This window comes from Gossypium hirsutum, chromosome A11 (assembly GCF_007990345.1).
Source record: "Gossypium hirsutum isolate 1008001.06 chromosome A11, Gossypium_hirsutum_v2.1, whole genome shotgun sequence".
NCBI classification, from domain to species: Eukaryota; Viridiplantae; Streptophyta; class Magnoliopsida; order Malvales; family Malvaceae; genus Gossypium; species Gossypium hirsutum.
Window position 1 is genome coordinate 102445211 of NC_053434.1, and position 72089 is coordinate 102517299.

At 36.0% G+C, this 72089-nt stretch overlaps 1 protein-coding gene and 1 non-coding gene across 2 annotated transcripts; one reads left to right on the forward strand and one right to left on the reverse strand.

Moving 5' to 3' along the window:
* Positions 1-26406: 26406 nt before the first annotated feature.
* Positions 26407-26513, reverse strand: LOC121210618 (small nucleolar RNA R71). The gene has a single exon (XR_005905732.1). It is a non-coding gene; the product is annotated as a small nucleolar RNA R71 (small nucleolar RNA).
* Positions 26514-52684: 26171 nt separating this feature from the next.
* LOC107957538 (uncharacterized) lies at positions 52685-53155 on the forward strand. The gene has a single exon (XM_016893074.1). It carries the CDS (start codon positions 52685-52687, stop codon positions 53153-53155), a length of 471 nt encoding a protein of 156 aa, XP_016748563.1.
* The last annotated feature ends 18934 nt before the right edge of the window (positions 53156-72089 follow it).

Sequence of the window (72089 nt, forward strand, 5' to 3'; positions counted from 1 at the left end):
TAGCAAAACTAGTCAATTCATCTCGGCCTCATATTCTTTATAATTTTACACAGTCCAATTTTTTGTCAATTCAACCCTCAGTTACTTTTTATTTCAAGCCTCTTCTGGCTTTCCAAAGAAATCATGATATGAAACTCGGATCTCAATCTGATTAGTGGAGATTAAAATTCCATGATATCTAACCTTCATAAAGACATGAAATCCTATAAATCTGGTGAGTAGACATTTGGGTATACCAGCATAATTTGCATATCTCATAACGTTTAACAAAACTACATATTACTTTCCTCTTTCAAGGACAGGAACGACTCAGACAAGAAAATCCATATTAACCTTTTCTATTTCCATTCTAATTCCGAGACGGTAAAAATAATTCTGATGATTCTTGCTATACATATTTAAACTTTCAACCTTTCAAGAATTTGTACTCAAAGATAAACAATGATCGTTTCAGCATTTTTTTTATACCCAGATTATCTTCATATTATCAATATCAGATCTTCTTATTCTCAAGTATGCACATCTCATTAAGTTCTAAACATATACTCCATACAGATTGAACAATCTAGTCGACCTTATTCATCCATAATTAATATTTCAAGAAATTCTCTCTTCTAGTCAACAGAACGATTCAACATACATCATTCCAAATTCACTCCTCATGCTAATCGAAGACCATAACCAATGCATTAGCATAAGTAATACTGATACCTCAACTGAATACATTAACTCTGATTAACTTACTTGAAAAAGGAAATTCACCATACACATTGGGACTTGAAAATTCACCACATTATCAGGATCAATTCAGAGGTATAGTCATATTTGTTCTTTATATACATCAATCACAAGCTGAAGTTCATGCTCTAAATGCAAGCCATGATCAACAAGTTACAAGATAAAATATCCAGAAAAACCAAGATAGAGAAATCTGAAACAAAGAAGCCAAGAATAAAGAAATCCAAGATAAAGAAATCCATGATACGAGAATCCAATTTACAGCACTGCATCAGAAGACTGAGAACCAGACTCATAAAAATATGAAAGTCCCCAATAGTTTTTTTTTCAAAGAAAAGAAATCCAGAATAACATCATTCCAAACCACTGACAACAAATACAACCAGAACTATATGCTTCTCGTATATATATAAAATCAATCAGAGCAATGATCGGTAGATATAGAATCATGGCACCATACACAATTTCTCGTTGATTCCCAACAGGCGGAATATAACAAAATACCAGAGAAAAACAGAACCATGTAAATTATAATTCAATTAGACTAACAACACATTCATCTAACGTTAAGATCAGGGAACATTTCCTTATTTCAAAAATTTTTCCTTTAACTATTTCTACCATCCCAAATTCCATAATATTCCCTTCACTAAGAAAACCAATTCATGGGGGAATTTCAATCAATACATTTCTCGACATCATACCAGGATAGATCGTTTTACCAAAATTAACTTTTTCGCTAACTGTAATGTTGCGAAAATTAAACAATCTTTCGGTCAATCCGATATCTTTCTAGCTCATGTCTGTACTTATCAACCCATTCTCAATCTCTAATCATACTTATAACCATTCCATCATTGAACTCTTTGGTTTCTCACCTAGAAACTCATTCAACATAAATCTCAGGAATTTCCCTTATAAAACACCACTTTGGTAAGGGGGAGGGGTTGTAGGGCCTCTGACTCAACTCTCATATACAAATGTAACACAGTTTTCATCATAGCAATCATATTTCAATCATGTCATTCATTTCGAGGAACTAACAATCAAATTGATTTTATACTCACTTTTTAGTTATCTCATTTAAACAAGTGTACTTATATATGTATTTCAATGTTTCCTAGATAATATTACTTATTCATTCATTAAATCAGACAAGTCAAGCACATAATATCATATAAGGGCCAAACAAACATGGATAAGTATATCACAGTCTAAACTTTTATCTTACACATCATTATATACATATCATTCAATTATATATATAAATCCAAGCAATTTAATACATTTACTCAAGTTATACGAGCTTACCAATCATAATCATCCCAACCAATATACATGAATATTCATCTTATCAATATTTTTTATAAGTTACTCAAACACATGCATTTGTTCAAATAATCGATCATGTACATCATGGAATTATCTATTAATCATGGATAAACTCATTTCACCATGTACACATTTCATGAATCCTCATTCGTACCTTTCCAAGTTTCAGTTCGTCATGACTATACATTACTCGAATATTTTAGCATCACATTCAACATGGTCGGTGTAGCTCGGTTGGAGAGTACCTTTGTCTAAACAAAGTGGCTCTCATACGCGTCGGGAGACATCACACTATCACGGATCAGTGACATGTATAGTTGGACTTTTACACATGCTAGATTAGTTCGAGAACTGACTAAACCATAGCTTTGGTACCACTAAATGTAACGCCCTCGTACCCGAGACCATCGTCGGAGTCAAGCACGAAGTGTTACTAAACTTAATTCATCAATTAAACAACTTAAACAACTTATTACCGACCATGCATGACAACCAAGCATATGCACATCACCAATATCAAACATAACATAAATAGCTAGATTTATAAGTCAGAATCATTAGCTCACTAAAGACCAATATATTTGGCCAAATAATAATTACACATGTTATAAAATTAGGTCCCTATACATGCCACTCACTTGATAAATCTAGCATATGTGTTTATACTGTCAAGGTGTTGGCTTGATAGTGTGATGCTGCCTCCGACGGTCTCCAACCCTGAGCTAACCTGACAACACTAAAAGAAATGGAAAGGAGGGGGGTAAGCTTTATACTTAGTAAGCTCACATGAAATAATAATAAGCAATTTACTGACATGCTTCCCACAATAAAACTAACTCATTTGTACATTTACACATGTTCTGGTTAAGCTATTTTCTTGAGTAATAGTCACTAAATCATTTATATTTAGAGTTACAGAACTCCAAATGAAGATCCATAAATTTTCCCAAACACTAGACTCATATATCTTTCCACCATAAAATTTCAGAATTTTTAGTCCAGCCAATATGTACAGTTTATTATTCAAAATCTCCCCTGTTTTGATGTTTAACAGCTTTGACCTTTCTTCACTAAAATTTATTTATCTCATAGTAAAAAACTCGGATGATGTTTTCGTTTGTTTTTTTTTTATTAAAATTAGACTCATCCAAGATTCTAGGCATATAAATTATACCCCAAAATTATTTTTCTATAATTTTTAACAATTCTTCCAAGTCAGAATAGGGGATCTCGAATTCATTCAGACACTGTCTCACAAGAATTCAAATATCACATAATATGGAATTCTTTTCCTTCCCCTGTTTCTTTTATGTGAAAATAGACTCAATAAAATTTAATTACATATTTTATTTGAAATTTAATTCAACTTACACAATTTTTGGTAAATTTTCAAATTCATGCACTGTTGCTGTCCAAACTGTTTTACTACTAAAGTTCACTTTTGCACAATTTCACTTAATCCCTTCCATTTTACCAAGGTTCACTCAAATATCGAGCATATTGCTCATAAATTCAAATAAACATATACTTGCACTTGTTCATCACATAATCACTTTCACATTTATTTTCACTTAATCGATTTCCCGTTGAACTTATAGGAATAATAACAGATACACAATTGGCCGCACATTTTCTCATTTCCACAGTGTAGCCGAAGCTATCTGGTATGCATAGTAGCCTGCACTTAGTACTACACATGCGACCAATTATCCGGTACACGTAGTAGCCTGCACTTAGTACTACACACGTGACCTAACCATCTGATACACGTAGTAGCCTGCACTTAGTACTACACACGTGATCGAAGTTATCAGGTACGCATAGTAGCCTCCACTTAGTACTACACATGCGACCAATTATCTGGTACACGTAGTAGCCTGCACTTAGTACTACACAAGTGACCTCACAATAGCTCATTGGTATCATTTTTATTCCGAAGGTTCAACCGGGAAATTCCTCACTTTTCAACATTTTACTAAATTGTCCGTAATCAATTTAAATTCATAAAATACATCAAATAATCATTTGATAGGCAACCACATTTCATATGATATCAAAATATATTAACATAAAAAGAATCGATAAATTATTTATATACGAACTTACTCGAAGTGTCGATCTCACTATCCATAGTACCAATTGTCCATTCATAGTATAATAATACACAACTCAAATAGAAAATCAGTTTTTAAAAATTTACATAACATAAATCACATATTTCATATATCACTTGTCATGTATCATCATTTTCTTGCACTTCATGTAACATTCTTTCATGTCATATTTCCACATCATAAACACCATTCCATCAACTTTTCCAATATATTAAATCATACAATATATGCAATAATAGTAAGAAATATAATTCAAACATAAAATTGCATTATTATTATCATACAAACTTACCTCGATACAAAATATTAGCAATCGGGGCCTATTCGTTGTAAACTTTGTTTTTCCCTCAATCACGACTTGAATCTCATTTCTCTTGATCTATAATACCAAATTAATTTATTTAATACATACATTCATCAAAACAGCCTTTAATATGAACTTTTGCAAAATTACCATTTTGCCCCTAAACTTTTGCATAATTACACTTTTGCCCCTAGGCTCGGGAATTAAAATTTATCCCTTATTCTTATGTTTTATGACATGCTGATCATTTTTACCTTCTATGACAACATCAAATTCTCACTCTAACATGCACTTATGACTATTAGGTATTTTTACCGATAAGCCCTTTTACTCGTTTTCACTTAAAACCGAGTAGCACAAGTTGTCTAACATAATTTAAAACCTCATATTCTATCATAAAACACCAAAATACACAAATTTCACCTATGGGTATTTTTCCAAATACGAACCCTAGGTTGAATTATTGCTAGCATAAGCTTAATCAAGTTATCGGGATTCCAAAAAAAGTAAAGAACTTGAAAAACGGGGCTAGAACGGACTTACTATTGAGCTTAGAAAGCTTGAAAACCCTATCCATGGCTTCCCCCATGCTAATTTCAACCTCCATATGGAGAAGATGACCATTTTGTGTTACGTTTCCCATTTTATTTCATTTAATATGCAAATGACCAAAATGCCCTTACTACTAAACTTTCAAAACAATTCCATCCATGTCTAATTTTTGTCCACAAACTTCAAAATGGTCTAATTACCATTTAAGGACCTTTGATTTAAAAACTCATAACAATTAAACACTTCTAACATGTAAAACTCAACTTTTTCACTTTTTACAATTTAGTTATTTTGACCAAATTGAGTGCCCAAATGTCGAAATTTTTGAACGAAATTTTCACGAAATCATTAAAGAAATTTTCACGAAATCATTCTTTGAAATCGTAGACCATAAAAAATAAAATTTTCTTTGTCGAATTTGTGGTCCTGAAACTACTGTTCCAACTGAGCCCAAAATCAGGATGTTACAGTTGATGCCCCAATATGCAACGCGCTTCACTCTTCGTTGAATCAGATATAGCAAGACTACTGTGTGCTCTTCAAAATGTGAGTTGCCCTTTAGGGTTTTCAACTCAAAACCTCTTTGGTCATAAGGCGCCCTTTGCGGGTTTTCACCCTGAATTCTTCTTTTCTTTAGACAAAGTACTTTTTGATTGAGTCTGAATTCACTGGATTGGGCAAAATCTTCCCATCCATTTCTATTAAGATCAATGCACCCCCAGAGAAGGCCTTCTTCACGACATACGGCCCTTCCCAATTTGGCATCCATTTTCCTCTAAAGTCCTTCTGAATAGGGAGGATCTTTTTCAACACAAGATCCCCCTCATGGAATTCTCTTGGTCGCACTTTCTTGTTGTAAGCTCGCATCATTCGCTTCTGATACATCTGACCATGACGAATGGCCATTAGCCTCTTTTCCTCAATCAAGTTCAACTGATCATATCGCGACTGTATCCATTCAGCTTCATTCAACTTTATCTCTGACAAGACTCGAAGAGACGGTATTTCCACTTCAATGGGTAACACTGCTTCCATCCCATAAACCAACGAGAGAAGAGTTGGCCGAGTAGAAGTTTTGATAGACGTTCGGTAAGCTAAGAGTGCAAATGGTAACTTCTCATTCCAGTCTCTGTAGGTTTCAGTCATTTTCCCCACTATCTTCTTGATGTTTTTGTTAGCAGCTTCCACTGCCCCATTCATCTTTGGGCAATACGGCGAAGAGTTATGATGCTTAATCCTAAACTGACTGCAAACTTCTGCTATCGTTTTGTTGTTCAAGTTCAGTGCATTGTCTGGTATGATCCTTTCAGGCATCCCATACTGACAAATAACCTCTTTATTCAAGAATTGACTTACAGCCGACTTAGTAACATTCGCATAAGAAGCAGCCTCTACCCACTTCGTGAAGTAATCAATGACCACAAAAATAAAGCGATGCCCATTTGAAGCTTTTGGTGATATTGGCCCAATGACATTCATGCCTCACATAGAAAAAGGCCATGGAGAAGTCATAACGTGTAGAGGTGAAGGTGGTACATGAATCTTGTCTCCATAAATCTGACATTTATGGCATTTTTTGGCGTAGTTGATACAATCCCCTTCCAAAGTAGACCAATAATATCCAAACCTCATGATTTGTCTAGCCATCGTGAAACCATTAGCGTGCGTCCCACAAACACCCTCGTGAACTTCTTCCAAGATTAACTTAGCTTCCACAGCGTCAACACATCTCAACAGTACTTGGTCCTTTCTTCTTTTGTACAAGATGTCCCTATCCAAAATGTAGTCGCAGGCTAATCTCGTTAAAGTTCACTTATCATTTTCAATTGCCTGTTCTGGGTATTTACGATCTCTCACATATCGCAATATATCCTGATACCAAGGGTTATCATCCTTTTCTTCTTCCTCAATGTTACAACAGTGAGCTGGAACCTCAAAGATACTCATCTAAATGGGTCTCATCTCCTCCTCTTTATTCACTTTAATCATTGAAGCCAAGGTTGCTAGAGCATCTGCCATCTAGTTTTCGTCTCGTGGGATATAATTGAAAGTGATGTCATCAAACTCCTCAAGTAACCCTAAAACTACCTTTCGATAATTGATCAATTTAGGATCCCTTGTCTCCCATTCACCTTTAAGCTGGGAAATTAACAACGCGGAGTCTCCAGAAACTTCCAAGGTTCTTATTTTTTGCTCTATAGCCGCTCGGAGTCCCATGATGCACGCTTTATACTTGGCCATATTGTTTGTGCAATCAAAATCCAACTTGTACGTGAATGGATAATAATCACCATTTGGGGACACCAAGACTGCCCCAATTCCATTTCCCACTGCATTGGATGCCCCATCAAAGCTCAACTTCCAAGGATTATCCTCTGTTGCTGCTACACACATCAGCTCCTCATTTGGGAAATCAAAATTCAACGGCTCATAGTCTTCTAGAGCTCTACTAGCTAGAAATTCCGCTATCGCACTTCCTTTTATAGCCTTCTGGCTCACATAAACTATGTCAAACTCTGAAAGCAGAATTTGCCACCTCGCCATTCTTCCATTAAAGCTATTGACTCCATCATATACTTCAGAGGATCAAGTTTTGAAATAAGCCAAGTAGTATGATACAACATATATTGCCTTAACCTTCGAGTCGTCCAGATTAAAGCACAACACAATTTCTCAATTGGCGAATATCTCATCTCACACTCTGTGAATTTCTTGCTGAGGTAGTATATCGCCTTCTCCTTTCTTCCTGACTCGTCATGTTGGCCAAGCACACATCCCATAAATTTGCTAAACACTGATAAGTACAGAATTAATGGTCTACCTAGATTAGGTGGAGATAACACAGGAGCATTTAACAAGTATTGCTTAACCTTATTGAAAGCACTCTGGTATTCCTCATCCCAAGTACCTTGGCTGTGTTTTCTAAGGAGGTGAAATATAGGGTCACATTTCTCAGTTAATTGTGAAATAAATGAGCAACATAATTCAACCTCCCAAGAAAACCCCGAACTTCTTTCTGAGTACGCGGTGAAGGCAAATTTTGTATGGCTCTAACTTTGTCTGAATCAACTTCAATTCCTTTTTCACTGACCACAAAACCTAATAACTTCCCCGACCTGGCTTTAAAAGTGCATTTTTCTGGATTAAGTTTTAACTGAAACTTCCTTAATCTCAAGAATAGTTTCTTTAAAACCTCAATATGTTCCTCCTCTGTTCAAGATTTGGCAATCATATCATCAACATACACCTCAACTTCCTTGTGCATCATATCGTAAAATAAGGTCACCATAGCCCTTTGGTATGCTGCCCCTGCATTCTTTAACCCAAAGGGCATTAACTTGTAATAGAAAGTCTCCCACAAGGTTATGAAGGTGGTTTTGTCCATATCTTGGGGATGTATCTTTATCTGATTGTACCCTGAAAAACCATCCATGAAGGAGAACAACGAATATCCCGCTGTGTTGTCTATCAAAGTGTCTATGTGAGGTAGAGGGAAATTATCTTTTAGGCTAGCTTTGTTCAGATCCCTGTAATCAACACACATTTGTACCTTCCCATCCTTCTTAGGAACTGGTACAATGTTAGCTACCTATTCAGAATACTTCATCTCTTGTAAGAATCCTGCATCGAACTGTTTCTTAACTTCATCCTTTATTTTTAATACGATATCTGGTCTCATTCTTCGCAACTTCTATTGAACTGGTTTACAATCCTATCTTATTGGAAGACGATGCACCACAATATCAGTATTTAACCCTGGCATATCTTGATAGGACCATGCGAAGATATCCTTGATCTCACGTAAGAACTCAATCAGTCCTTGTCTTATATCATTAGCAATATGCGTGCCAATTTTCACCTCTTTTTCTTCCTCTAGGGCTACATTCTCTACTGCCTCTTTCTCATATGGCATGGTTTGTTTCTCCTTCTATTTCACCATCCTCAAAAGATCTAGAGACACATCACAATCTGGACATCTTCAAAATCCTATGATTCCTCTAAACACATGTCTTGCTCACGAGAGAAATCAGGATTTGTAATATCAATGTTCATGTCATTGATATCTAGGGATCTGTGAAGTATAAAGAATATACAAAGAATGAATGAATTTAAGAATGATTATTTATGTGCTATGAATGAAAGAATAAGAATTGCCAAAATTTAACGGAATATTGGTTGATAAAAATGAAACAATACTCGTTCAAATTGATAAAAGTTATGCTTTATTAAAAAATAATAGATGATTGTAAGCCCATCTCACAAATGAAATCATATTACTCCTAGGCTCTAGAGTAACAAGAATGTTTTGAGAATTACTTTGCAAAATTCCTAAAGACTACAGGAAGTTCCTCCACAGTCCAATTGTTCAGAGAGCTTCTCGGTTCGTAAGGGCGAATGCCCTCAAGGTTTCCTTGCTCCAATCCTTTGTCGTGTATAGCATTAATATGATGACCTTCTGCTAAAAGTAACCCTTCTGATATAAAGGTTTGGGATATTGAAGGGAATGCCATCGGCTCCCACTCCACTTCTATTCTATTAAGGCGCGCCCTTCTTCCCTCTTGGCACTTCTCAACTTCCTTCCTCTTTTGCTTATAGTCTGGCTTGAAGCCCAGACTAAAGCGATCTCTCTTCTCTTTTAGTTCTAGGATTTGAGTCCCTCCTTGCAGGTATTTTCCTAACCTCCTTCCTGGAAAGGCTCCCTTTCCCACTATCATTTGTAGAGCCATCCTCGTGGCTCTTGCTATCTTTGGCACCGGTGGCTCACTCCCTTTTGAAATGAAGGTTGCATTCACAAATTCTAAAGGTGGCTCACTTCCTATCTTCATTCGTCTCGACATAAGGGGCCTTGCTAGTGACTGCGGCTATAATATCCTCTTCCGCATTGATGGTTACTAACTGTCCCTCTATCACTAACTTTAATTTTTAGTGCAACGATGAGGGCACCGCTCCCGCTGAATGTATCCATGGCCTCCCTAATAAGAAATTGTAGGAGGGCTTGATATCCATCACCAAGAAGTCTACTTCGTATATATTCGGCCCAATTTCCAAGGGGATGTTAATCCTTCCCATCACCTTCCTTTCTGTACCGTCAAAGGCTCTTCCCACATTTTGACCTGTCTTCATGTGAGAATCGGCAATGGGTAATCTGTTCATAGTAGACAATGGTAGAACATTCAAAGCCGATCCATTATTGATGAGCATGCTTGGGAGTGTGTACCCCTTACATCGAGTGGTGATGTGCAGGGCCTTTGTTGACCCCCTGCCCCCTGGTGGGATTCATCGTCATTAAAATAGATGAAATTATCCGCACTTATGTTATTCACCAACCGGTCCAGCTTGTTAACAGATATGCCATGGGTGACATATGTTTCGTTGAGTACCTTCATCAATGCATCCCGATGCACCTCAGAACTCAGAAGTAGAGCCAATACTGATATGCTAGTCGGCTGCTTACGCAATTGCTCGACCATGCTATACTCGCTATGTTTAAGGAACTTTAGAAATTCCTTAGCCTCTTCCTCCTTTACTGACTTCTTGATAAGTGCTTTAGCCTCTTTCTCCCTCTCTGTACTAACATTCTTTATTTTTGTGGGCTCCTCTCTGACGCCCACTGTATCATACCGCCTCCCGTTTCGTGGATGGGAACCCTCACCTTGAACTTCTTTAGAAGCACTTGCTATATCCTCCCTCTCCGGCATTGACACATGGCAGTTATAACTCCATGGTACTCTCTTGTTATCCTTATAAGGAAAGGAAACAGGTTTATGAATGATGACTTTCGGTACCGTCGGTATTTCAACTTCATTACTTCCTGGTAAAGAAATAATGATCCTTGGCCGGTTTTGATTCTTCGTTGCACCTTCTAATGTACATATATCTCTCTCATTTGGCCCAGCTTCATAAAATCCTAGCTCCTTGTTGTCCATAAGGCTTTGTATCAAGTCCTTAAACTCATCGCATTCCTGAATCTTGTGCCCCTCTTCGGCATGGAACTCATAATAGTCCCTTGCTCCTTCATTCCTCTCTTTAGAGATTATCATCTCTCTTTTTTACCATTTCTTCCCAAATCATCTTCATCGGCATTCTCACCTTAGCCACGCCTTCTTTTATTCTCCTCTCACTGGTTTCACCAATGGCGTTCACTCATTGATTGCTATGATTTGGTAATGGGTTTTCAGTATTCGGGGTATTATCGAACTTCACTACCCCCATCTTAATAAGCCTTTTTACGGCCTTCTTAAAACTAGTACAGTTTTCAATCGAATGCCCCGGTATTTCAGCATGGTATTCACATTTGGTATTTGCGTCATACCATTTAGGATATGGGGGTTGCAATGGCTTAAGGTGAAAACAAGGAATAACATGTGCATCGTATAAGCTTTCATAGAGCTCACGATACGTCACGGGGATAGGTGTGAATTGCATCCTTTCAGAATTCTGCCTTGTACCTGACTCCTGCCTTTGAGAACTCTGTTGCCCAACCGCAGCTATTTTAGGTTGACCAATTGTGATTGCCCTCATGTTGAAAGTGCTTGCGTTATTCACTTCACTATCCTTTCTCTTTAGGGCCAATCTTTTAGTTGTTTCCCCCTCAATTTTGTCACCCCTTATGGCATTCTCAATCATCTCTCCCGCCATGACTATATCTGTAAAGCTTTTGGTGGTGTTCCCAATCATGTGAGTAACGAATGGAGCTTTTAGAGTGTTGATGAACAACATGGCAATCTCTTTCTCCAACAACGATGGTTGAACTTGCATTGCTACCTCTCTCCATCTTTGTGCACATTTCCTAAAATTCTCATAGGCTTTTTCTCCATATTTTACAGCATGATCCTATCTGGAGTCATGTCAGTCACATGATTGTACCGCTGTATGAAGGCCTGTGCAAGATCCCTCCATGAACTTATTCTGGCCCAGCTTAGTTGATTATACCACTTGGCTGCGACTCCAATTAAACTGTCTTGGAAACAGTGAATCAACAATTGATCATTATTCACATACCCAGTCATCCTCCTACAGAACATCGTAATGTGGGCTTCTAGGCAAGTAGTCCGATTATACTTCCCAAATTCTGGCATCTTGAATTTGTGAGGAAGTACCAAGTCTGGGACCAAGCTTAGATCTTTGGAATCAACCCTATTATGTCCATCAGCATTCTCTAAAGCCTTGAACTTTTCCTCTAACCATTTCCAGCGATCTTCCAACCGTCTTGCAGCCTCGGTTCTTAGATCCTCTTTTTCAGCCATGTCTAAGTCAAGAATGACGGGATTTGCAGGATTGTCACCCAAATTGAATCCTGAACCAGTTGGGAAATTCATGGGGATCCCAGTATCAACTGACCCTTGTTGGGGCCTTATAGTGACAGATGGCCTCCTAGGAAGTGCCTCGGTTTGTGTAGGCACGTGGGGTAGGGTGAAACCTAGAGGATGATCCTCACCCTCCTCGCCAGTAATTGCCATGGGAGCCTTTCCCTTATCAGTGGCCCTCAGAAGTTGGGCCATCTCAGCCATCATGTTCCTTTGTGCCTCCAACATTTGCTCCCTCATTTCGTTTTGCATCTTTGCCAATTGCTCTTGCAATTGGTCCTGCATGTCTTTCTGTAACTGTTCAAATCTTTGGTCCATGTTCTTAGTTTTTGCATGAGTTTCGTAGTGATGTGTTGCTTCCAGATTTTCTTTCTCTTACTCTCTTTCTCCCTATTAATTTTAACTAATTAAGGTCTTTCTATAAACTTGAATGCATATGATACAATGAGATGCTATGAAATGCAAATGCATGAATGCAAAAAGATGTCGATTCTGATTCAATTTCATTTTAGAAAACGTTATTTAAAGAAAAAAAAAACTTTTCATAAAACGGATTACAAATACGCTTTCGCCCGTAGGCCTAAATTCTTAACCCTATCTAATAACAATGTTAACTCTCGTCCTCTGTCTGACGATGACTCATACATTATACTCAGCGTTCTAGCTTGTACTGCCAAATCCTGCAAGTGTTCAGTAACCTCTCGAATCTGAACTAAGGCTTCTCCCATGAGATAATCCCTATTTCCAACTTGATCCTGAAGATGGTGAAGTTCTCCCTTCTACTGTTCTTCTCTTGCCTCGAGCTGCTCAATCTGTAGCTCACAGCCCTGTAGTGCTGCTTCCAACCTTCCAATATTGTGCTTCATTTCCTCGATCTTATTCAAGCTTACCTTTAACTCGATTGCAAGGTTACGACTTCGGTGATGATGAAGAGATCGTCCAAGTTCAGCCACCTTAGTTTTTAATCATTGATTTTCTTCTCTAGGGCCTGATTACGCGACTGCATCTCTTGGAACTTCTTCTCCCAATACTCGGCTTTAGCTCTTTCTTCCTGAATCTCTTGCTGCCACTGCTCTGGAGATCTCCCTAATCTAACCCTTTTCAACGTTACCTGGGCCTTTTTGTAGTGTGTCTTTAAATCATCTCGATCTTCCTCGATCTTTCTCTTTTCCTTTTTCACCTTCTCGACTTCCATCTTTTGAACATCGACGTCGAGACTTAAGCACATTTTTTCCTCTTCGAGCTTCTCAATCCTCTTTTCAATCTCTGAATTCTTTCTCTCGAACTCTTGCTTCATAACCTCCAACTCTGATGGAATCACTCGTAAGCTCTCCTCCAATGATCGAGTCACTCCTAAAATTGTCCTAGGGACATTATCGTTGACTCTCCTACTAAACCACCCTTTATACTCAAGGATTGACGTCGAGCCATCGGTCAAGATCTTCATACAGAAAGGCTTCTTCCAAGCCTCAGAAATCTCTCGCATCTTCTTCTTATGGTGATCTCCTTTATAAGAGAAATCACTTTGAGCTAGACCTTGTGTAACCGGTATGAATTGTCTCGCTCTATATTGCCTTAGAACAAGTAATGGTGCATATCCAACAACTCCCCAAATTCTTGGCAAAGGGACCCAATCAAAACTGCCACAGCGGTAAAGGACTTCACTAGGAACCAACCAAGGAGCCTTCCATATAACATCTTCCTTTTAAAGATTCTAAAGAATGTCTATCCACCTCTTCTCTGAAATGTCATCTCTCCTCGGCATGTCTACTGCTTCTTTTAAGGGAGAATAACCCTCAAAGAATACTCGACAAGGAACCTTATCAAGCTTCCAAAAATGACTATGGAACCAAACCAACAGCAACTGTGCACATCCAATAAATCTACCTTCGCCGGCTCTCCGACATGCACTCAAAGATCTAAATTTCACAGCTAGGATTGCTGGTACCGGTGTATTCTGCTTACCAACGCGATCAAACAAATCCGCAACTGCCTTATCTATGTGCCCCAATGCCTTTGGGAAAATCACCTTGCCGTAAATACTCAAAGCCAGGATGTCGACCCTTTTCTTTACGTCTGGATGTGTCGATATCAAATCCCTCAAATGGCCCATGGAACGCACTTACTATCAGCCTTTTTCTGTATACGAGCCACAGCCCACTGCTCACTCATCCCAATAATCATCGCCAACTTCTTTGCAAAAGTTGGAAGACTAGCAGGCCTAACATAAGCCTTGTGACCCTGAATCCTCGGGCAGCGCAGTAAAGTCGTATACTCCTCTAAAGTAGGTGCAAGATCAACATCACCAAATGTAAAGCAACTATAAGCAGGGTTCCAGAACTGTACGATAGCTCAAAACAAGGGCCTATCTACTTTGACGTCTAGCAAATAGGAAGGTCTCCATAATTCTAATAGAAAAGCTGCTTAGCCTCGTCATCCCATTGGGCCCAAATGTTTCTCAGCTCCTGAAACTCATTCTACGTTGAATTAATACGGGTGAAGTCCCATAGCTCTGACGTATATCCCTCGGTGACACTATCTCCTTTCTTTAACTGGGTTTTCTCTGACAGGTACAGACAAAAGCATTGTCCTCCACTCTATCAAGGTATTCATCCCTCATTAAAAAACTTTCTAATCTAGAAATCGAGCCGTGAATCGACACCTTTAAATGCCAAATGACATACAATGACAGCAAAATAAAAATAGGTCAGTATCATAAAAAAATGATAAACAAATACTTACAAGGGTAGCTTACTAAAGGCTATCACTATCTTTCCTAAACTCTTTAAAGTTCACTATATGAGTTTTAGCTCTAAAGCCAGGGTACCTGAACCAGCAGATTCCTTGGTCTTCACCCATTATAGGCTCATATAGACCAAGTTTAGTTTAGGGGGACACATTTCCCTATGGCCATACGGAGATGAAAATCTCACGAAGACATAGGTACAGTATCCCAGAAGCAATCCACTAGCTCATATGAAGGTGAAAACCTTACGAAAGTGTAGCTTCTCACTCCCACTTAAGGGTGTGACCACAACGGTCATGCAAATGCAATGTACAGCCATAAGGTAACAAATATATGCAACAAACACATGTAAAAATGATCCAATTTTAAAATTTCCAAACTTTCGACATTAAGACAGAAAATACTCAATTTCTTGGCTTAACTCTCTTAAGTCCCCAGCGGAGTCACCAAGCTGTCGAAACCATTTTTTAATGGGATGTTTGAAAAAAGAGGATCAACTTTTGAAAAACGAAAACGAGAGTTGCCACCAACCTTTTTTAGTTGTGATTGGATCACCTTATAAAACGTTTTGGTCTACGAAAATTAAGAAAACAGGTTCGGGAGTCGGTTACGTACGATGAAGGATTATCACCCTCGTAACGCCCAAAATTTGTACCAAATTGAATAGTTTTCTGTCTTAATTTCAAAAAATTGAAAGGATTTAAAAATAGGATCCCTTTTTTAAAACTGAAATTATTTAAGTTAAAAAATCGAGATTCCTTAGCTCTGAAAGAATACAAACATCACATCCAGCATGATAGGACACGATATTCTTAAACTCTCGTAACTGAAATCATCTCGTGATTTACAAAATCTATTTAGAAGGATACTTTATGCATTTAGACAAACGGGAAATCGCAACCCAGCATGTTAGGGCACTATTTCCCAAATTCCTAAATACAAAAAACATTGCCTCATTTTAGAAAAACTTTTGGATAAAATATGACAATTAAATGAAATATATATTTTTAAAATAATGATTTGAGTAAAATTTAAAAAATAATTTACTAAGAGTAATACTAAAAAAAGTTATTAAAAATGAAAGAGTTTGATATGATACTAAAATTATTAAAAAATTAAAATATATAAAAAAATTCCAGGAAACATGGATTAAGTCAAAATAAAAAGGGTTGAAAAACGAAGATGAAAAAAGAATAAAAATAAGAACAAACCGTAGAAAATAAGAACGTAAGAGGGAGAGAAATTTGAGTGAAAGCTCTCAAAATTTTTTATTGTTTCCCAAAACACCAGTGTGTTTACAATGAAGGGAGAGGCCTCTATTTATAGTTGAACCTCCTCAAATCCAACGGTACAGATCAATTACATCAACAGTTAAGATTAAAAGGTATCTACAAATTAAATCTCTAAGATTACAAAATCATATCTTCTAAGATTGCATATCATATCTAAGATTGCAAGCATATCTAAGATTGTATCATATCTAAGATTGCATATCATATCTAAGATTGCATATCATTGAAGATTATATTTCCATATGAGTCAAGCTTGTAGATGGACCTTAAATCTTTTCAAGTAATGGGCCATTCCGATCGGGCCAAATTATATTTGTAATTCTAGACTGAACTTGGACTTCGTTTTTTTTTTGGGTTTATTATTTTTGTTTTTGGACTTATTTCTGGGCTCGGGAAAAATTGAGTGTCTACAATAGCAATGTTTCTTGTGAGAGATTGTCACAGTAAATACAACTTCATTAATAACATATACTTTTTTCCTAGGCGTTTGACCCACGTTCGAAATCTGGAGTCATCATTGTTGGGAGGGCTTTATCTGAATACTACCTTAAGCCCGAAAATGAATAGATTTAGACCGTAAAGCGAATGAGGACATTTGTGGTTATGTACCCAAAAAATGAATAATATATTCTAGAATATGACACACTTAGGATGTAGGTAAAAAAAAAGAATTATATAACAAATATATTTATAAAAAAGTTGATATAAATAACAAATAATATTTTGGTTGAATTGGTGAAGCATAAAGGTTAAAAACCATAAAGGCTTGAGTCTAAATCCTATTATCTGTGTTTTCCTATATAAAAGATATAAAATGACAAAAAGATCATCAAAATACTTGAATTTACTTTGTAAAGTAAAGATATTTTGTTATTATACAACTGAGTTAGTGCCCAATTGACTCGAGACACCAATTGAGTCAAATACTTATAGTTTAAATATGCCAAAGGTCTTATACCCTTTCAAAATTTAAAATTTAGTCCCTATACTTTAATTTTGAACATTGAGTCCATATACATTTTTTTTAGATAAAAGTCTTTAACCCTCCATCTAATTTTGTGGTGAAAGTTAATTGTGTTAAAGGTAAAATAACTTCTTTAGCACTCAACAATTACAATTTTTTGCCAATTTGGTACTTGCCCTTTAAAAGCACATAAAGCAAAATTGAAAAAAATATTTTCTCCATATTTTGTGGGAAAAAAATTAAGAAACTAGTGTACTATTTCACATAAAACCACGAAAAAAATCAAAGGCTGATTGTACAAAAATAAGTTTCCAGGTAAATTAGATTCTCTATTTTCAACATTTCCAACTAAAACGATGGCTTACTACTGGCTAAAGGCAGTTAAATTGAAATTGAAATTGCTTAATTAATTATATTTATTAAATTAAACATTGACTAATACTTTCTATTAAGTTTTTTTCGATATTTAAATAGAATTGAAGTTTTTTTATGGTTCCAACTAGCCTATCTCTGTTCTACTTATCATCAACAAAGATGTGCTTTCACAATCAAATTGCTAGACATTTTAACTTAGAATAAAGCGAAACACATGAATGAGTTGAATAATATAAAAATTGGTTTGTTATGTCTCTCTAAGCTATTTCTTTTATATATATATAACCAGTTTCCTGCACATTCAAGATGTATAATATCATATTCAAGACATAAGGAATTGTCGAGAGGGATGAAGGAATGGTTAGACAAGGGTATGGAGGTTCAAATTATCCAGGCGTGAAGGTGGTTTATTTGTGTCCCAGGATCTTGTGCTTTGAAAAACATACATCTAGTGAATGATATGTTGAAAGTTATTGAGCAAAGCATTTCATATCACAACCTGCAAGTCCAGATTGCTTATCTGGTATTTCTGAAAAAATTTTACTTTAATTTTCTTTCTTTGAAAGGCTAAGAACATTTTATACAATAAACAAGGGGCACAAAAGCATATAAAAAAATGTTATTCAGCAAAAAATATTTTTCCTCTACCAAAAATGAACATTTTAATTGATTGGGAATGTACAATATAGTTGTTTCCATTGAGCTTGTGACCTATGATAAGAGTATGAAAACTTTCAAATCCATCTTAATTCCTTTTGGACATTGTTTCATGTTTGGGTGAGTGATCGCGTGATTCGTAACAAGTAATAAATATTTATAATGAAGATCAAACCTAGACTAACTATTATCACGACGAAAAGGCAAGCGCACCTATCAAGCAATAGTATGGTAATGGGAAGACCGGGATATCATACCCAAGGGAACCAAAAGTACTAGTAATGGCTGTCTTTTTATTATCTAGCCTAAAAAATAATGAGGTTTTGTTTTAATTAACTAATTAAACTAAGAATGCACAGAGAAAAGAATTGGGGAATTGCTTTTGGGAAAATCGATTGACTTGAGACAATACCTAAGGAAAAACCTAGACTTTACTTGTTATTCTGGCTCCAAATCAAACGATTTATTCATTCAACTTGTTCCGTAGAAATCCCTAAGTTATGTTATTATCCCTATTCAAGACTAATAACGTCTAATCCCTGAATTGAATAACCGAGACTTTTCTCTAATTAACACTCTGGTGTTGCATTAACTCGATCTATGGATCCCCTTATTAGGTTTCACCCTAATACTGAAAAATCTTGTCACCCTATTTCTAGGCGCGTAATCAACTTCGCTTAATTATGACAAATGTACTCTTAAACAGGGTCTATTCCTCCTCTGAATAAGAGCGTGTCTTGAATCAGTATCCTGGGATATCAAAACAACAATTAAGAACACATAATTAAGAACAAGTTAAATATTTATCATACGATTCAGAAAATAATAACAAGATTCGTCTTAGGTTTCATTCACCTTAGGTATTTAGGGGTTTAGTTCATAACTAAATAAGAAAACATGTTCGAAGAATAAAGAATACAAAACATAAAGAAAACCCAAAACTCCTGAAGGGAAATTGAGGAGAGATCTTTAGTCTTGATGATGAATCCGGCTTCCGAGATGGATCAATCGACTTCCTTGGGGTAATTCCTTATCCTCTTCTCCCTCTCCTCTTTTCCTCCTTCTCTAGTGTGTATTTATAGCCTTTGGAATGCCTAGAAACCCTCCAAAGTGGCCTTTTCCGAATTGGACTTAACTTGGGCTCGGCAGGGACACGCCCGTGTGGCACAGCTGTGTGACGTGATTGCCAGGCCGTGTTTGATTCGATAAATTGAACACGGCTGTGTGGGTCAATGGCCAGGCCGTGTGAATTGTGAAAGTCTTGGTCGACACCTAGGAAAGACACGGGCCTGTGAGCTACCCATGTGGCAAGGCTAAGGCCGTGTCATCTTCTCGATTTGGTCCGTTTTGTCCCTTTTTGGCTCGTGTTTGGCTCCTTTCGCTCTCCTATGCTCTCCTAAGTGTAAAACATGGATTAAAGCATTAGGAGCATCGAAATCACCAATTCTAGTGAGAAATCATCCATAAAATGCATTTAACATGGGGTAAAAATATGTATAATTTATGGTTTATCAGTGAGATATTGACCGATAACTCCATCATTTTTTTTCTTCAGTCACGCAATTTTTAGTCATTGGGAAAAAAATTTGATTAATGATATATGTTTTGGAATTGATACCTTGAAGAATTTGAAGAATGAAAAACTATTTTATTCTAATTGAAACTATTTAGATGCTAAAGTCGGAAAAAAATTAAGAAACTAATATACTATTTCACATAAAATTAGGGAAAAAATTAAAGGCTGATTTCACAAAAATAAGTTTCCAAGTAAATCAGATTATCTGGTTTCAACATTTCCAACTAAAATGATGGCTTACTACTGGCTAAAGGCAGTTAAAGAGGGGGTGTCATTAATGAGTGGACTTTTTAGGATGACTCAAGCTTATATGTCCAAGACTGTTGTGTGGTTCAAAATAAATTCGATGTTCGGTGCAGTCCCTAGATAGAGGGAGTTTTGAAGTCTAATGTTTTTTTTTGCTCAATCAAGATATTACAAATTTCAGCATTTGCAAGAAATACTAACATTCAACAAGATACAAAATTTCCCCTAACTAATATGACCCTAACCCAAGATCATAAAGCCAAACTCAAACAGATAACAGCGAACAATAACCCACAAAAACCCAAAAAAACCCTGTCTATTAAACAATTCTCAAAACAAAACAAAAACATACACAAAGCACCCCATAAAACCACATAACAGCTTATTACCGTGCCTTAAACATACCCGGTCTTTTCAAACCTTCAACCGCCAGCGCAAATGCTATCTTATTACCGTGCTTATCCTCTTTTGAGAAGGAAACATTGCCAAGTCTAGACAACCTGATTTCAATTTCCTTAAAGAAAGTATACAGCAACCACGGTCTCGAACCTTCATTCTCAACCCAACTAAACACCTCAATGGATCCAACCTCAATGATTAAAGAGCTTGTACCCCCATCATTAAAAACACATCCAAAGCCATGCTAATCTCACCCACCTCAGCTGCGAAGGAGTCTTTCACTGCAAATAGACCAGAAAATAATGCCCTTGCCATCCCATCCGAATCTCTTAACACCCCTCCACACTCGACTTCATCCTCAGTCTCCATTGCACAAACATTAAATTTTACCCAACCAACACTCAAAGGATACCAAAACCTACCACTCAACCCAGATTTTCTAATATACTCCTGCTTCTATATGGACAAAATCACCAAATTCTCTCATCCACTCTTAATTTATCATGCACCGATATAATCCATATCAAAGCCTATAACTTTGAATGAAAAACCAAACTGGACGTTGTAGGCCACTTTCTATCAAACACCAACTCGTTCCTTGCTAGCCACACCGACCAGCAAACCACTCCATTTCATTTTCCACCATTCAAAAATTTTTCTCTAAATTCCCTCAATGAATTTGCAATGGAAAAGAAGGCACACCACTTTCTCCAGTTCTCTATTGCACGAAGGGCATCCACTGCCCATTTGACTAATCTTTACACATCTTCTAATCTGGAACTCCTTAGTAGGAAGTCAATCTATTGAAACCAACCATAGGAAACTTCTCACTCTAGGAGGCACCTTTAACTTCCAAATCTTATCATAAGCAAAACTAATGTCAGCCACAACTTCTATTATCAATAATTCCATTAATTTCTTCATGAAAAATACCCCATTTTACTCATGAATCCAAATTAATCTATCCTCCTCCTCAGGTATCAACACTTACTGCTAACAGCTTCCTTTAAATGGACGACCATATTCAACTTCTTATCCAATAACGGTCGAATAAAGAAATCAGCCCAATTATCCTCGTTAAGCCTATTTGAAATCGAAAAGTCTTTTACCAGCCCTTTCTTATTCATGGCTAAACGAAACGGCCCTGGGAATTCCACTTTCAAAAGCCTATCACCACACCAAATATCCTTCCAGAACAAAATTGTATTACCGTTCCCCACCAGCCAATGAAAAGACTCATTCCGTATCCATTTAGCCAGTTTTTAGTCTTTCACATTTTCCACAATACCCCTCCAAACCACCGACATATCTTTTAAATTGCTCGTTCTAAATCAACAATGTTGCGTAGGGGAACAATATTTTGCAACAATAAATTTTCTCCATAAAGTTTTTCTATCCATCGCGAATCTTCAGCTTAATACCACACCCACGTCCCCTTTTTGCTTTGGTAAACAAATCTGTTTCCACTTTACCTTTGCCATTTTCCTCCGTCCACCTATACTACCCAACATAAAATTCCTTTTAATTTCGTCAATTTATTGACAACTGTAACAGGTGCTTGAAATATTGACATAAAGTAGATAGGCAGAGAGGATAACATAACATTAATAAGCACAATTCTGGCCGCCCAAGAGAGAGAACTACATTTCCAGTCCGATAGTTTCCTCTCTACTCTTTCCTTAATTCCATTCCTAGAAGAAATCTTCCTTAGATCATCTCCTAAAGGTATACCCAAATAATTGAACAGAAATTCCCCTATCTTACATTTACATACTGCAGCCATTCTAAACAAGAACTCCTCTTCAGTACCAAATTCAACTATGCATGACTTTTGAAAATTAATACTTAATCCAGAAAAAATTTCAAAATAGCGAAGAATGTACTTAGTATTCCTTACCACATCCTCGTCCGCCTTTAAGAATAAAATGGCATCGTCCGCAAATTGAAGGTGTGAAACTGAATTATTCCACTTTCAGAAAACTAGGGACTTCAGGTTGTGGGGTTGTGTTGCATTATGATTGTGGGGCTGATAGGAATTCAAGAATATGAATATGCTAAAATTGTGACTGTTAAATATGTGTTTGACTTAATCCGAAAAAGTTTGAATCTCCAATATCTTCTCAAATGAATCCCTAAATTTTACTCGCCAAAATAGAAATAATATCCTTTAAAAGAGTCGGACTAACATACTGTGCATTTTGAGGGACATTTTCTAAGACAATTGCCCCCACATCTTCATTATAAGAGGCCAAGAGTTTTATTAGTTCAAGAAAGTTACCTTGATATCTTGAATCTTGTGCTTCATCGCGTCCCTTAAAGGCACAAGCTTGAAATACAAGTGACTTAACAGCATCTATTGACACCTTGAGCTGTAGCCGATTTCCTATAACTTGTTCAGAATTTTATTTCTCAATAATCCTCTCAATATTTTTCAAGCAATTACAAAGATCGAGATAACTTTTTATAATATTCTTATGCAAAGAATTTGCATCCTTACTCACATGAGTAACAAAAGGACATTTAGATCCTTCATTGACCTTCTTCCATGATCAAAATCCTTGGCTTGTAAAAGTATTTCAATGATGCCCAAATGGCTTGTTGAAGAGAAAACAGGGAAGGAAATACCAAAACAGCATTCTAGAAATTCAAATTTTGATGAAGGTATCGATTGCGTATCTGGTATTACTGACAAAATTTTACTTTAATTTTTTTCTTTGAATGGTGAATAACATTTTACTCAATAAATAAGGGGTACAGAAGCATAACAAAAAATATTATTCAGCTAAAAATATTTTTCCTCAACCACAGATGAACATTTTAACTGATTGGGATTGCAAAATATCGTTGTTTCCATTGAGCTTGTGACCTATGATTGGAGTATGAAAACTTTCAAATCCATCCTGATTCCTTTTGGACATTGTTTTATGTTTGGGTGAGATATAAACCGATAACTCCATTGTTTTTTTCTTCGGTCATGCCATTTCTAGTCATTGGAAAAAAAATTGGATTAATGATATATGTTTTGTAATTGAAACCTTGAAGAATTTGAAGAATTGACAACTATTTTAATCTAATTGAAACTATTTAGATGTTGGAGTCGGAAACAAAATTAAGAAACTAATGTACCATTTCACATAAAACTAAGGAAAAAAAATCAAAGGCTAATTTTACAAAAATAAGTTTCCAAGTAAATCAGATTATCTGGTTTCAACATTTCCAACTAAAACGATGGCTTACTACTGGCAAAAGGCAATTAAAGAGGGGGTGTCATTAATGAGTGGACTTTTTAGGGTGACTCAAGCTTATGTGTCTAAGGCTGTTGTGTGGTTAAAAAGAAATTCGATCTTCGATGCGATCCTTATATAGAGGGAGCTTTGAAGTTTAATGTTGATGATTCTACTTTTAGAAAACTAGGGACTTCAGGTTGTGGGGTTGTGTTGCATTATGATTGTGGGGCTGATAGGAATTCAAGAATATGAATATACTAAAATTGGGACCATTAAATGTGTGCTTGACTTAAACTGGAAAAGTTTGAATCTTCAATCTCTTCCCGAAAGAATACTTAAATTTTACTCGCCAACATAGAAAGAATGTCCTTTAGAACAGTCGGATTGACATGCTGTGCATTTTGAGGGACATTTTCTAAGACAACTTCTCTCACATCTTCATTATAAGAAGCCAAGAGCTTTATTTGTTCAAGAATGTTACCTCGATTTCTTGAATCTTGTGCTCCATTGCGTCCCCTAAAGGCACAACCTTGAAATATGATAAACCTCAAAAGGAACATATTTTTAATCCCATGCTTGGCATATTTTCTGATGATTTATCATAAGATTTAGTGAATTTGATGCTCCAAATCCTTTAATTTCATGTTTTATATCCAAATGAGCATAGGAAAGTGAAAAGTGCGATAAAAAGGCCAAAAACGGACAAAGTAGGTTTATTTCAGTACTGCACATGGCCCAGAAACTTCTACACGAGTAATCCACACGCCCGTGTTAGACACAAGATCAGACCACATGCCCGTGTGTAATGGCCATGTCGTCTTAAAACCATATCAGAATTGCACACAGCTTGAGCACCACCACACGACTTTGCCACACGGTCGTGCCCCTGTTGAGGCCTAATTCAATTCTACTCGAAAAAGGCTAATTTTGGACATTCCAAAGTCTATTTAAACACAAGAGAAGAGGATCAGAGGGGACACAGAGAGTAGAAGGCAGAAAATACTCAAAGATAGCCAACAGAATCAGCTCAAAAGTAGGATCTACTTCAAGCTTGAAGATCTCCATTCGATTTCCTTAGAAGGTCTTTAGGTTTCTTTATGTTTTGCTATTTTCCCAATTTTGAGATGTTTTTCCTAATTGTTATGAACTAAACTCCCTAAATACCTGAGGGAGATGAAACCTAAGACAGATCTTATTACTATTTGAATCATATGATAAATATTTGTTCTTATTCTTAATTATGAGTTGTAATCCTTATTTAATACTCCAGGATATTAATACAGGTTTTGATGTGCTTATTCAGTGGAGAAAAATTCCCTGCTGAAGAGTAGATCTTCCATAATTAAGCAGAGTTGCATTCAATCCTAGAGATAGGACGACATAAATCTTGTGGATTAGAGTCAAATCTAATAAGGGAGTCCATAGATCGAGTTAATGCGACAATAGGGGTTTTAATTAGGAAGAGATTTTGATTAATCAACCTAGAGTATGTTTTTTTAGTCTCGAGATAGATATTAACATAAGCTAGGGATTCCTATGGATTAAATCAAGTGAATAAACCGTCTAATTCAGAAGTAATAAATGAAGTATAGGTGGATTCTTCCTTGGGTATTGTCTTTTCCATCAGTTTCCAAAAGTATTTTCCAACTTTAATCTTTGTCGTGTTCTTAGTTAATTAGATAGTTATCTTAGTTTAAAAACATCCCTTTAATTCTTAGGCTAGATAATAAAAAGATAGTAATTACTAGTACTTTTAGTCCTTGTGGATACGATATTTTTGATCTCACCAAAACTATACTACTGTTCGATAGGTGCGGTTGCTTAGTCAAATTTTTAGTTAGTTTAGCAACCATCAAGTTTTTGGCGCCATTGCCGGGGACTAAGATATTATGAACACTTAATTTTTATTACTTTAGCCATTTTTATTTTTATTTCAATTTAATTTTGTTTTTATTACTAATTTTCCTTTTATTTGCTTTTGGTAGGTTTTTATAGTTTATGACTAGAAGAAACCCGTCAGGACCTCTACTTTTTGATAATGAAATTGAAAGCACAGCTCGTAGAAATCTTAGAGAGATAAGGTGAAGTCTACGGTATATAGACGAAAAGCACGAGAATGATATCAATAACACCGAGGAGATGGCCGAAAATAAAAATAATCCGCTGCCTCCTGTGGTTGCTGTAAATCCAGTGAATCAGAGCCCTGCTCCTCATACTATGTACGAATATGCTAAGCCCAATTTAACAGGAGCTAAATTGAGTATAGTTAGACCTACTATTGCTGCAAATAATTTTGAACTGAAACCTAACATGATTCAAATGATACAATAGTCTGTTCAATTTGATGGTTTGTAGGATGAGGATCCAAACACTCATTTAGCAATTTTTTTGGAATTTTGCGACACCTTTAAGATCAATGGTGTTTCTGATGAGTCCGTTCACCTTCGGTTATTTCCCTTTTCATTACGGAATAATGCTAAACAATGGTTGAACTCGTTACCACGAGGGTCAATCACTACTTGGGAACAAATGACCGAAAAATTTCTGCTTAAATATTTTTCGCCGGCTAAAATGGCAAAGTTAAGGAATGATACTTCTTCTTTTGTACAGATGGATTTAGAAACACGTTATGATGCATTGGTGAGATATAAGGATTTATTGAAAAGGTGCCCTCACAATGGGTTACCTCTTTGGCTACAGGTTCAAATTTTCCACAATGGTTTGAATCCCTCAACTAGATAAATGATCAACACAGTTGCTGGTGGAACCATCAATAATAAGACACCTGAAGAGGCTTATGAGTTCATAGAAGAGATGTCACTGAACAATTATTAGTGGCAAGTCATAAGGACAAAGCCGAAAAAAGCAGCTGACGTTTTTAACGTCGACTCGGTTACTATGCTTTCAAATCAGGTAGAACTTTTGAATAGAAAGATTGATGGTTTATTTGGTTCTATGCAGGTACATCTAGGAATGTAGTGCGATGCAAGTAGAGGTGGAATGAACAATTCAGAATACCTACCCTACGGCCCCAATATGGAAAACGAGCAAATAAATTATATGGGTAATAATCCTCGACCTCACAATAATCCTTACAGTAACACTTACAACGCAGGGTGGAAGAACCACCCAAATTTCTCATGGGAAGGCCAAGGGAATCAAAGACCACCACCCCCTCCAGACTTCTAACAACAACCTTACCAGCAAGAGAAAAGGCCGAACCTTGAAGAGATAATGATGAAGTTTATTTCAGTAGCGAAAACTTGTTTTCAACACACTGAAACAACACTTAAAAATCAACAAGCATCGATTCAAGGACTCGAGAATCAAATGGGACAGCTGGCTAAGATGATTTCAAAAAGACCACCAGAGAGTCTGCCTAGTAACACCAAACCCAATCCAAAAGAGCATGTGAAAGCAGTTACACTAAGGAGTGGGAAATTGTTAGCTCAATCTGAAAAGAAGTTGCCACAAGAAGCTGATAAGAAAGAGGATGAAGAGGTAAAACCTGAACTAAGTGAAAAACTGGTGTTGAGGGAATATAAACCACCAATCTCGTATCGAGCAAAGTTAAAGAAAGACCACATGGATGCACAATTAGGTAAATTTCTTGAACTTTTTAAAATAGTTGCATATTAACTTACATTTTGTTGAAGCTATCTCGCAGATGCCTACATATGCAAAATTTTTGAAGGAGCTTCTAACAAATAAAAGAAAGTTTGAAGAGTTGTCTATAGTAGAACTCAATGAGGAGTGCTCAGCCATACTCCAAAATAAACTACCAACCAAATTGAAAGATCCAGGAAGTTTTACTATTCCCTGCTTAAATGTTCGTTTAAATGTTGAAAAGGCACTAGCTGATTTAGGTGCTAGCATCAATTTAATGCCTTACAAAATGTTCAAGCAACTTGGCCTTGGGGAACCAAAACCTACTAGGATGAGTATTCAACTAGCTGATAGATCTGTTAAATATTCTAGGGGAATTATTGAAGATGTACTCGTAAAATTCGATAAATTCATATTCCCTATTGATTTTGTTGTGCTTGACATGGATGAGGATGTTGAAGTGCCTTTAATTTTAGGTCACCCATTTTTAGCCACTGCTACGGCTATTATTGATGTAGGTGATGGTAAACTTGTGCTTAGGGTAGGTGACGAAGAGATTATTTTTAAAATTTATAATGTCATGAAATTTTCTAGAGAACAAGATAACTCGTGTTGTTTTATTGATTATATTGATCATGCTACTCAAGATTCTTTACAGGAAATCATTCATAAGGACACGTTGGAACTGTGCCTTGCCCAAGGAGAGGAGGTAAATGACGATGATACTGTATTAGGTAAGGTAAAAGCTGAATTAAATTCTAATCAGTCTTCACTGAGACAGAAGAGCTATGAGGGTATTGAGGTAAACAAGGAATTAAAATTAAAACCCTCTGTTGAAGAACCTCCTAAATTGGAATTAAAGCAATTACCAAATCACCTAGAATATGCATTTCTTGGAAATAACTCCACATTACTAGTGATTATTGCTTTAGATTTACTATCAACTAAAAAGGACGAGTTACTTCAAGTGTTGAAGGAGCATAAAAGAGATATAGCTTGAAAGATTTCTGACATAGAGGGGATCAGTCCTTCTTTCTACACACATAAAATTTTGATAGAAGATGAATATAAACCTTGCATGCAGACTCAAAGACGACTGAATCCTAACATGAAAGAAATCGTAAAAGCCGAGGGAATTAAACTTCTAGATGTAGGAATTACTTATCCTATTTTTGATAGTTCTTGGGTGAGTCCTGTACAAGTTGTCCCTAAGAAATGAGGCATGATTGTTGTGGCTAATGAGAAGAATGAATTGATCCCAACAGGAATAGTCACGGGATGGAAAGTTTGTATTGACTATAGGAAATTGAACGGTGTCACAAGAAAAGATCACTTTCCCTTACCATTCATTGATCAGATGTTGGAAAGATTATCTAGGCATATGTATTATTGCTTCCTAGATGGACTCTCTGGTTACTTCCAAATCCCAATAGCTCCTGAGGACCAAGAGAAAACTACATTTACAAGTCTATTTGGTATGTTTTCTTATCGACGAATGCATTTTGGATTATGTAATACCCCTGCTACTTTTTAGTGATGCATGTTGACCATTTTTGACGAACTCGTAGAAGATATTATGGAGGTATTTATGGATGACTTCTCGGTATTTGGTAATTCCTTCTATCTTTGCCTTAAAAATTTAAAACGAGTTCTAATAAGATGTGAGGAAACACACCTTGTACTAAATTGGGAAAAATGTCACTTCATGGTTTGTGAAGGGATTATGTTAGGTCACAAAATTTCTAGCAAGGGGATCAAGGTTGACAAAGAAAAAGTTGAAACTATTGAGAAATTGCCTCCCCAAAGTTCAGTTAAGGCTATTCAAAGTTTTTTAGGTCATGCTGGATTTTATAGAAGATTTATCAAGGATTTTTCTAAAATAGCTAAGCCTTTAAGGAATTTACTAGAAAAGGATGTGCCTTTCAATTTCAATCAGGAATGTTTAGAAGCATTTAATGCTCTTAAGGATAAATTAATTAATGCTCCAATTATAGTTGCACCTGATGGAATTTACCCTTTGAACTTATGTGTGATGCGAGTGATTTTGCAGTAGATGCGATTCTTGGATAGTGAAAAGGCAAGCATTTCCAACTGATCTATTATGCTAGCAAGACATTGACAGCCGCACAAGAAAATTACACGACGACTGAGAAAGAATTGTTGGCTATGGTTTTTGCATTCAATAAATTTAGACCATATTTAATATTATCTAAAGTTGTCGTTTACACTGACCATTCAGCTTTTCGATACCTCCTTACTAAAATAGATACAAAGCCTCGACTAATAAGATCGATATTATTATTGCAAGAATTCGATTTAGAAATTCAAGATAAGAAAGGAGCAGAAAATCTTGCAGTAGATCATCTATCCAGATTAGAGAACCCACATCTTAAGGAGCTTGATGAACATGAGATAAATGACTCATTCCCTAAAGAACAACTCTTTGCTATATCTGACTCTGAGGAACCCTAGTTTGCAGACATTGTGAATTTTTTAGCTACTAATGTTACACCAAAAGGGTTGACACATCAGCAAAAGAAGCGGTTCTTTATTGATGTTAAAAACTACTTTTGGGAAGATCCTTTTTTTTTGTATATGTACAGATCAAGTCATCAGAAGATGCATTAAAAAGTCAAAAGCAATTAAAATCTTGGAACATTCCCACTCAATACTGACTGGACGACATTACAGTGGGACTAAGACAGCACATAAGGCACTCGAATCAGGTTTTTATTGGCCCACACTATTCAAAGACGCCAACAAGTATGTTACTTCTTGTGATAAATGTCAACGAACAAGTAATATCTCCAAACATGATGGAATGCCTCAAATGTATATACTTTCATATGAAATATTTGATGTACGAGGTATTGATTTTATGGGTCCATTCCCTAGCTCATTTGGGAATAAATACATCTTAGTAGCCGTTGATTATATGTCTAAATAGGTGGAAGCCCAAGCTTTACCTACTAATGATGCTAAAGTGGTGGTGAGGTTCCTTAAGAAACTTTTCTCTCGATTTGGAACACCTAGAGCTATTATTAGTGATAGGGGTACTCATTTTTGTAATGCTCAATTTGATAAAACCCTTAAGAAATATGGAGTTTACCACAGAACAGCCACCCCTTACCATCTTCAGACTAGTGGTCAAGTCGAAGTAACAAACCGAGAGCTTAAACATATACTAGAAAAGACTGTAGTGTCAAATAGGAAGGATTGGGAAATGAAAGTAGATGATGCTTTATGGGCTTATAGAACTGCTTTTAAGACCCCCATAGGAATATCTCCTAACAGACTTGTTTATGGGAAAAGTTTTCATTTATCGTTTGAACCAGAACACAAAGAATTCTGGGTTATAAAGTTTCTAAACTTTGATCTCAAGCTTGCAAGTGAGAAAAGGTTGATGCAGTTGAATGAGCTAAATAAATGGCGAGCTATCAATATGAGAATTCACGATTATACGAGGAAGCAACGAAGCGCCGCCATGATTCTCGCTTAAAGCAACACAAGCAATTTGAAGCTGGAAACCTTGTCTTGTTATATAATTCAAGGCTCAAATTATTTCCTAGGAAGCTAAAATCACGATGGTTAGGGCCTTTCGTGGTCCAAACCGTTTTTCCATATGGCACAGTAGAGGTAAGTCATCCAACTCAAGGTACTTTCAAGGTAAACAGACATCGTCTTAAACCTTATAACGGAGAGGAGCTACGGCTCCGCAAACCTGCCTAAATATACCATAAGGCAAAGTCGAGCTTAGACTTTAAATAAGCGCTCTTCGGGAGGCAACCCGAGCACTAACCCCACTAAATAAGTTTATTTTTCTTTCATTCATTTTTCATAGTTTAAATGTAGGTATTTTTGACACCCACGGCCGGGCACACGAGCATGTCCTAGCCCGTGTGCTCACCACGAGTTGGAGACAAGGGCATGCTTTTAGTCGTGTAAACTATTACATAGTATTGACATTCGACAATAGCAAACACAACCTGGACACACGGGCGTGTCCATGGCCGTGTTAAAACAGGACAAACATCTTCCTAAGACAGGATGACACACGGGTATGGGAAACGGGCGTATCGCAAACCGTGGTGAAACTGCACTTCAATTTCCTAAAAATTGGCAGAGGCACGGAATGCTATAAATCACCATGGCAGTGCGATGCGGCCGTGTAACCCACACGGTTATGAAACACGGGCGTGCCTGGGGCTGTGTGGGAACCTAAGCACACCTTTTGAAAATTTTAAGTCAGAATGGAAAACGGGCATATTCCACGGCCGTGCTCAAAAGCCGTGGGCAATCCTAACTATAGAACACGAGCGTGGTGGAAGATACACTGGCGTGGGAGAAGCAAATGAGAGAGCACACGATCGTACGAAGTGACCATGCGTGCCATATGGCCTGGACACACGGGCGTGTCCATAGGCCGTGGACGATACTGAATTAAAATTTCACGAAAAACAAGGGATAGGAGTGAGACACATGGGCGTGGGCCACAACCGTGTGGTCCAAAAAGTGGCCTGCACGAATGTGGCCCCCTTTTATTTGAAACCCTAACCCTAATATCCCCAAATTCCTATTTAAACCCCTCTATTAATCCATCCCCCCCTTCACTATGCCTCCTTCCTACTCCGGCCACTATTTTTTGACGAGCCGCCGAACACTGACACCTTCACTCCTCTTTCCCCCTTCTTTCTTTCTTCCTTTCTTTTTCTCCCTCTTTGCTTCTCCATTGCTCACACAACCACCTCTCTTCCCTTGCTCACACAACCACCCATCCCTTTAACTAGACTTCCACCGTTCAGCAGCCATAAACCGTCGCCACCACCACTGACCACCACTATCAGTTTCCTCTTTTGCACCTCTAATTCCTTTACATTATTTTAATTCTTTTATTATTACTATTATTATTATTATTATTACTCTTATTTCTTTATTACTGTTCTATCTTATTTCTATTAGATTGATATATTGTTATTATTACTATTGCATTACTGATATTGTTGGTTCTTACTCAGTTATAGTTTTCCTTGATAAGTTTATGCTTAAGTTAGTTTTGGACATTCGCAATAGTCTGCATATATTTTAGGGTCATTTGTTTTGTTGATTTAATTCATATTTTGCTTGCTCATTTATTTATATATATATGTATTTAGTAAGCAATTATTTAGTTTTCTACTAGTATTAAGATTCTACTTATTTCGTCTGCCTGATTAAGCTGCACTTGGATGCTTGTTTCTTATTCGTTTGACTATTATGTTGATTCGTCCAATTGAATTATGTGATTACTTTCACAGGACACTATGACAAACACAAATGGCAAGAAAACTACCATCACCACTTCGAAAAAGTGGAAGGGCTCAGGAGCGATGTCTTCAAGTGCAACCATTGAGATACGCCACCCATTCCTCCAATTTCCACGTGCCTGGCCCCTTGGCATGGGTCGGTGCATGGGTCGGTGCATCGACTCGGCTGTATTGGAACAAGTCCATCTAGCTGACTCAGTTCAGGCCCTCCTCGCTACCTTTTATTGGGACCGCTTCTTCGACATTATTGAGCCGGCGTACTTGGAGTTCACTTTGGAAATTTGTTCAACATTTCAGTTACAGACGATTATGACAGAGTTTGACGGCCCAAGCACAGTCCAATTCCATCTTGGTGGTCTAGTGTGTCAAATGAGTGTCCCAGAATTCGAAGTTACCTTAGGACTTTATACGGACGAATTTATGAAGGCAGACAATTTCCCCCACCTCCACCGTCACATTTATTACACACCTTCCTCTTGTTGGGCAGCCTTCATTCCTCTTACGGGCATCTATGACCCTAGCCGCTCCAAGGCATCGGCTCTATCTCCAGTATTACGATATCTCCACGCCCTTTTAGCTCACACCTTAACAGGGCGACAAGAGAACACCAGCGTCATTAACATTCACGACGCATACTTCTTATGGAGCACGAGGCAAGGGCATGTTTTCGATCTCGGATACTTCATCGCCCTTGCCTTTCGCCATCAGACCGAATGACACCGAAAATGAGTCATCAGCATCGGCCCTTACATGACTCATCTAGCTCGACACTTTGGGCTCCTAAACATATCGGTGCAGTCCTCATCGCTAACACTCATCGGCCAGATGTCCCTACAAGGCATCTCAAGTATGCTCCACATGAGGATGATAGAGTGTTGTCGTGGGTTCGATCCTCCTCAATACCGAATAGCACGAGCCACCGATGAGGATGACCCCGAGGATATTCCTGATGATATCCCTTCATTTTATGAGGACCCACCTTTTCAGCCACAACCGAGTCACAGACCAGTTTATGCGGCTGCTTCATTGACAGATATTTCTGACCACCTAACTAGATTCGAGCAATCTGGCACTCAGTGATTCGACAGTATAGAGGCGACTCTGCAACAGATTTGCCAGCATTTCCACATTTCGCCTCCAGCACCACCACCTTACCATCCAGATGCTGATGAGGACTTTTGAGTCCATTTATTTTACTTTGTTTTTCTTTTCCTTTTGTTTTTATTTTTATTTTAATTTCATGTTCTAAAAGACTTATATTCGTATATTTTGAATTCCCTGTTTATATGGCTGTTTCTTTATGAGTAACTATAACAACCCCTTTGATATAACTCCCTAAAACATTACTGGTGATATCGCAGTTTCAAAAGGCTCAGTCGATTGGTGTTACTCAGGAATATACAAACACTCCTTCGGGGAAAGATAATCCACGACTGCCATTTTCTGCTCGACCACGACCATAGCCACCACGATAACCTCTTCGCTTGGCGCTATGATTGTGGAACCCAACCTCTACCACCACCTTCACCTCTGCCTAGTCCTACATGCACATCAGTTCTAATGTCTATAAATCTACTTTCGCTATTCCATGGACTACATCCAAATTTAGGGCAGTTTCGCGTCTCCTTCTCTTTTATGATATTATGCTTATATTATTATTTATCTTTGTACATTAAGGACAATGTACATCTTAAGTGTGGGGAGGTTATGATATTATGATTATTAGAAAATCCCTAAATTACATCTTGTTCTCAAATAATTTTCTCATATTACTATTAGAATAAATTTTGATTGATTTATGATTCTTATTGATATGTTTTGGATTTAAACATAGGTAATTATGCATTGATTATTTAAACTTGAGGACAATAGAGAATCAAGGATGATAAGTTGCAATTTTGAGAATTAAAATTTCTAGGTTATTTCCCTGAATCGAGGTAATATCTTAAAGTTTTGAATTTGTAGGATTGACATCAAAACCCCATAATTTTGGTGAGATTTTGAGCCGTTTAGGGCATATATCTTTCTTGCTGACTTTTATTGATGATTATGAGTGAGTCAATGCTGATTTGTTATTCTAGAACTTGCATCGATTATACATGTTGAGACCACACCTTTGATTTGATATACTGAGATGATAAAGGAACTTAGGTTTAACCCACTTACCCCATAAAAAACCTACCCACATAATTGCCCCTTAGTGAACCCCTTTGAGCTTTAATCATTATTTCTTGATTTTCCCCTTAATGATAACCCACAACTTAACCCTTTTTGACTCGTTAAGAATTTTTCCCTTTTTATTGACTCCTTTTTTATCGAGATTGTATTTGATTAATTACCTAACTATGTTCGTCTATTTCAGTTGCTAAATTATTCCTTATTATATACTTTCCATTATTGTTCTTATTCTTAAAAAAAAAGTATATTCATATTCACATAATTACATATTGTTATAAAGAGCTTGGATAAGTTAAAGTTATTATTTTAAGAAAAAGCTTGCTTCATTAGTTTTGGGTAATTTTAATTCGGCACTTGTTTGAAATTTAGTAATTAGCTTTATTTTTCCAAGTTTGGTAATTTATTAAATTAATCTAGATTCTAACCCTATTTTTTAGCATTTATCCACACCTTTAACCCAAGCCCCATTACAACCCTATTAAAGAACTCTTAATTTGTGTATCATCTCATTTATAGTGGTGGAGATTTGATTTTCATGCAAGCCTATGGTAATAATTTTTCATGTTTGACTATTGAGTGCTTAATTATTGAACCTTAAACACTGTAAGTGATTTGAGTGAATCTTTAGTGAGAATGTAAACCCTTGTTGATTTGAAATTAAAGGTAATTACTTAGATAAAGGGGAATACCTATGATTTTATGATTAAAATGCTCAACTTGGATTGTTTGAAACTTTAATGTTCTTTTAGTTGAATTCTCAATGTATAATTACCTGTAGGATTATTTTGAAACCATTTTTATAAGAATTATAAGTTGAGAAGAATGCATTTTAATTGTGAGTTGAGGATTTTTCTTGAGGATAAGCAAATGCTTAAGTGTGGGGATATTTGATGAACCTCAAAAGTAACATATTTTTAATCCCATGCTTGGCATATTTTCGGATGATTTATCATAATATTTAGTGAACTTGATGCTCCTAATCCTTTAATTTCATGTTTTTATATCCAGATGAGCATAGAAAAGCGAAAAGTGCGAGAAAAAGGCCAAAAATGGATAAAGTAGGTTTATTTCAGTGCTGCACACGGCCCAGACACTTCCACACGGGTAATCCACATGCCCGTGTTAGACACACGGTCAGACCACATGCCCATGTGTAATAGCCGTGTCGACTTAAAACCATATCAAAATTGCACACGGCTTCAACACCACCACACGGGCGTGCCACACGGTCGTGCCCCTGCCGAGACCTATTTCAATTCTACTCGAAAAAGGCTAATTTTGGGCTATTTTGGGTAGTCCAAAGACTAGTTAAACACAAGAGAAGAGGATCAAAGAGGACACGGAGAGTAGAAGGCAGAAAATACTCAAAGACAACCAACGAAATCAGCTCAGAAGCAGGATCTACTTCAAGCTTGAAGATCTCCATTCGATTTCGTTAGAAGTTCTTTGGGTTTCTTTATGTTTAGCTGTTTTCTAAATTTTCAGATGTTTTTCCTAATTGTTATGAACTAAACTCCCTAAATACCTACGGGAGATGAAACGTAAGACAGATCTTATTACTATTTGAATCATATGATAAATACTTGTTCTTATTCTTAATTATGAGATTTAATCTTTTTTTTAATACTCCAGAATATTAATACATGTTTTGATATGCTTATTCAGTGGAGCAAAAGTCTCTGTTCAAGAGTAAATCTTCCATAATTAAGCGGATTTGCATGCAATCCTAGAGATAGGACAACATAAATCTGTTAGACTAGAATCAAATCTAATAAGGGAGTCCATAGATTGAGTTAATGCGACAATAGAGGTTTTAATTAGGAAGAGATTTTGATTAATCAACCTAGAGTCAGTTGTTTTTAGTCTCAAGAGAGATATTAACATAAGCTAGGGATTCCTACAGATTAAGTCAAGTGAATAAATCGTCTAATTCAGAAGTAATAAGTGAAGTCTAGGTGGATTCTTCCTTGGGTATTGTCTTCTCCATCGGTTTTCCAAAAGTATTTCCCAACTTTAATCTCTGTTGTGTTCTTAGTTAATTTGATAGTTATCTTAGTTTAAAAACATCCCTTTAATTCTTAGGCTAGGTAATAAAAAGATAGTAATTACTAGTACTTTTAGTTCTCATGGATACGATATTTCTGGTCTTACCATAACTATACTACTGTTCAATAGGTGCGCTTGCCTTAGTCGAATTTTTAGTTAGTTTAGCAACCATCAAAATACAAGCCACTTAACAACACCTATTGACACTTTGAGTTGTAGCCAATTTCTAACAACTTGTTCAGAATTATGTTTATCAATAGTCCTCTCAATATTTTGCAAGGAATTATGAAGATCAAGATAATTTGTCATAGCATTCCTATGTAAAGAATTTGCGTGGTTACCCACATGAGTAACAAAAGGAAATTTAGATCCTTAATTGATCTTCTTCCATGATTGAAATCCTTGGCTTGTAAAAAGTATTTCAATGATGCCCAAAAAGCTTGTTGAAGAGAAAACAATAAAGGCAATACCAAAATAACATTCGAAAAATTCAAATTTTGATGAAGGTATCAATACCTTAGGCCTAGGTATCAATATTTAGCCTTCAATATCAATACAGATGTTAAAAATTATACTAAAATCACATTCTATTTTGAAAAAATTAAGTTTTAAAGCCTAGGGATCAATACCTAAACCCTTGGTATCGATACATTGTGTAAATTTTAGGTAAATTTTGGTAAAAATCAGTTAAAAGTTCACTAAAATCCCCTGCAATATATTTGATTCAACTCATCATTTAAGACCAATTCAAGATGTATTTAAACTACTTAAAACAATTCTAAATCAATCACAATTATCACATTAACAAACCTCATTTGCAGACATACTTATAACCTCAATCATTCATTTCATATAGAACCAAAATCCTTCAAATAAAAACCAAAATAGTTTGAGTTTCAAGAGTTTTCATTTTAGTCCCTAACACTTGGCCACACATTTGGTCTACTTATGTGCATGCTATTTTAACTCAAAATATAGTACCTACTCTTGTAGCTCTTGAGGATGTGATGAGATGAGAGATCTACTAGCCTGGCTCTAGCTTTTCAAGTATAACTGTACCTACGCCTTAAAATAAACGCGTTAAGCTGTTGAAGGCTTAGTAAGCACTATAAGAATAAATAGGTAAATGAATTATAACATAATTTTTAAAAAATATTCAATTAATACATGCTTAAACAAATACTAAATTCATACAACTGTGCATTTCTTTAACAAAATTTAACTTACCTTTGAAAGTAACTAAACTTACCTCAACATTTTGATGATTCACTTTTGTTCACATTTCATATCTTTAACCCATAGTAGATTTTTTTCCTATAAATCAAAAACTTGTTGGTCTTTATCTAACGAAGAACTCTTTCTTAGACCGGTTACCAGAGTAAAAATAATGTAATGAAGGGAAGGGAAAAATGTAACGCCCCAAAATTTTAAGAACTTGTTTGTGGAAATCTGCAGTAGTTAATTTCTGTATCTATGGTTCTGTGTAGTGTGATTAAGTTTAAGGTCTGGAGTTTGAGTTGCATCATTAAAAGTTTTGTTGTTTTAGAATCAACTCGCAAGCACGTATGACTCGCTTAAATTTAATTCTTTGTATAAAGGTGACAAGAATGAGCCTGTTGGTTCACTGGTTAAGCATCTGCTTGTATTCTGTCTGGTTCTGAGTTTGAATCCCATAGCATACGTAAGCAAAATATTTTTGCTAAATGCTGGAGGTCTGGATGGAAATTAATTGATAATCAACTAATGTTAGTTCTTTCTTTTTCTTTTTATTCTTTCTCCACTTTTTCTTTTTTTCGACCTTTCCATTTTCCCTTTATTTGTCGTAAGGAATATGGGCTAGTTAAAGTTACGATGTTAGCATTATCTGTTGGAAGGTTATCGAGTAAGTTTTTATTTTGATTCATTAAATTTTTGGTTTTCTTTTTTTGCTTTGCATAGTATACTTTGAGATGGTTGTTTGAGTGTGTTGCGTGAATCTCTGATAGCCACTCATTTGGTTCCCTGTTAGGCGGGGATATTGAGAGTAGTGAACCTCAGCAAGTCAATTCAAGTAATCGTCATTGATTTTTTTGTAAGTTTTGGTTTCGTTGAAAGTTGATGTCGAAATTTTCGACGTAGGTACTTTGAGTATAATTGTGCATTGTTGTTGATAAACTTGATTGATTGAGTTATTGAATGATCGTTTTAGGCTTTGGAACTTCTTTTCATTATCATTACTTTGAAATCGTCACAGGTACGTATCGAAAACCTTAGATTTCACAAGTTTTGTCACCGAAAATGGTGGCTGTCAATGCCACACGGCCAGGCACATGAGTATGTGACTAGGCAGTATGCTCCACACGGGTGTGTGGTAGGCCGTGTAACTCACTTTTTATCGAATTAAGACCACACGAATAGCCACACGAGCATGTGTCTAGGCCATGTGTGGCCATTTTAGTGTAGGGTTCATACGACCAAAGACACAGACGTGTGCCCAGGCCATGTAACTCACTGTTTGGGGTATAAAACCACACAGCCAGGGACACAGTCGTATGCCCAGGTCGTGTAACTCACTTTTTAGGGTATAAAACCACATGGCCAGGGACACGGGCATGTGCCTAGGCCGTGTAACTCACTGTTTATACTTAAAAACCACACGACCAAGGCACACAGGCGTGTGCCCAGGCTGTGTGGCAGGATGTTGGATGGAAAAACTATTTTTGAGGCTGAGAAGGATGCTAAGCTTTGATATTGGTTTCCTCGATATATGAATGACTGAATTTTCTTATATGGGACTGACCAATGAATCACATACTTGAATATGCACTATAACATCACTCTGTTATTGAACTGTTTTATTAATTATGTACTGTATCAGAATTGCTAAACTTGTGTTAAGGATTATTGTATTCTACATTAACATGTGGTGGGAGATTGTGAAGAAGAAGGGGAGTCTGTACTGAAACTATGGCTATGCCACAATAAGCATCACTTTGATTCTAGCGTTTGTCGTATATTGAAATAGCAGCTAAGTTACGTTTCTGTGGAAGTGTCATTGAGCACTTTAAAAGTGTGCAGGGATGAATGGGCATTATATGTCCATAGTGGTGTGTTGGGATGGTCGAAGTTGGTGTGTAGAGGATGGAAATAGGAACATTGCATCTAAATCTGATCTGAACTATGTCTGAACTAGAATAATACATATATACATATGTAACATCTCTGTTCTGAACCTAGATGAAACATGCTTATAAGATGAACTGAATCTCTTAACTGGAAATTCTCTATGAGTCATAGTTGTTGAATTACATTGCTTTTTACGCACTGAGTTCATAACTCACCCTGCTATTTTTTGGGTTTCAGGCGATAATCAATCTTGATCGGGTCAATGTCGCGGAAGCTCGGTTAGACACTTATTGATAATTTGTTAGCATTATTATTAGGAATATTTATTTTAGGATGCTATGAATTTATGAAGATTATGTCTTTAAATTACTATTGTGATGGATAATATGTGACGACTGGTTTGATTTGATTGCATTATGGTAGTGTGGCTTTTAAAACGATTGATGTAACTCTCCAACTTGGTCTAGACGTCTAGGTGTGGTTTAGGGTGTTACAAATAACCCTCACAATAATAGCTTTGCTTATAAAGCTCACAACTCTCACAATAACTTACACATGGCTGACATGCAAAGTTGACTCACCACCTTAATGTGACCAACATAGTAATTTATAGGCAAATTCTACCATGATTATTCATTGCACTTTAGTTAATTTATAACTAGATCTTAACAAAAACTCAAATAAAATACAGAAAACACGTATGCTCAAACAGAAAATTATCAAGTCTACAACTCAACAATCCGCCATTAGCGTTCCCAAAAGATATGGGGAAATTTTGCACTCGCACACCCCTGATAGTTCTACAAGAAAATAGACAAATGCAAATCCATATAGAATAAAAGGTAAAGAAAAACCTACATTTAATGTTGATTGACATCTTCGACTTCCATTTGCTTTTCAACCACCTTCACTCCTTCTGTATCACCTTTCTTTCCAATCTGAGAAAAGATACATTCAACCATGTTTTTGACCAATTTTTATTGGGGCACTCGAGAGCTACCTAACTCTTGAAATGGCTCCCCCGATCCAGTATTGTCCTATTAAGCTTTCTTCCATTTTTGAAGCATCGATTTTTCCTCTAGGGATCTGCCCTTTGTAAGTCGAATCATTGCTACCCAACACCTCTGCTCGGTCATCATCCGCTGACTCAATTGAATTTGGGTGATTGTTTTCCTTAAAAACAATTTTCGAGTGCTTTGCTAGGTCAAGTAAACCTTCTTTTAATGTCACCAGTACCTCCAATAGAGCCTCAAAAGTCGGATTAAAGTGAGTAATTGTTAGTAGCTATTACCTTCAAAAGGTCAATCTCTAGTTGCACTACTAAACTCACCTGGATCTTTTTCGAAACTACAGAAACCCTTCAAAATTATATAAACCCTTTGCAATTTCTCTGCCTTTTTCTTCTCCCCTCAAATTATACATAAATGTACGTATTAGAGATAGTGAATTAATTTTTTTATTTTAGTTTCAATTTATTTTAATTAAAATAAAATATATTATTATTAACATTAATATTCTTATTAAAATAAAACTCTTTAATGATTATTTTTATTAAATTAAATATGGACTAGTTTATTCATTATTTCTGTAATTAAATTGATAGAATGAATTGGTTTCTTATGACTTAAAAAAGTTAGTTTATGATAAAATTTAAATTATTATTTTTTATTAAAATAAAATTTATATTATTTTTATTACTATTAAAATCAAAATTCTTATTAAACTGAAATTGCTTAATTAATTATATTTATTAAATTAAACATTGACAATACTTTCTATTAATTTTTTTCTAAATTTAAATAGAATTGAAGTCTTTTATGGTTCCAACTAGCCTATCTCCATTCTATTTATCATCAACAAAGAAGTGCTTTCACAATGAAATGGCTAGACATTTTAACTTAGAATAAAGTGAAACACATGAATGAGTTGAATAATATAAAAATTGATTTGTTATATCTCTCTAAGTTATTTCTTTTATATACATATATAACCACTTTCCTACACATTCAAGACACAAGGAATTACCGAGAGTGATGAAGGAATGGTTAGACAAGGGTATGGAGGTTCAAATTATTCAAGCGTGAAGGTGATTTATTTGTGTCCTAAGATCTTGTGCTTTAAAAAACATACATCTAGTGAATGATATGTTGAAAGTTATTGGGCAAACCATTTCGAATCTCAACCCACAAGTCCATATTGTGTAACACCCTGACTTTCTTATTACTGTTTCCGTAAATATTTAACACAAATGTGTATTTGCTTTAGTGGTTAAGTGTTCTGAGTGTGTATGAGAGGTCTTGGGTTCAAGCTTATCTTTGCTAAATTTTGTTATTTTTGATCCAAGCCTTATCCTTGTTCAACGGGCTTATATAATTTTTTTTGTAAATCCATATTAGAATGAGCTTCCTGGTTTGTGTGGTAAGGGTGTTGGTGTGTTAGGAGTCTTGTGTTTGAATCCCTGCGCGAGAATGGGTACATTTTTGCTCGATTAGCTGATAGAGTTTCAGTGGAGCCAAACTTCTGAGGTGGTTGTGTGTCGTGTGTTAGTGGGATAGGTATGGGGGATTTGGGGATATTATCTATTTTTTTATTTTATTTTTTGTTTTTCCAAAAAATTCTTGGGTTTTGACATTTTTCTTTCTTTCTTTTACCAAATAGAAATTTCCCTTTGATTTTCCTTCTTTTTTCTTTTTCTGCCTTTGACGAAATAGTAGAAAACCCACCCTTTGTAACACCCCTATCCCGTAACCGTCGCCGGAATAGGTAAGGGGCATTACCGGACTTGTAACTCATGTCAGAACAGTAAAATTTTGAACTTTTTCTTGAAATAAAGATCATTCATTTAAATAAGTACTAAGCACAGCCAGGGATAAAATTTAAACTTCTTTAAGTAAACATTCAAAAGATGCCATTTTCGCATGGCTTATATACATTAACCAAAAATATTCTTCCGCCACTAGTCTATTCTATACATGCCATAAGATAATCCAAAACGTAGCAGTACCAAACAATGGATAGTGATAGTGTGACTAGTTGCTGATGATCCCCGAGCCTGTAGCTTCCAAATGAGATCTATAAAACAGAGGAAACAGAGTAAACGGAGTAAGCATTACAATGCTTAGTAAGTTTTAAGCAGTGTCAACAGATAACAATCAAATTATAACATAGTTGTTCGTATTTTTATTTCACTCTTCCTTCGGGCATACCATCCCTTTTACCGAATATGCACATCTCATCATATACAATAGGCAGATAAACTTTCACATAAAAGTGAGCTCATGTGACATAGATATATCATATGATTTCACATAACCTCTCACACTGATCCGATGTCACATAATCATAGGAATAGTCTCATAGATTGCTCTCGTATGCATCACATAACTACCTTATGATTTAGTTCAAATCAAGCTCACATATAAACTTGGAGTACATTTCTGTTTAACCTTTCGCATTGAATATATTTATAAGCAATTCTTATTACGAAGTCTTACCCGGACATAATCTCCACACGAAGTTATCGGGTCTTACCCGGACAAAATCCCCACACGTAGTCATCGGGTCTTTAGAGCTCGGATATAGTACGAGCACGAAGCTTACGGACATTAATCAGTGATAATATTCTCGCATAAAGCCTGCGGGGTTTTAACCCGAATATAGTACTAACACAAATGCCCTTCGGGACTTATCACATTTATACACTTTCACATCCATCACGTTGGCCACTCGGCCCTGTCACATATATACACTTTCACATTCATCACATCGGCCATTAGGCCTTATCACATATATACACTTTCACATTCATCACATCGGCCATTAGGCCTTATCACATATATACACTTTCACATTCATCACATCGGCCATTAGGCCTTATCTCATATATGCATGTTCACATCCATCACATAGAATCCTAAATCAAAATATAGATTTTCATGTATTCACATCACAATTATCCAAATATACTTCACATACCACATATACTTTCACGTATACACACTGTCTTGGCTGAATCTACATCTATCATTTTCCAATATCACAATTTAGAATTCACGTATGGGTTTAATCAATAGCTTATGAGCAACTAAAACAAGTTTATCAAGGTTTACAACACAATCTCAAATTCAGCACAAGCTGTTTTTCCTGAGCAATAGTCACTAAATTATTTATAACTGGAGCTACAAAACTCCAAATCACTTTTCGTTAATTTTTCCTGAATATATACTCGTGTATCTTCCATCCATAAAATTTCCAGAATTTTAGGTTTGGCCAATCAATACCAGAATTTTCTTAAAATTTCCCCTGTTTCACTGTTTGACTAATCTGCCCACTCTTCACTACGAATCAAATTTCTCATTTTACAGAATTCAAAATGTGTTGTATTTGATTTCATTTGAAACTATACTCATTAAGGAGTCTAAGCATATAAATTTTATCTTATAACCATTTTTTTACAATTTATAATGATTTTCTAAAAACAGAACAGAGGATTACAGTGTCATTCTGCGCTGTCTCACACAACTTTAAGTATCTCATTATCGGAAATTCCTTTGCTTACACGGTTTCTTTTATAAGAAACTAGACTCATTAAGATTTAATTTCATGTCTCATTCAGCCTCTAATTCAAATCCATAAATTTATGGTGATTTTCTAAAGTCACATTACTGCTGCTGTCCTAAGCAGACTATTTCAAATTACCCTTAAATTCCCAAGCTCAAACACTTAAGAACTTACCATTTGAGCTTAGAACATATCATGGCCACATCATATCTTATTAAATCAACTCATCATGTCCTATTATAATCGAATTTACTCAACGTTTAATCACTTAAAACTTACCTCGGATGTTGTTGAACGATTTCGGCGGCTATTCAATCACTTTTTCCTTTCCTTTATCCAACTTTGGTCCTCTAAGCTCTTGAGCTAATTCAAACAAATTTAACTTATTAAAGTCTCATTATGCTAGCTTATGGCCGAATATGACAATGAATTTGATAGGTCATATGGCCACCTTTAGCTCAAATACAAAATGGTCATACGCATTTTTAATCACATTAAGCAATTTAGTACAATTAATCAAACATTTCCTCATGTGCACCTTTAGGACCAAATACACACATCATTAACCTAATATCAATTAACTAAGCACTTAACAAATTCTCCTTGAGCCGATTGTCTAAGTCAAGCTAAAGCCATCAATAGGCTACCTATGGCCGAACATACACATAACTTATGTACTTATTCATGTGGCCGAACATACATGTCTGTGTTGGGGCCGATTGCATCACAACACCATACCATTTCAATTTTTGGTCATGGTTAAACAAAGAGCTTAATGTCTCACTCAAAAATGCTAAAAAGAAGATTCAAGAATCATCAATCCACCATCACATGCACCATTACAAAGCTTCACTTTTAGCATGCAAATGATATCAACACCAATCCGCCTTGGCCGAATATCATCTCCATGACATAGTAAAGATTTGAACCATGGGCTATTTAGAACTCAAGCTAACTACTAAAACATGCATGCATCTCATGGAACATCATCAAACATACCTTAGTCTATTAAACCACCATAGCCGATTTCCTCAAAGCTCTTTTTCCTTCTTTTTCTTTCTCCTATTCGGCCAAGAACAACATGAGAGCTTTTCTCTTTTTTTTTTTTGGTCATGCATGAGAATGATGAACACATTTTTTTTCTCTTTGTTTTCTTCCTTCAATTTCTTATTAGTTTATTGCCCATGCTTCTTATTTTATTCTTCCATTAACACAACATGTTTCATGACATGTTTTGCCCATGCTTCTTATTTTATTTTTCCATTAACACAACATGTTTCATGACATGTTTTGCCCATCATCCCTTGTCATGGCCGGCCACTAGTACTTAAATGGGGGGAAATTGACATGCAAGTCCACCCCTTTGATTACATGCACTATTAGGCCACTTGCATTTGCCTAGCACATTTCTAAATTTTCTCACATAAGTCCTATCAACTAAATTCACATGCAATTAACTAAATCGAAGCTTAAAACTTTCACACATTTATATTCACATATTTTAGGCAATAATTATCACATTCAAATAATTTGGTGACTCGGTCTAGCGGTCCCGAGACCGCTTTCCGACTAGGGTCACTTTAGGGGTGTCACACCCTTCTTCACTTTCTAATTCTGTCATTAAACCCTGCTTGTGGACTTTGAATCTTGGTTTTTGTGGAATCGGTAAGTGGGGTTGTTTGTGTTCGTTTAGTTTCTGATTTCTGAAGGTTGATGTTTTGTAATTTGTTGCATAGGAGACGGTAGTGAAGCAATAGTTCCATGATGTACTCTTATATTTGACACTTTTTGCTTGTTAATTCCTTTGTCTTATGAATTTTTCACTACTTAATTGGTTGTATTTGATTTATTTCTTGTGTAGTGAACCCAATACTGGAAATGGCAACAAAAAGACATAATCTGCAGTTTTTCTCTTTTTATTCTGTCACGGTTGGAGTCGTGGGCACGACGCTTATTCTGTCACGGCTGGAGTCGTGGGCACGACGCTGGGCACGACGCAGATCTGACGTGGCAAATCAGAAGTCAACACGGGGAATATTCTGGAAACAACTTATCTTGATCTATTGACGTGATTTGGGGGATTTTGGATTTCATTTTCATAATTTTATAGATATTATCTTATCTTTTTTTATTAGTTTTCCTTGTTGATTTGGGAATTTGAAGCCTATAAATACCCACCTTTGGGTAAGGCTAAGTATCTCTTGTCTTTTGTTCTTATTGCTACTTTGTTTTCATTTTTAATAAAATTTTCTTCTTTGTTTTATTTCTACTTTACTTTATTTTATTTTATGTTTTTACATTATCAAAACATGTTAAGCATGGTAATCAATATCATGCTTGGCTAATTTTTCTCAAGCCAAGAGCTAGTACGAATCAATTCCTCACGTGGGAATTGAATATTGCTTAAATCCCTTCGGGATACATTTTCGTCTTTCTGCTTAGATAGTTTGGCAATCGGCCTTACTAAAATTTTTAAACGTTTTTCAAATAAAAAAGGATCCATTGGTCTGGAATCGTTTAATTTTACAGTTGGGAGGAAGGATCGGCCTGTGGCATTTCGACTTCCTATGAACACTCTTAGCGGCGGTCCGCTAAGGAAAGACGAGATCAGAAATGATTCTTGATGAGACAACTTCTGAGTTGGGTTTTTCCTGTTTTAAAACTAAGTATTTTAACGGTGATAGACGTGGTTGATTTACTTAAGAATCGACTTTCGAAGATAGACTTGGGAAGATTGGTTACATGAGAGAAAAGCAAGTTACGTTGGGTTGGGCCTCGTAGACTGTAACCGACATGAATCCCGGAGCAAAAATCTATTTTCGATGATCGTGGGAATTGACGAAACTAGCTCGAGGCGATTCTTATACTCGTGTTTATTCAACTTAATCTTTCATCTTCTTTATTTTATTGCTTTTATTTTAATACATCTTTCTTTGCACTTTTACTTGTTTATTTTATTTTCTTGTTACTTCTCAAATCACCCTTTTTTTTATTTTCCATTTCAGCTCCTAGGTCGAGAACAAGAAATTTAATCAAAAATTCCATTAAACTCCCTGTGGATCGACCCTCTTCCACTATTCTACCTTTTTATTTATTTTATTTTTAAAGAGGTTTATTTTATTTTGATAGGCAAAACGGCGCTTGACAAAATTAACGCCATTGTCGGGGAGTTTTATTTTAAGCAATTATTGATTATTTTGTTTGATTTTTATGACCAGGAGAAACCCGGGGACTCTAGTTCAATATAACCCGGAAATTGAAGCAAGTGCTCGTATAAACCACGGTCAAACACTTCGACGAAAGAAGCAGCAAGAGCAAAGAGAACGACAATCCAATCTGGAATCTACTTCTACGACACCACCGTGTAAACCGGAACAAACTCTCAACGAAAGACCATCTCCCAACACCACTAATCCAATAAAAATCCCACGTTTGAACTGGAGCAAATGGAGAACCAAACCATTAGAGAGCTTGCCGCCGCCCCCGCCGTACAACAACCGCTCTGCATTACCTTTCCTCAAGGCACTACCCCTTTTCAACTCAAAACAGGGTTAATTCATCTCCTCCCTACATTCAACGGTCTTCCTAGCGAAAGCCCACATAAACATCTCACCGAATTCCACATGGTGTGTAGTAGCATGAAGCCGCAAGGAGTCTCGGAAGACCAAATCAAACTAAGGGCATTTCCTTTTTCTTTAGCCGGAATGGCTAAGGAATGGTTATTTTACCTTCCGCCTAACTCAATAACCACATGGTCTGAACTATCTCGTGTTTTCCTTGATAGGTATTTTCCAGCGGCAAAGGCGAGCGAGCTTAGGCAAAGCATTTTGGGAATCTAGCAAAGGAGCGATGAATCTCTCTACGACTACTGGGAAAGGTTCAAAAAGTTATGCGCAAGTTACCCGCAGCGTGGCCTATCCGAGCAGACCCTTCTTCAGTATCTCTATGAAGGGATGCTTCTGATGGACAAAATGATGGTGGATGCTGCAAGTGGTGGCGCACTCGTCAATATGACGCCAGAAAATGCTAGAACTCTAATCTCTACTATGGCCGCAAACTCGCAACAGTTCGGCTCTTCAAGTGAACCTAGCCGACGGGTTCACGAAGTAAGTACCATTTTTTGGAAAATAAAATAAACAAATAGACTGATATTGTCAATTCTCTTGTCATAGGTAAGATAGGAGCCGCGAAGGTTTGTGGAATCTGCACGATGCCGAACCACCCAACCGATTCATGTCCAATGCTACAAGATGAGACGAGCGCCCAAGTCAATGCCATAAATAATTTCCCAGGACCTCCTCAAAGGCCATACAATCCCTACGGTAACACTTTCAATCCCGGTTGGAGAGATCATCCAAATATGAGCTATGGAAACAAAAACCAAAATTACCAACCGAGACCACCTCCCTTTCCAAATCAATCACTACAAAAAACCTCTCTTTAGACCATTGTTGAAAAGTTGGCCATTTCACAAGAGAAATTCCAAACCCAAACACAATCTCATCTCCAAGAAATTGACAAACAAATAAGCCAACTAGCCCAAACTGTTGGTCGCCTAGAGTCTCAAGGATGATTGCCCTCTCAAACTGAAACAAATCCAAGAGAAAATGTGAGCGCGATTACTTTACGAAGTGGTACCGTAATTTCACCAGAGCCGACAAAGGAGCCCGAGAAAATCGAGAAAGACAAAGAAGACACTTCTTTGAAGAGTTAAGAAGAAAAATCCTCGCCTACCTCAGGTAAAGTCATTCCTAGTCTTTCTTTTTCTACTTACGAGACTCCTCATTCCTTTCTAGGAAAGCTTGCAAGGGGTGACAAAAAGGAAGAGGAGAAGGAAATTTTGGATATATTCAAAAAAGTGGAAATCAATATTCGACTTCTTGATGTCATTCGGAAGGTGCCAAAATATGCGAAGTTTTTGAAAGACTTATGCACAAATCGAAGGAGGTTATCCGGCAATGAAAAAGTTAACCTCAACGAGAATATTTCGGCCATTTTTCAAAGACGCCTACCACCGAAATACAAGGACCAAGGGATGTTTGCAATCCCGTGCAAAATAGGAAAATTCGGAATAAAAAGGGCAATGTGTGATCTAGGCGCATCTATTAATGTCATGCCGCTAAGCGTCTACAACAAAATTTCAACAGAACCATTAAAAGAGACGCGAGTGACGGTTCAATTAGCTGATCGGTCAGTTATCTACCCGAAGGGGTACTAGAAAACGTGTTGGTAAAGGTAAACGATCTCATTTTCCCTGCTGATTTTTACATTATTGACATGGAAAATGACCGCAGCAACAACGTATCAGAAATCTTACTTGGACGCCCTTTCTTGTCAACAGCGCATACAAAGATTGATGTCCGTAACGGCATCTTAACCATGGAATTTGACGAGGAAGTGGTTAAATTCGATGTGTACAAAGCTATGAAGTATCCTAATTCCATCACAAGTTTAAATTTTATTGATATTATAGATCCGTTAGCTGATGATTTTATCAAAACTGATTTGTTTTTTTATTTTTATAGGAAATTGGAGGATCTCGATGATGAAAGCGAAATCATTTCAACTCTTTCCTCCATTTCTGATTCTCGATTAATTCCATCTAAACCCCTTCCCTCAATTTTGCAGGTGCCACAACTAGAATTGAAGCAACTTTCATTGCATCTCAAATACGAATTTTTAGGCGATAACCGAACCTTGCCAATTATCATTTCAAGTGAATTATCACGACAGGAAGAGGAAGAATTGATTGCTGTTTTGCGCACCTATAAAAAGGAAATTGGATGGACATTAGCTGATATCCAAGGCTTAAGTCCATCCACTTGCATGCATAAAATTAAAACAGAGGAGAACGGAAAACCAACGAGAGAAGGCCAGAACGTTTAAACCCACCAATGATGGAGGTTGTGAAGGAGGAGCTTCAAAAGTTGCTAGATGCTGACATTATCTACCCCATTTCTGATAGCAAGTGGGTAAGTCCAGTCCATGTTGTGCCAAAGAAGACTGGAATTACAGTGGTCGAAAATGCCGAAGGAGAAATGATTCCGAAGAGAGTACAAAATGGTTGGAGAATGTGTATCGATTATAGGAAACTCAACTCACAAACCAGAAAAGACCATTTTCCTTTACCATTTATCGATCAAATAATCGAAAGACTTGCTGGAAAAACACATTACTGTTGTCTTGATGGATTTTTTGGATTTTTTCAGGTTCCGGTGGTGCTTGAAGACCAAGAAAAAACAACATTCACTTGCCCTTTTGGAACTTTCGCCTATAGAAGAATGCCTTTCGGTCTTTGCAACGCTCCGGCCACATTTCAACGATGCATGTTAAGCATTTTCTCCGATCACATCGAGCAAGGAATAGAGGTATTTATGGATGATTTTACTATTTACGATAATTCATTCTCTCAATGCCCTTCCAATCTTTCTTATGTTCTTAATTGATGCATTGAATTTAAATTGGTTTTAAACTACGAGAAATGCCATTTCATGGTAAGTAAAGGATTAGTACTCGGTCATGTGGTTTCGGCCCAAGGAATTGCCGTTGATAAGGGAAAGATTGATGTAATTCGCTCACTTCCATACCCCACTTCGGTGAGGGAAATTCGTAGTTTTCTTGGCCATGCAGGTTTCTACCGACGATTCATAAAGGACTTCTTTAAGTTGGCACAACCTCTTTGCCGATTACTACAAAAGGACGTGAATTTTACTTTTGATCAATCTTGCAAAGATTCATTCGATGAGCTTAAGGGAAGGCTTATATCCGCACGAATTGTACAACCACCAAATTGGACTTTACCATTTGAGATTGTATGTGACGCATCTGACCTTAGCGTGGGAGCCATTCTCGGCCAAAGAAGTAAAGAAGGACCACACATGATAGCCTATGCCTCTAGGACTCTCGACTCGGCTCAACACAACTACTCGACAACGGAAAAAGAGCTGTTTGCTATCATTTTTGCATTAGAAAAATTTCGTTCTTATTTATTAGGAACAAAAATTTTTGTTTTTTCCGATCATGCAGCGCTGAAATACTTGATGAACAAAAAAGAAGCAAAGCCGAGGTTGATACGATGGATTCTCTTACTGCAGGAGTTCAATCTTGAAATCAAGGATAAAAAGGGAAGCGAAAACTTAGTAGCTGACCACCTAAGCCGTTTACCTACTTCACCAGTCGAACCTCCCCTACGAGAACAATTTCCAGACGAAACATTGATGGAAGCACACACATCATTCCCATGGTTCGCTGATTTGGCGAATTTTCTAGCTACGGGTAAATTTCCGAACAATCTATCTCAATCTGAGATCAAACGCATAAAAAGAGAGTCTCGATACTACATTTGGGATGATCCATATTTATGGAAAAATTACTCGGATCAAATAGTACGACGATGCGTAAGTAACAGCGAGGTAAAATCTATACTTGAGTTTTGTCATTCCTATGCTTGCAGTGGACATTTTGGCCCTAAAGGAACTGCACACAAAATTCTTGAGTGCGGATTTTATTGGCCAACCTTGTTTAAGGACACTTACAACTTTTGCAAAGCATGTGACAGGTGCCAAAGAGTCGGAAATCTAAGTCGAAGGAGTGAGATGCCATTAAATCCTATACACATCTGTGAAATTTTTGATGTGTGGGGGCTCGATTATATGGGGCCATTTACCTCATCATTTGGAAATTTATACATTATTTTGGCCGTTGATTACGTTGTGAAATGGGTAGAGACGAAAGGCACCTGAGAAAATGATGCGAAAACCACAACTAATTTTTTACGTGATTTTATTTTCTCAAGATTTGGAACTCCGAGAGCGATCATTTGCGACAGAGGAACACATTTCGTTAACCGAGTCATCGAAGCTTTTATGAAGAAATATGGCGTGACTTAGTGGATAGCAACAGCTTATCATCCATAAACCAACGGACAAGCAGAGGTTTCAAATCGAGAAATCAAGTCAATCCTAGAGAAGGTTGTTAAACCAAACTGAAAAGATTGGAGCTTAATGTTAGTTGATGCGTTGTGGGCATATCGCACGGCCTACAAAGGACCTATCGAGATGTCACCTTACCGACTTGTTTTTGGTAAACCTTGCCACTTGCCTATAGAACTCGAGCATAAGGCATTTTGGGTGGTGAAGGAATGTAATATGGAGATGAACGCTGTTGGTGAAGCACGGAAACTTCATATCCAAGAGCTTGAGGAGATTCGCCGCAACACTTACGATAGCGCACAATATTATAAAGAGCGAACAAAAGCATTTCATGACAAGCGCATTTCATTTAAATCATTTTTCGTTGGGAAAAAAGTTCTCCTATTTAACTCAAAATTAAAAATTTTTGCAGGAAAACTTAAGTCCAAGTGGAGCGGACCATTTATCGTGATCAATGTTTTTCCTCATGGAGCCGTGGAAATTGAGGATAGCTCAGGTGCACGGTTTAAAGTTAATGGACAACGGCTAAAACCTTTCTTCGAGAGCACACCAATCGAACTAATTGAAGAAATCGGGTTGGAAGAACCAAAAATCTGACAGGAAAATGTCGAGCTTAACGACGTTAAACAAAGCGCTAAATGGAAGGCAACCCATTTGTTTACTTTTCATCAATTTTAAACTTTTTTTATTTGTCGTTTGTTCAGACCCCTCCAGGCCCTAGAAGAGAACATCACGGAAATACTCTCCTTCCTTTACCTCAGCCATGGCTGCCGTCGTCATTGATCACGGGGAGTATCCTTTACCTTTCTTTGTTCTTAAATGTACTTTACATTTATTTTTCCGTATTGGGACAATACGATTAAGTGAGGGGGAGGCTAAAGGATGACATTAATTTCGCCTTGCTTGTCATATTTGTTTGATGATATGTTTGTTTGAATTGATTAGAAGAACAACTCATTTGTCGTTGCTTGCCGCTAAGCATGTTATGATTATTTTAGTTCATAAAGATACTTGAATTCTAGCATGCTTGATAATCGAATAATATGAGTAAGTCCAATTTGACAACCCTTACAATTTGTCTTCTTGTTGTTAGTTGAATTTCTCACCTAGCTTAATTAATTAGCCCATTTTGTGAGAACTTGAGCCTTTAGCATGTATGATTATATTTTCATGCTCTTTTTTCTTGCCTGAGAGTGTCAATTTGGACTTTGGAATCTAGAACTTGTGGCTTGTATGCATTTTGAGATTACATTGGAATTTGATGCATTAATATGATTTAGGCATTAGGATTCACCCTTTCTTTTCCCTTAATGAACCAAGTTGAAGCCTAATCCCGTTTTCTTTGTTTTCACCAAGATTTTAAACCCGAGCCTTTTCATTTATTCCTCTCTTCCACCCTTGACAAGACAAAGAGCATAAGTTTAAGGTTGTGAGATAATGTTCAAAAAAAAAAGAAAAAAAAAGCACAAAAAAGAAAAAATAATTCGAAAAAAAAAAGAAAAAAAAGAAAAGTTAAAAAAAAAAGTTTGATGATTTGTTCATTATAGCTACCTTTGTTTAGTTTGCTTATTCTTGTTGCCTATGTTTTCTAAGGTTGTGGACATGATATAGTTACTTGTTGGGAAACTCTTGTCTTAACTTTCTTTAACCTCATTTTAGCCTTATTCCCTACCTTTACCTAAGCCCCATTACACCATTTATTAAAAGTCCTAATGATTTTTGCATCTCATTTCTTTAAAGTAGTGGAGAATTGATCTTGCCACAAGCCTATGGAGACCCTTATTCAAATTTTGACTTTGAGTGAATTTGATTTCTACACCCGAAACACTTTGAGTGATTTGAATGCATCTTGGTAAGAATTAAGCTTAGGTTAGAATTTGATTGATAATTGATAGACAATGGTAAGGTTGAATAATTGTTCTTGCTTGCACCTATTCGTTTTTTTTATTCATGTTTTACTCACGTTATTTTTTGTGCACTTGAACTCTCATAACTTTGTTTAAGACTTGCAACGATTTAGGAGAAAGATGATGAAGCTTTTGATTAATTTATTTCAAACATACTTGAGGGCAAGTATGAGACAAGTGAGGGGGAATTTGATGTACTCTTATATTTGACACTTTTTGCTTGTTAATTCCTTTGTCTTATGAATTTTTCACTACTTAATTGGTTGTATTTGATTTATTTCTTGTGTAGTGAACCCAATACTGGAAATGGCAACAAAAAGACATAATCTGTAGTTTTTTTCTTTTTATTCTGTCACGGTTGGAGTCGTGGGCACGACGCTTATTCTGTCGCGGCTGGAGTCGTGGGCACGATGCTGGGCACGACACAGATCTGACGTGGCAAATCAGAAGTCAACACGGGGAATATTCTGGAAACAACTTATCTTGATCTATTGACGTGATTTGGGGGATTTTGGATTTCATTTTCATAATTTTATAGATATTATCTTATCTTTTTTTGATTAGTTTTCCTTGTTGATTTGGGAATTTGAAGCATATAAATACCCACCTTTGGGTAAGGCTAAGTATCTCTTGTCTTTTGTTCTTATTGCTACTTTGTTTTCATTTTTAATAAAATTTTCTTCTTTGTTTTATTTATACTTTACTTTATTTTATTTTATGTTTTTACATTATCAAAACATGTTAAGCATGATAATCAATATCATGCTTGGCTAATTTTTCTCAAGCCAAGAGCTAGTACGAATCAATTCCTCACGTGAGAATTGAATATTGCTTAAATCCCTTCGGGATACATTTTTGTCTTTCTACTTAGATAGTTTGGCAATCGGCCTTACTAAAATTTTTAAACGTTTTTCAAATCAAAAAGGATCCGTTGGTCTGGAATCATTTAATTTTACAGTTGGGAGGAAGGATCGGCTTGTGGCATTTCGACTTCCTATGAACACTCTTAGCGGTGGTCCTCTAAGGAAAGACGAGATCGAAAATGATTCTTGATAAGACAACTTCCGAGTTGGGTTTTTCCTGTTTTAAAACTAAGTATTTTAATGGCGATAGATGTGGTTGATTTACTTAAGAATCGACTTTTGAAGATAGACTTGGGAGGATTGGTTACATGAGAGAAAAGCAAGTTACGATGGGTTGGGCCTCGTAGACTGTAACCGATATGAATCCCGGAGCAAAAATCTATTTTCGATGATCGTGGGAATTGACGAATCTAGCTCGAGGCGATTCTTATACTCGTGTTTATTCAACTTAATCTTTCATCTTCTTTATTTTATTGCTTTTATTTTAATACATCTTTCTTTGCACTTTTACTTGTTTATTTTATTTTCTTGTTACTTCTCAAATCACCCTTTTTATTATTTTCCATTTCAGCTCCTAGGTCGAGAACAAGAAATTTAATCAAAAATTCCATTAAACTCCCTGTGGATCAACCCTCTTCCACTATTCTACCTATTTATTTATTTATTTTATTTTTGAAGAGGTTTATTTTATTTTGATAGGCAAAACAACGCTTGTCATTCCACTCCAATGGTCTGGTTTGTGCGAGTAAACTGGTGTGATTGCGATAAGTGAGTGTGTTTCGCTCGATTTGGGTTTGAGGAATTTGTGATTTAATTGCTAATTTCGATGTTAGGTACTCTATTTTTTAGGTTTCAAAAGGCTCAGGGTCGTTTTATCATCAAAACTGTACCAGATGTGTACTCGGAACACTAAAAATCAAGCTTTAGTGAAAGCCAAAAAACTTCACTGTTGACACTACACGGGCGTGTGGCCACCTATGTAGATGGTCGTGTGTGAGACACAACCGTGTGGTTGCTCGTGTGGATGGTCGTGTGCGAGGCACTGCCATGTGAATGACGAAGGCTTGGCCATGCGTAGGACACGGCCGTGTGGTGGCTTGAGTGTGGCCATGTGGGCCACACGGGCTAGGCCATGTGGGCCATATGGGCTAGGCCAAGTTGGGCGTTTGGGCCACACAGTCATGTAGGCCCACAAGGGTAGGCTACACGGGCATATGGGCCCCTAATTTTGGAATTTTCCCAAAAGTTGCACGGGTTACTCCGATCGACTGTGGGCCTATTGTAGGGTCAATAAGGGCTATTAAACTCCTATTTGTATGCTAAAATGTTCTGATAGTTTGATCTGAGAAGGATATTGAATGTATGCCTAACTGTACTGCTACACGTATAACTGTTAACTATATATAAGCCTGTTGAGCATGTCTAATCTGTTATATTTGTATCTAATTTTCCTGTATCTGTTATTGGGGTGGGATTTGTATATGAGGAGGAAGTATTTTGTTCAGCGTTAATCGCCTATATTCTGACAGCTTGGCTGCATATTTTCTGATATGTGTCTTAATGGCACAATGTGGTGTGTAGGGATGGGTAGGCGTTTTAAACCCCACATTGTGTGATGGGATGGTTGGAGATGGTGTGTAGAGGATGGGGATAGGATTGATGCAAATCTGCTTCAATAATCTAAGACTGGATCTGATTCTAAATCTGACACTGTATCTGTTTCTGATTATATATATAATTCTGTATGTTGGAATGCTTAATTTTGATGGGTTACACGTTGAGCTTTCGTAAACTCACATCTGTTGTCTATTTTGTCAAGTAATCCACAAGCTTAGGCAGATCAGTGCGATAGAGACTCAGTGGTAAGCACACGTTCGTAAAATTGCTTAAATTTAATTAATTTGGTTTACATTGGAGAGTTGTAATTTTGAGACTCTCTGGACTTTGTAGTTTTATAACTGTGGGTTTTGGTTTTATCTATTTGATAAATTGCATGCTTTAGCAAAATGTTTTTCTTAAAAATTGAAAATTTATACGCAAACAAAGGTTTTTCTAAAACACGGTAGTGTTTTTAAAATATAACTGTTTAAAGGCTTCGCTGTAATAAGCTTTGGCAAATGAACTAAATAAATGGTTTTTTCGAATAAAAATGTAAATGTTCTGACAAGACAACTCCATTTTCAAAACCCCTACTTTGTGACACTTTCGAATTCAGCCATAACATCTAGGTTAGATTTGGGGTGTTACATATTGCTTATCTGGTATTTCTAACAAAATTTCACTTTAATTTTTTTCTTTTAAAGGCTAATAACATTTGATTCAATAAATAAGGGGCACAGAAGCATATAAAAAATGTTATTCAACTGAAAATATTTTTCCTCGACCACAAATGAACATTTTAACTGATTGGGAATGAGGAATATATTTGTTTTCATTGAGCTTGTAACCTATGATAGGAGTATGAAAACTTTCAAATCCATCATGATTCTCTTTGGACGTTGTTTCAGTTTGGGTGAGATATCGACCGATAACTCCAATATCTTTTATCTCCAGTCATGCAATTTCTAGTTATTGGAAAAATAATTGGATTAATGATATATGTTTTGGAATTGATACCTTGAAGAATTTCAAGAATGAAAAACTATTTTATTCTAATTGAAACTATTTAGATGCTAAAGTGGGAAACAAAATTAAGAAACTAATATACTATTTCACATAAAATCAAGAAAAAAGTCAAAGGCTGATTTCACAAAAAGTAAGTTTCTAAGTAAATCAGATTCTCTGGTTTCAACATTTCCAACTAAAACGATGGCTTACTATTGGCTAAAGGCAGTTAAGGAGGGGGTTTCGTTAATGAGTGGAATTTTTAAGGTGACTCAAGCGTATGTGTCCAAGACTATTTTTTGGTTAAAAACAAATTCGATGTTCAGTGCGATCCCTATATAGAGGGAGCTTTGAAGTTTAATGTTGATGATTCCACTTTAGAAAACTAGGGACTTCAGGTTTTGGGGTTGTGTTGCATTATGATTGTGGGGCTGATACGAATTCAAGAATATGAATATACTAAAATTGTGACCACTAAATGTGCACTTAACTCAAACTGAAAATGTTTGAATCTCCAATCTCTTCCCGATTGAATCCCTAAATTTTTCTCTCCAAAATAGAAATAATGTTGGACTTACATACTATGCATTTTTGAGGGACATTTTCTAAGACAATTACCCTCATATCTTTATTATAAGAAGCCAAGAGTTTTATTAGTTCAAGAAAGTTACATTTGTTTCTTGAATCTTGTGCTTCAGAGCGTCCCCTAAAGGTACAACCTTGAAATACAGGCCACTTAAAAGCATCTATCGACACCTTGAGCTGTAGCCTATTTCTTGCAATTTGTTCAAAATTTTGTTTATCAATAATCCTCTCAATATTTTTTAAGGAGTTATGAAGATCGAGATAATTTTTCATTGCATTCTTGTGTAAAGAATTTGCATCCTTACCCATATGAGTAACAAAAGGACATTTAGATCCTTCATTTACCTTCTTCCATGATCGAAATCCTTGGCTTGTAAAAGTATTTCATTGACGTCTAAATGGATTGCTGAAAAGAAAACAAGGAAGGCAATATGTGACATTCTTACTTGGTGAAAACTCGAGCCAATCTGGGAATAACTTGTATTAAGATGGGAGAAATCATCATCCATTCTTGTCAATATAATGAGGAGATGTTGGAGCCTCACTTAGAAGAATCAGTTGATATGACCCAAGATTAATGTAAACTTGATGGAGTTCGTCCTGTTGATTTGGAGGGTAATCCCAAATAGAATTTTGAAGTCCCGGATCATGCTCTAAAGAAGAAGAATAAAACTCCTTTATTTTGGCTCTCGACACCTTACGAGGACATTCAGAAACTTGAGAAGACCTGATATCTCATTCAGGAGTTTGGAAAGACTTAATATATCATTCAGGATCTTGGGATTGAGAAGACTAGATATCTCGTTTAGGAGCTTGTGAAGACTCGATATCGCGTTCAGAAGCTTAGGATTTAAAAGACATGATATCTTGTTCAGGAGCTTGAGAAGATCTGATCTTTGATTTTTCTCCACTGATAATAGAAGGTTTACGAACCAATTGATCATTATTGCTTTCTGACACCCTTTTCTTAAAAAAAGGTTCGATCTTTTTATTGACCATAATTGAATCGAAAAACCTGAAGATTGAAATAATATATTAAACAACAACGTATTAGGGAAACGAAAACAAATAATTTGAAAAAAACATAATTTATGCAAAAATATTTACCGAGAAGTCTTTTGCGTAAGGAGCCGGGAGAAAGATAATTTGTATTTTTTTTTACTGTGTTCTCAATCTAGGCATCAAACTTCTTTCTTTTTCTCTCGGCATTGTCGGCACCTTACCAGAGGAAGATAATTCCTTAACAAGACAAACAAATCAAAATACAAGAAAATCACTAACCTAATATGTATGGGCCAAATCAATTAATTCTAGAATTCAACTTTGAAGTCCATATGGAGCCTCTAAATTTAGTCTTTCAAGACTCATCATACATTAATATTTGGTTATTATTAAAGTTATATAATTAAAAATTGAAACATACTTTATTAATATAAAGTATAACGTTTTGGCTTAAGGGGGCGAATTTTATACAATGTGGATATCCAATCTAAAATACATGATAATTTGTATATAAAATTAAAAAAATCTAAAAATTCCAAAGGGGGACCGCCCCCTGGATCCATCCATGCTATGAAATAAATTTTGACTCAATTATGGCATTTTCTATTTTGTTTATAAAGGTTCCTATTAGCCATGTTCATAGTAATTTGAGTAAAAATACTAGAATTTTATGTGATTTAGAAACATATGATTCCTTATTTTTCATGATAGCAATGTTTCTTGTGAGAGATTGTCACAGTAAATAGAACTTCATTAATAAATATACTCTTCTTTCCTAGGCATTTGAAGCATGTTCAAAATCTGGAGTCGTCATTGTTGGGAGGGCTTTATCTAAATACTACCTTCAGCCCGAGCAGGAACATATTCAGATCGTAAAGCGAATGAGGACATTTCTGGTTATGTACCAAAAAAATAAATAATATATTCTAGAATATGACACACTTAGGATGTAGATGAAAAAAAGAATTATATAACCAATATATTTATAAAAAAATTGATATAAATAAAAAAATATTGTCGAATTGGTGAAGTATAAAGGTTAAAAACCATAAAGGCTTGAGTCTAAATCCTATTATATGTGTATTTTCTATATAAAAGATATAAAATGACAAATAGGCCATTAAAATACTTCAATTTACTTTGTACAGTAAAGATATTTTGTTGTTATACAGCTGAGTTAGTGCCCAGTTGACTCGCGACACCAATTGAGTCAAATACTTATAGTTTAAATATGCCAAAGGTCTTATACCCGTTCAAAATTTAAAATTTAGTCCCTATACTTTAATTTTGAACATTGAGTCATTATACATTTTTTTTAGATAAAAATCTTTATCCCTCCATCTAATTTTGTGGTGAAAGTTAATTATGTTAAAGGTAAAATAACTTTTTTAGCCCTCAACAATTACAATTTTTTTGTCAATTTGTTCCTCACCATTTAAAAGTACATAAAACAAAATTGAAAATTTATTTTTCCATATTTTAAATAAAAACATAAAAATAAAAAAATAAAAAAAACTATGAAAAACAATAAAAATTCATTAAAATGAAAAAATATATAAAAAATTCTAAAATATAAAAAATTCTAAAATTCATTATTATCTAAATCAAACCGGTTGGACAGGGGATCGGTTGGGGTATCAATCCAGTGAGAGTTAAAAACCCAATTGACCTAAGAACTGGTATGGACTTGTTGAACTGTGCTAAAAAACTTGGTTAATGGATAATTAAACTATTTTGAATTAGTTTGACTAATTGGTTCTTAGAATGACCAATCCGATCAGTTCAAAGTAAAAAAAATAAAAAAATTATAAAAATCGGTTCAACTTGTTTTTTTAGATCGATTCAACTAATCCATATTGGTTCGTAGGTCATCCAATTTTTAAAAAAATTCAAACTATTTTTTCCCTCAACATTTATAATTTTTTCAAATTGGTCCTTATCATTTTCAAAAGTATGTAATTTTTAAAAAATATATTTTTTACTCTTTTCATATTTAAAAATATAAACAAATTATAATTTTAAAAAATGAAAATATGAAAAAAACCCCTTTAAAATTCAAAATTTTTAAATATAAAAATTCAATGTCATCTAAATTGGGCCAGATTGGTTGGATCAAGAATCGGCTGGGATATTGGTATGATGAGAGGTAAAAAACTAGTTGACCCATGAATCAATTCAAAACTTGTTGAACTGAGCTAAAAAACCAATTGAACTAACTTTTATAACATTTATAATATTTTATTTTATTTGAACTAGTAGGATTGGTTGTTCTGGGAGCCACTTGGTCAGACCAATTCGAAATATGTTCAACTGTTGGTTAAATTAATTCATACCGTTTCGCGAGTCAACCTATTTTTTTACTTCTCATCGGATTGAGTCCCATTCCTAGCCTAATTGGTCCAATTTAGATAACAATGAATTTTCCAATTTTTTTATATTTTTAAAATCTTTTTTTTATTTTTTTGAATTCTAAATAGTTTTTATTTTTTCATAATTCTTTAATTTTAAAAAAAATTATAAATTTTTATGTTTTTATTTAAAACATGAAAAACATAAATTTTTAAAAAGTTTCAAAATTGTTTTAATGTGCTTTTAAAGGTGAATGACCAAATTGACAAAAAAATGTAAATGCTTAGGGAAAAAGTTATTTTACCTTTAACATTGTTAACTTTGACGGAAAATTAGAAGGATGGATCATTTTTTTTAAAAAAAAAAAGTTAAAGGACTCAATGTCTTAAAATTAAAGTATAGGAAGTAAATTTTGAATTTTGAATGAATATAGTAACCTATACTTACTATATAGTATACATCGTATATATATATATTAAAAATAGTAGCATTTAAAGAGATTTTTTTTTAAAGTGATTTAGCATTTTTAGGTTAAAATACATTCCAAGTCCTTGTACTTTTATGCATTTTGAATTCAGCCCTACTTTTATTTCAAGAAATTTAGTCCCTCTACTTTTTGGATTTAGAAATGAATGTCTAATTGTTAACACTGATAAAATTATCTTATTAAACTGATATTCATTACAACATAGTTTTTTTTTTTGTTACGTGGCTACTAAGTGGACATCTTCTTATTTCAAAACATCACACCAACAATTTAAAAGAATAGTTTTAATGGTGATAAGAATTGAACTTAAATTTTAGCATTTGAAAAGTAAAGGGACTACATTTCAAAGTTAGAAAGAGTACAAAGACATGGAACATATTTTAACTTTTTTTAAGTATGTGATAAATTAAAAGACAGGAATACCTCTATCTAGATCTTCCAGTAGATAGAATAGCCTCTCATTCTCATCTATCTAGAGGCATCAATTCTAGTGTAGAAAGCACTTTGATACAAATTAATAAACAATTAATCAAAAGCATGAACATCTACTTAGATTAGCAATTAATATCACAACCAACCATCAAGCAAATTCAACACATCATTAAGCTTAATTTCCAAACAAGCATTTTAACAAGCAACTGATAGGTAATAATAAGAATAAGAGTTTAGAATGCTCATTCATAGATGTAGATCAATTTATGTGCAAAAGCTCGAATATTCTCCTTTTACAAAGCCTTTAGCAAGAAGGAAGAAAATCTCTATATGGAAATGCGATGGGATAATGGTTTATATAGTAATTAAAAAATAATTCCTATCCTAACAGAGAAAAATAGAAAATGTACAAACTAAGAAAAATATGTCAAAATGATTTAACTAATGAAAATAGTATAAAAAAGTCTATATATAGAAATACGATAGGATAATGGTTTATATAGTAATGAACCAAAATACTATCATGCCCCTACTAAAAATCCTCTTTACAAAGGCTAAGGATTTAAATCACACCAAAATGCCCCTTAAAAATCACTTCAAATTTGGGCAGTTACGACTGGAAATTTGCGCTTGACTTAAACTGGAAAAGTTTGAATCTTCTATCTCTTTGACAAACAATAAATATAACAAGTTTTAATCCCATGCTTAGTGTATTTTTGGATGATTTATTATATAATTTGGTGAATTAGATGCTCCTAATCTTTTAATTTCATGTTTTATACTTAGGAGAGCATAGGGGAACAAAAAGAGTAGAAAACGGGCCAAAAACGGAAGAAACGGGCTGATTTAAAGACCCACATGGCCAAGAATAATTCCACATGGGCTGAACACATGCCCGTGTGATCCACACGGGCTAGCCACACGCCCATGTGGCAGCCTGTCTCGATATCGCTCTTTGTTTCCCGAACACGAAGAAAAAGCCAATTTTTAGGGTTTCTGGACATTCTAAAGTCTATAAATACATACTAGAAGAGGACCTAATGGGACACACAGAGTAGAAAGCAAAAATTACTCGAAGAACGCCAACGGATTCAACTCGGAAGCAGGATCTCCTTCAAGACTGAAGATCTCCCTTAATTTCTCTCGAAGTTTTTGGGTTTCATTATGTTTTGTTGTTTTCCTATTTTTGAGATGTTTTTCCCCAAAATTATGAACTAAATTCCCTAGATACCTAGAGAAGATGAAACCTATGACGGATCTTATTATTTAATTTTCTGAATTATATGATAAATACTTGTTCTTGTTCTTAATTATGTGTTATTAATTCTTGCCTTAATATTTTCAGGATATTAATTCAAGTTTGATGTGATTATTCAGTGGAGAAAAAGTCCCTATTTAAGAGTAGATCTAGCATAACTAAGCGAGTTGATTGCAATCCTAGAAATAGGATGACATAAATCTGTCAGATTAGAGTCAAATCTAATAAGGGAATCTATATATCGAGTTAATGCGACAATAGGGGTTTAATTAGAAAGAGATTTCAATTAATCAACCTAGAGTAAGTTGTTCTTAGTCTCAAAAGAGATATTAACATAATTTAGGGATTTCTACGGATAAAGATAAGTGAATAAATCATTTAATTCAGAGTTAGAATAATAAGTGAAGTCTAGGTAGGTTCTTCATTGGGTATTGTCTTTATCATTGGTTTATTCAATTATTTCCTTCACTCTCTGTCGCGTTCATTAGTTAATTAGTTTAGTTAATTTTAGAGTAAAATAAATCCCTTTAATTATAGGCTAAATAATAGAAAGTTAGTTATTACTAGTACTTTTAGTCTTGGTGGATACGATATTCCCGACTCACTGTAACTATACTACCATTCGATGGGTGAGCTTGCCTTAGTCGTGATTATAGTCTAATTTAGTGAGTCATAAAATGATCATCAAGTTTTTGGCACCGTTGCCGGGGACAGAGACATTAGGAACGCTTGATTTTTTTTTAATTTAGCTATTTTTATTTTTGTTGCATTTTATTTTTATTTTAATTTTTGTTTACTAACTTTTCTTTTGTTTGCTCCTGGCAAGTTCCTTTAGTTTATGACTAGAAGAAACCCGTTAGGACCTCTACTTTTTGACAGTGAAATTGAAAGCACAGCTCGAAGAAATCGTAAGGCAGAGTTTACAGTATATAGAGGAAGAGCACGAGGACGATGCCGATATTACCGAGGAGATGACGAAAAATCAGAATAATTCGCTACCTCCTGTGGTTGCCATGAATCCTGTAAATCAAAATCCTGCTCCTCATACTATGTATGATTATGCTAAGCCCACTCTCATTGGGGTTGAATCGAGTATTGTTAGACCTGCCATTGCTGCAAATAATTTTGAACTGAAACCTAACACTATACAAATGATTCAACAGTTTTTTCTGTTTGATGGTTTGCAGGATGAAGACCCAAATACTCATTTGGCCAATTTCTTAGAGTTCTATGATACTTTCAAGATAAATGGGTTTCTGACGACACCATTCACCTGCTACTATTCCCCTTCTCGTTAAAAATAAGGCTAAGAAGTGGTTGAACTCCTGACCACGAGGGTCCATCACTACATGGGATCAAATGACTGAGAAGTTTTTATTAAAATATTTCCCACTAGCTAACACAGCTAAGTTGAGGAATGATATCTTATCTTTCATGCAAATGGATTTAGAAACTTTATATGATGCATGGGAGAGGGATAAGGACCTATTGAGAAGGTGCCATGACCATGGGTTACCTTTATGGCTACAGGTTTAGACTTTCCACAATGGTTTGAACTCCTCAACTAGATAAATGATCAATGCAACTGCCGATGGTATTATAAATAATAAACACCTGAGGAGGCTTATGAGTTCATAGAGGAGATGTCACTGAATAATTATCAGTGGCAAGTTATGAGGACAAAGCCAACAAAAGCAGTCGTTGTTTTTAATGTTGATGCGGTTACCATGTTGTTAAATCAGTAAAACTTTTAAATAGCAAGATTGATGGTTTATGTGGTTCTACGCAGGTACATCCGATGATACCGTGTAACACGAGTGGAGGTGGAATGAGAAATTCAAAAAATTTACCTTACGGTCCTATCATGGAAAATGAGCAAATGAATTATATGGGTAATAATCCAATACCTCAAAACAATTCTTACAGTAATACCTACAATGTAGGTTGGAGGAACCACCCAAATTCCTCATGGGGAGGTCAAGGAAATCAAAGACCACCACCCCCTCCGAGGTTTTAATAGCAACCTTATCGGCAAGAAAAGAAACCGAACCTTGAAGAGATGTTTGAAAAATTATTTCGGTGTCAAAAACTCATTTTCGAGACACTGAGACGGCTTTGAACAATCAGCAAGCATCAATTCAAGAGCTCGAAAATCAAATTGGGCAGCTTGCTAAACTAGTTTCAAAAAGGCAACAAGGTAGTTTGCCTGGTAACACTGAACCCAACCCAAGAGAGCATGTAAAAGAGGTTACATTGAGGAATGGAAAAGTGTTAATTGAACCTGAAAAGAAGTTGCCACAAGAATCTGATAAGGAAAAGGACGAGGAGGTAAAACCCGAAGAAAGTATAACACCGGTGCTTAAAGAATATAAGCCACCGATCCTATATCCAGAAAAGTTGAAGAAAGACCGTATGGATGCACAATTTGGTAAATTTCTTGAACTTTTTAAACAACTACACATCAACTTACCTTTTGTTGAAGCTATTTCACAGATGCCTACATACGCTAATTTTCTGAAAGAGCTTCAAACAAATTAAAGGAAGTTCGAAGAGCTATCTACCATGGAACTCAACGAGGAATGTTCAGCTATTCTTCAAAACAAGCCAAGTTGAAAGACCCAGGAAGTTTCACTATTCCCTATTTAATTGGTAGTTTGAATATTAAGAAAGTATTAGCTAATTTAGGTTCCAGTATTAATTTTATGCCTTATAAAATGTTCAAGTAGCTTGGTCTTGAGGAACCAAAACCCACTAGGATGAGTATTCAATTAGCTGATGATCTGTTATGTATCCTAGAGGTATTATTGAAGATGTCCTTGTGAAAGTAGATAAATTCATATTCCCTGTTGATTTTGTTGTGCTTGACATGGATGAGGATGTTGAGGTACCTTTAATTTTAGGTCGCCCATTTTTACCTACTACTAGAGCTATCATTGATGTGGGTGATGGTAAACTTGTGCTTAGGGTAGGTGAAAAAGAGATTATTTTTAAAATTTATGATGCCATGCGATTCTCTAGAGAACAAGATGATTCATGTTACTTTATTGACTCTATTGATCATTCTATTCAATATTCCCTTCAGGAAATCATTCATAAAGACACGTTGGAATTGTGTCTTATCCAAGGAGAGGAAGCTAATGATGATACCACTGAGATAGGGAAGATAAAAATTGATTTAAACTCTAACGATTCTTCCCCAAGACAAAAGAAGTACGAGGGTATTGAAATAAACGACAAACTAAAATAAAAATCCTCTATTGAAAAACCTCCCAAATTGGAACTGAAGCAATTACCAGATCACTTAGAGTATGCGTTCCTCGGAGACAATTCAACACTACCAGTGATTATTGCTTCCAACTTGTAACCTAATGAGAAAAATGAGTTATTACAAGTACTGAGGGAGCATAAAAGAGCCATAGCTTGGAAGATTTCTGACATTAAAGGGATCAGCCCTTTGTTCTGCACCCACAAAATTTTAATGGAAGATAAATATAAACCGTGTGTGTAAGCTCAAAGATGACCGAATCCCAACATGAAAAAAGTTGTTAAAGCCGAGGTAATTAAACTTCTAGATACTGGTATTATTTATCATATTTCTGATAGTACTTCGGTAAGTCCTGTGTAGGTTGTTCCAAAGAAGGGAGGCATGACTATTGTAGCCAATGAGAAGAATGAATTAATTCCAACAATAATAGTCACAGGTTGGAGAGTTTGCATTGGCTATAGGAAATTGAAAATTACCACGAGAAAGGATCACTTTCCCTTACCATTCATTGATCAAATGTTGGAAAGATTATCTGGGCATATGTTTTATTGTTTCCTAGATGGACTCTCTGGCTACTTTCAAATTTCGGTAGCTCCTGAGGATCAAGAGAAGAAAACATTTACATGTCCATACAGTACATTTGCTTATCGTAGAATGCCTTTTGGATTATGTAATGCTCCTGCCATGTTTCAGCGCTGCATGTTAGCCATCTTTGATGAACTTTTAGAATACATTATGGAGGTATTTATGGATGAATTCTCGGTATTTGGTAATTCTTTCCATCTTTTCCTTAAAATGTAAAAAAAAAATTCTAATGAGATGTAAAGAGACGAACCTTGTGCTTAATTGGGAAAAGTGTCACTTCATGGTTCGAGAAGGAATTGTATTAGGGCACAAAATTTCTAGTAAAGGGATTGAGGTTGATAAAGCAAAATTTGAGACAATAGAAAAATTACCTCCTCCTAATTCAGTTAAGGCTATTAGAAGTTTTTTAGGACATTCTGGGATTTATAGAAGATTTATTAAAGATTTTTCTAAAATAGCTAAGCCTATAACAAAACTACTAGAAAAAGACGTGCCTTTTAATTTTGATCAGGATTGTTTAAAAGCATTTGATATGCTCAAAGATAAATTAATAAATGCTCCAATTATAATTGCAGCTGATTGGAATTCACCTTTTGAACTAATGTGTGATGCAAGAGATTTTGGAGTACGTGCAGTTCTTGGACAGCGAAGAGACAAGCATTTTCAACCGATTTATTATGCTAGCAAGACTTTAACACCCACACAAGAAAACTACACTACCACTGAAAGGAACTGCTAGCTGTGATTTTTGCATTCGATAAATTTAGATCATATCTCTTATTATCTAAAGTTATTGTTTACACTGACCATTCAGCTTTTCGTTATCTCATAACTAAGTCTAATGCAAAACCTCGACTCATAAGATGGATTCTACTTGTACAGGAATTTGATTTGGAAATTCAAGATAAGAAAGGGGCAAAAAACCTTGCAGCAGACCACCTTTCTAGGCTTGAAAACCCACATATCAAAGAGCTCGATGAGAGTGAGATAAATGACTTGTTTCTTGAGGAACAACTCTTGGTTATATTGGACTCTGAGGTACCTTGGTTTGCAGATATCGCAAATTACTTATCTGCTAACATCCTACCAAAAGGATTGACACATCATCAAAAGAAGCAATTCTTTGCCGATGTGAACAATTATTTTTGGAAGGATCCTTTTCTTTTTCATATATGTGCAGATCAAGTAATTAGAAAATGTGTTACAAAGTCAGAGGCAAGCAAAATCCTAGAACACTACCATTCCGGACCAGCGGAAGGACATTACAGTGGGACTAAGACAGCACATAAAACACTCGAATCAGGTTTTTATTAACCCATACTGTTTAAAAACACTAACAGGTATGTCACTTCTTGTGATAGATGCCAGAGAACAGGTAATATCACTAAACACGATGAAATGCCTCAAACATAAATGCTATCATGTGAGATATTTGATGTATAGGGCATTGATTTTGTGGGTCCGTTCCCTAGCTCCTTTGGGAATAAATACATCTTAGTAGCGGTTGATTACATGTCAAAATGGGTAGAAGCTCAAGCTTTACCTACTAATGATGCTAGAGTGGTAGTGAGATTTCTTAAGAAGCTTTTCTCTCGATTCGAACACCTAGAATGCTCATTAGTGATAGGGGTACTCATTTTTTGTAATTAATTCGACAAATCCTTAAAAAATATAGAGTACGCCACAGAACCGTTACCCCTTATCAACCTCAAACTAGTGGACAAGTTGAAGTGGCAAACCGAGAGCTCAAACGTATCTTAGAGAAAACCGTAGAATCGAATAGGAAATAGTGGGCGGTAAAAGTAGACGTCGCTTTATAGGCCTATCGAACTGCTTTTAAAACTCCCATAGGAACATTTCCTTACAAAATTATTTTATGGTCATTTACCATTTGAGTTAGAGCACAAAGCATTTTGGTCTATAAAATTCCTAAATTACGATCTCAAACTTGTAGGTGAGAAGAGATTGATGTAGTTGAACGAGTTAGATGAATGGAGAACGAATGCTTATGAGAACTCAAGACTATATAAAGAAGCAATAAAACGACGCCATGATGCTCGTTTGAAGCAGCCCAAGCAATTTGCAGCTGAAGATCTTGTTTTGTTATATAATTCAAATCTCAAATTGTTCCCTGGAAAGTTGAAATCAAGATGGTCAGGTCCATTTGTAGTCCAAATCGTCATTCCCTACGGCACAATAGAGGTAACTCACCCAACATACGACATATTCAAGTTAAACAGTCATCGAATTAAACTTTATAATGGTGAGGACTTTAGAGATGATAGAGAAGAGCTTCAGCTCCGTGAACCTTCGTAATAGAGAATACAAGGTAAGTCTAGCTTAAGACATTAAATAAGCGCTTTTCAGGAGGCAACCCTAGTATTAACACTGCTAATTTCCTAATTTTAACAACATTAAAATGCAGGTTTTTGACCCACACGGACGTGTCCAAGGCTATGTGACTTAACATGGGCACAATAATAAGTTACACGGCCATGCAATGTGGCCATGTAACCCATACGTCCTAGACACACAGGCGTGTCCTTGACCGTGTGGATTTTGAGACTTAGTTTTTAAATTTTGATAAATTCAACAATGAATTACATGGCCTGGCGACACGACACACGGGCATGTCCTTGGCTGTGTTGACCTTGAAGCTAAATTTTCCCAAATATCGACAGAGAGACGGCCTAAAAGAGTTCATACGGTAGTGTGACACGGTCGTGTGGACCACATGGCCTGCACATATGGATGTGTCCTTGGCTGTGTGAAAACTGAAGCTAAATTTTTAATTTTAAACCAAGTCAGAGAGCTACATGGGCAAGGCACACGACCGTGTGTTCAGACACACAGGTGTGTGGGAGACCACACGGGCGTGGGAGAAGTGAACAACATTACACATGGCCATGCAACACGGCCATGTGGACCACACGTCCTGGACACACTAGCGTGTCCTAGGCTGTGTGAAAACTAGAGCTTAATTTTTCAAATTTTAAAAAAATTCATTGAGCTACACGGGCGAGGTACATGGCCATGTGTTCAGATACATAGGCATGTGGGAGACCACACGGGCGTGGGAGAAGCGAACAACATTGTACACGGCCATGCGATACGGCCATGTGAACTACACGGCCTGGACACATGGGCGTGTCCAAGGCCATGTGAAGATTGGGCTTAGAAATTTATTTGTAGACGGGCTATACAGAGGCCATACGGCCATGTGACACGGTCGCGTAATGGTTCGTGTCACGGCCGTGTGGCCTAACACGGACCACTACACGACCGTGTCACCCATAAAACCCCCAATCCCCAATTTTCTTGTTACTTTTCATTTCTTCCCTAACTCCCTCATCCCTAGCCGCCGCAACACCCCCACCCCACCATCTGGCCACCAGCCTCTCCAACACCCCCTTCTCCCTCTTTCCCAACCAACCACCCCAGCCTCACCCTTCTCCTCCGCAACGCAGATTTCCCCCTTCCGCACCTTCTCCCCTTCTCCCTCCTTCTTACTAGCCACCACTGACCCCCTCACCAAACCGCACCACACAACCACGCCCCATCTCCCCTCACGCACTCGAACCACAATGACCTAACCCACAACTGAACCACCGCACCTCCGTTTCCATCATCGGCCACTGTCGATTTTCATTTTTCTCCTATTTTCTTTCATTTGTTTATTATTATTCTTTTTATTATTATTTTATAATTATTATATTACTTTATTTCTTATTCTCATTGATTTTCTTGCTTATATTCATTGCTAATCATTACTGCCTTCTTGATTTATCTACTATTGTTTATTTATTTATTCACTTCTCCTGATGTATTTTGGGATAGTTCTTGAATTGATTAGGTTCATATTTGATGCTAGTTTAGTTTCATTCAACAGAATTTGAAATACAGTTTGTTGGTTCTTTTGTTGATAGTTTTGCTTATTCATTTTATAATTGATTCTTATTAGTTTAATTATTCATGCTACATTTTTGTTTGGTTTTAGTATCCTGATGATTAGTTTACTCATGTTCGCAGTTCTTTTTCTTAGTCCATTTGAGACATTTCACTTTAATTGTTATCTTCAGGATGCTTCAGTTTTCATTCATATTTGTTTTAGAAGCAATTTCTTATTTAGGACTACTTCGATTTTTGCCTTCTGATTTGGTGATTATTTTATTTATTAATTTAAATCTCTTACTT

Bases quoted from the DNA above. Each gene is read 5' to 3' on its own strand.
- LOC107957538 (XM_016893074.1), top strand. From the start codon at position 52,685: ATGTCACCTTACCGACTTGTTTTTGGTAAACCTTGCCACTTGCCTATA.